Here is a 72089-nt window from a genome sequence, read left to right as displayed (position 1 = left end):
ATGTTTATAGTCCGCAGTCCTTCCCTGTACCATCCTATATTAACAACACGTGCAAGGTCCGCAGTCCTTCCCTGTGTTACAACCTATTTATTAGCACGTAAGAGGTCCGCAGTCCTCCCCTATGCTATCACAACACAATTACAGCAAGTATAAGGTCTGCAATCCTTTCCTATGCCGAATCCTATTTCATAAACATGTATAAGGTTCACAGTCCTTAACTACGTTCTCATCTATCGTATATAACTCGTATAAGGCACGCCGTCCTTAACTACGCCATCACATGCCAAGTCTTTGTCCAACGGAAGTTAGAGGGATTTTCCATCCTAACTTACTAAGTCGGATATAGAACTCATTTGCCATTCCTGTACCTGCATACACTTATTTGCATATACAATAATCACATCGTAGCATAAGAACACTCTAGGCGTTCTACACATCATTCATTTAACAATCATACTCCTTGTCGATACGTGCAATATCCGAAGATCGTTCACGCCCCGACATGCATTCATCTATCACGGTCATCATCATCTATACATTACATATAACATTCATATCTTTATTTATAACCTGACAGTACGCGCAATATCCGAAGATCGTTCATGTACCGACAAACAATCATTCATATCTATCACATATCATATATAGCATACACTTAACACATAAGGTAAGTGTATTAACTAATCACATCGAGTATGCACACAGCCCCGAAAACATAACAAGGAATGGGGCTAGAAACTCACCTGAACTCGGTTAGGTTTACCGTTAATGGTTGTCCTTCTCTTTAGTTGTGCGACTAACTATATAACAATTATACGTATCAATTAACTATCACTACCCATAACGCGTTCCTGGTCTAATTATAACCCTCAACGAACGGGGTTCGGGGGCAGCGCCCCTGACAGAGGGGTTCTAGGGGAGGCAGCCCCTAGCAGGGTCAAAGGGGCAGAGCCCCTGGCTGGGGTCGAGCTGCCGGGTCAGCTTAACACATTTTTCATTAGGATTTTAATTTATCTTCTAATTCGTTAACTCATTCTTCATAACGAATTAAGTCTGATTCGTTATCCGATTCGTTACCTTAAATGTAAGCGAACATACAGTTTAGGCGGACTTAACTCAAGCGAACTTAACTTAAGCGAGGTTAACATCAGCGAACTTAGCATCAGCGAAGTTAACATCAGGCGAACTTGTATGAGTAATGAACTTAACCAGCAGCGAACTTAATCAACAGCGAAGTTATGGAGTAGCGAACTTGTACATCAGCGAACTTATGGAGCAGCGAACTTGTACATCAAGCTTGCTGTAGCGAGCTGCTGCTGCCCGGGTTCGTTTTATCAACAAAAACACGTGTTTTATAACCCTTAATCCGCTCGTTTATGGTTTGGCTTTAATCCCAGCCATTCTTCCAGTCCGATTGCGGCCCAAACTTGACCCGTTTGTAATATAAAGTATGAACCTTTAAGGCTAACGTTTAAAACTAGATTTAGGGTTCATTTTAGACAAGCCGCACATGTTTGCAGGTCCATTAAGTTCGTTTTGTCAACAAGTTTACAACTTTATGGTTAATTTCTACCCAATCTATTCTACGTTTAAGTTTCGATACTAACCGTTCATAAAAACGTGAACTTTATGCTTAAAAACATACCTTGCCGGATTCGTTTGGTCGCGGTTAGTTCGGTTATGAACTCTAGATCTTGCGTCTATCTTGTATATGGAAGATATATTAATAATCACGCTCGCACGATCTCGTTCTTCCCTTTCCTCTCTCGGCCGCGATTAACAAACAGGTGTGTGTGGGTTTCTTTGAGTGTGCAGGGATTTTGGAAAGATAGAAATGAGAGTTAGGGTTTTAGGATGGTTTAAGGGGGTATTTATATCCCTTAAAGCCCATGGACCTAAGGCCCATGACCCTTTAGTCTATCTTAGTTAATCCAAGTCCATGATCTTTTCCTTATTACATGCTAGTTAATATTAATGCACGACAACTTAACACAACTTTCTTTATTTAATATTATAATATTTGGGATGTTACAATTATTTATTTGATCAATTAACCTATCTAACTGTAATGGATTTCAGTAAGGTTTGCTTCGTTGGATTCGTTTTTATCATTTTCATACAAATATGAGATTACCCAAACAAATCCTAACCTAAACGGTCGATTTCCAATTATAAACGTACCTTAAACGATTCGGTTTACGAGCACGAGCTGGTCTTGATGTAGGTTTGGCTCGTCACGATGTTCCAGCACCAAGAAGCTTGGGTTTTCGCCTTCGGATATTGGCTTGGGTTAAAGGATATTGTTTGTTTATGTTTTTGATGGTGTAGGCTATGGTGTAGAGATAAAAATGGAAAGGGTTAGGGTTTAAGGGTTAATTATACTCCCTTAAGCCCAGGGACCTAAGACACATCTTTCCTTTTTGGTCCATACTTATTCCATTTAATTAGCCTACTTAACCTTCCATCTTTATTATTTGATTAATTCTTTATTATTTTATTAACTCAAGTATTTCACCCGACGCAATTAATATATTAAATACTATTTTAGAAATTTCGGGATGTTACATATTTATAACGACTCCACGTACTCAAATCTTCAATTTAAATTATAAACCTTTTTCAAGATAACGATTTACGCTTATTCCTAATGCTCATTCCTTTATAAATCCATTTCATTTAAAAGTGATATTGTCATAACAACTTCACGCACTCGCAATTTAATTTTCGATTTCGTGCTCAAGATTTTTCAATAAACTATTTTCGTGTTTCGCTATATCGCATTGCCGCAATGCTTATTAAATTTTTTACCCTTTTTACTTAAGGTGATGATACCATAATGACTTATACACCCGAAGTTTCATTTCGAATGTTGTTTCAGATTTATTCGATAACCGTTTACAAATTTCATTATTTTGCGATGCCTCAATGTTCATTGTTTTTTTATGAATTATTATTTATTCTTTTTGGGTTGTTTCCACAAGAACTTTATATACTCAATATTGTATGAAAATTTTGTTTATTCTGGATTATTCGATAACAATTATTGCGTTTCATTACCTTACATTACCACACGTCTTATTCCTTTTACGGTTTATTTTTAATAAAAATGATATCATCATAACAGTTCTATGTACTCAAAATTTCGTTTAGGAATTTTAACTTTCAAGATTTACTTTATAGCAATTTAGGAGTTTCTCAAACTACGTGTGACAATGATGCTCAGTTGTATTTTTTTTTTGTGGAATTGATATAATGACTTTACTCAAAATTTTGTTTTGGATTTTATTTTCCAAGAATATACAATATGAGATTTACATACTTCATCATTATCCCAAGTCTCATTTCTATTATGATGTTCTTTTTATTTAAACAAGATATTAATATAACAACCTTTACGTACTCGAGATTTCATTTTTTTGTTTTGATTATTCATGTCTGAATTTTGATTATTCGATAAAAAATTGTGTGTTTATTATGCACTACTTCAAACCTCAGTTTCACTACAATTTCGTTTCATTTTAAACGATATTTCTATCACGCCTATATTGCTCATTATAAACGACTAGTAAAAGAGCTCGCGCGTTGTGGTGGGAACACAACGGAAATTCAGTCGGTAATTTGATGAATTACTTTTCTTTTATAGATTCTAGCAGCAACTCGATGCTTTCACATCAATCATGAGAGTAAAAAAACATGTGACTTTGAGTTTACTTTCAAAGTCAAAGAACATTTTAATTATTAAAATATAACCATTTAAAAAAAAGATCTTCGAACCTATTTTTCACTTTGACGTGCTCCATGTATGTTTATGTTAGGAGTTGCCAATCTTTGATATATAACTAAACAAAATTACATCAGATTGTTAGGCATGCATCCATTTGTTCTTCACAACCATTGTTCCTTTGCAAAACCCATTTGTTCTTCACAACCACTTTTCCTTTACATCTAGTTGAAGAAAGATTCCAGTGACGTACATGCTATAGATATCGTCTACAACTTTGCACTTCTTACAGGCTTTCAGCCTCTAATGCGGCTGAAAAAGGCAGAAAAAGAACCACCATTAGAGTAAACTTCAATGCCTAAGTAAAAAAAAAATTAAAAATCCAGAAACAATTATACATTAACGATTCACTTAGTAAAATTTAACAAATTAAGCCTTACAACCAAGTGAAGCTTCGGTTTAAACATTTTATTTTTAGTAGCCATTATTTTGATAGAAATGCTACCATCCTTCACTAATCCATTTACTACCAAAAGTCAAAACTAGACATTTTATAAAGTAATATGCCAGTAAAAAATTAATACAGAGGGATCAAAATAAAATATCATCATAGGCAAATTGAAGAAATCCTTAATATCGGGCCAACCCGAAATATACATGTCTAAACGGGTTAGATTGACCCAATAACAACTGTAGTCCGAATCTTTTTTTTAACTTTATTTTCTAAATACACAAAGATTATATAAATCAGTAACAAAACTTTGTAAATATTACCTTTGAACTTGTGAACTAAATGAAGGCCCTCAACAACACGAACACGAAAATCACGAATGTAACGAACACTTCTAATGTATTACCAGGAGCAAACTGCAAAAGGTAACATGAATTTGCAGCTAAAAACCAATGCTGATGATAAATAATTTGAAAAATTAACCAAAAGTCTAAGTTAGTAGCTTAACTTTCACCTAAAAACTGGTTATCTTTCTATGACGACTTCCTTTTGTTCTGCAATTTATTTGGATTTTTTGCTGCAACTAATTTTTCTACATAATTAAAAAAAAATTTGAGTGCAAAAATGTGCAAAAGTGGCAGGTTGTTCAGATTAAACCCATACTCTCAAAGTTGTAATATCTTTACTTTTATCAAAGCAAATTAAAAACTCTAATTCTTGTTTTAAAACCTTTATTCTTATAATGTATTTCCCAAATAAAATAAGCTTAGTTTCTAACTTAAGATCACTTACTAAATAGAGATGATGAATCTTACTGTTAAGAGCTCCAAATTGAAATGCCCACTTTGCTTCGGTTTTGCCAATGTCTGCCTATCAACCCACAAATATTCGCATCTCATAAACAAGCTGATACAGTTACATTTCATAATCAATTTAAAATAGTTATAGATTGCAACATGGATTTCTTCTTTGAAAAGTTCAGTTCAGTTCATGTTCATTTATAATTGTTCGTTTATGTGCATGAATTGATATAGAATGTTGGCGAACAAACACAAACATGTTCATTTTCTTAACAAACGGAAATGCGGAAAATTTGTCCGTTTAATTGACTGTGTTCGTGTTTCATTTAAAGTAAAATGAACAAACACTAATGCCCATGTTTGTGTTTGTTCAATTCGTTTACATGTGGGTATGGTCAAAATGATAAAAAAAAATATATCTATACACATTCACATACATATATGCAACTTTGAATTTAGAAAAAACTAAAACAAAACACAGAAAACAAAAAAACAAACAAGCACGACCAAATGAGTGGAAAACGGACTCACCTTGAGTGCACGTTTGTGATCTGAGAAACTTGAAATTTTCATCTGGAGAAGGAATCTATTTCTCACATTAATTGATTTCCCATCTAATCTACAATTCTGCATAAAACAAAAACATGAGCCATCAAAGAGATTTTAAAACAAAGCAACAACTATTAACTCATAACTGACAAACCGATTCAATTACGGTGACCCGTTAACAAATTTTCACTTTGAAACTCTCAATTTGATGTGGTATCAACTGACAATTTCATGTCTAAAAATAAGATGACCCACTTTCTCAACCAAACAAGCCCGTTACAAATGTCTTCCAAAACGAACATGTGCCCCATTATATAAATGAAACAAGTCTTCCTTTCAATTAACCAGACTTGGCTCCAAAACAATACACACTTTGACCATTAAAAAGTGAAATACATTTTACCAGTTTTTATTTTATTTTTTTGTAAAAAATAAATAAGTTAAAAGAAACCATATTGACCCGTACACCACAAATTTCTAACACATCTGCACCTAAATTACCCTGGATTAAAAGGTGACCCAATCAGCAACTAATTTAACCTGAATTAACTATATTGCTCATTAACCAAAACTGTGTTTAGCTGCAGTTATTCTTTCTGACCCGTTTCCTAATAACCCAAATTAATATGAGGCAACACTTTTTGTAAAATTTAATGCAGAAGTATTGTATCTAGTTATGCAGTTAACAATGTTTTGACAATCACTAATATTGAACCAGACAAAAACATTGATATTTGACCCGAATGTTTTGATACCATTGACAAAAGATGGTAGCGGCCATCAAAGGGAAATGCAGCCACATTATGTGAACACAAAGAGTCAAATGATAGTCAAATTACAACAGTCAATCAACTCATATTCTCAACACCTATCAACTACACACATCACAAATTACAATTCAAGCCTCTAAACTATATAAATTCATTAAATGTGTCAGAATACCAAGTTAAGTTAAAATTAAATAGATAAAAATGAGCAAAGTAGCATACCATAGCAAGTAAACCCTTCAATAAACTGCAGAAGCCAACCCAATGTAACATCCTGAATATTATAATAATAAATAAAGAAAGTTACGTTTAGTGATTTCGCGTTTTTAAGTAAGTAATACCGAGTAAGAACGGATCATGGACTTAGATTAATTAAGATGGATTAAGGGTAATCGGCCTTAGGTCCATGGGCTTTAAGGGATATAAATATCCCCTTAAACCATCCTAAAACCCTAACTATCATTTCCATCTTTCATAAATCTCTACACACTCAAAAACACACACATACACTACACCTCATACGGCCGAGAGAGAAAGAGCGGATTCAAGTCCAAAAATCAAGCCTACCATTATTAGATCTTCAATATACGAGATAACCAAGCAAACCGCGACCACACCGAACGTATAAAAGGTATGTTTTGATCCTAAAGATTTCGTTTTAATAAACGTTTAGTCTTGAAACTTAGAACGAGAGTAGATCGGGTATAAACGAAACATAAAGTTGTAAACTTGATGAAAATACGAGTGTAATGAACCCGAAAATGGAAACGGCTCGATTAATGAACCCTTAACATTAGTATTGAACGTTTTTACCATAAAGGTCCAAACTTTACGTCATTCCGGGCTAAGTTTTACCCAAACAAGGCCATGGGAATGATCGCGGGACTTGTTAACGCCATACCCATGGATTTCTCGGTAAAACGATGATGATTTTGGGGATTAAGGATGAACAGCGGAGACTGCTGCACAACTTCGCCTACAAGCAAGTTCGCTTGCAAGCAAGTTCACCTAACTGGTAACTTCTCCTAAGGCCAAGTTCGCCTAACTGATAACTTCGCCTGGTGACAAGTTCGCCTAACTGATAACTTCGCCTGGTGACAAGTTCGCCTAACTGGTAACTTCGCCTAAGACCAAGTTCGCCTAACTGATAACTTCGCCTGGTGACAAGTTCGCCTAACTGATAACTTCGCTTGGTGACAAGTTCGCCTAACTGATAACTTCGCCTGGCATATGTTCGCCTAGGGTTAACTTCGCCGAACACTAATTTCGCCTATGCTTAAGTTCGCTTAATGTTAAGTTCGCTTATTGTTAAGTTCGCTTAATGATAAGTTCGCTGGAGTTAGCAAATGAGAAAATAAATTAAAAACCTAATGAAAAATGTGTTAAGACAGTTAATGGAAATAAAATTTTTCCAAGCTGACCTGGCAGCTCGACCCCAGCCAGGGGCTCTACCCCTTGGACCCTGCTAGGGGCTGCCGCCCTTAGACCCCGCTGCTAGGGGCGCTGCCCCCGGACCCCCGTTCGTGGTGGGTTATATAAAGATAGAAATACAACATGAGTAGTAGTAGTTAATTGATACATGTAAATATTATACAGTTAGCCGTGCACAGCTCAAGAAGGGAATAAAGATTAACGAAGAGCGTAACAGGATTCATGTGAGTTTCTAGCCCCATTTATGTGTTATGTTTTCGGGGCTGTGTGCATACTCAATATGTTTGTTAATACGCTTATCCTAAGAGATAAGTATATGCCTTATGTGAATGATGTGATATGTATGAATGATTGCTTGTTAGTACGTGAACGATCTTCAGATATTGCACGTACTGTCAGGTTGTAACGCTATGTATAAGGTAAGTATGATATGTATGCTTATGTGTATGAATGTGATAAAGTTAATAAAAGAAGGAAAGGATGGTTGTATGGTTGTATGGTTACGAAGAGGGTACCGGGCCCTAATAATACTCGAGGTATGATGTATGGTTGTATGGTAACGAAGAGGGAATCGAACCCTACTAATATTCAAGAACTAGGGAACCGAACCCTACTAATATTCGAGGAAAGAGGGTACCAAGCCCTAATAATACTCGAGGAAAAGCCCTAATAATACTCGAGGAATGAGGGTACCGAGCCTTAATAATACTCGAGGAAGGAGGGTACCGAGCCCTAATAATACTCGAGGAATGTAGGGCGTAATGTTCTTTATAACGTAAGATATGAAAGCAAGTTAATACAAAAGAAAGTATGAAAGTATGAATGAAAGAATATAAGTTGGTGTGTATTGTATAATGTATGATTAACTAGAACTCACTCAGTGTAGCTGACTTTTAGTATGCACGCAGGTGAGTAGGATGAGGCAGCTCACTTGAGGAGACACGTGGCACTGAATAAGAGGCTGGCATCGGAAGACTCAAGACGTTTAAGTTTAATGTTTTGTTTATTTTGAAAGACAAGATGTTGTTTTAAGACAAGATGTGTTTTGTTATGAAATGTTTTATGAAAGCTTTTATATTCCGCGAATGTTTTAATTAACTCTGATATTAGAACTGCGTTTACGAGTAAATCCAACACGAAAGTAGGGCTACCGGTAACGGGGCCTTACACCCAACATGATTAATAAGCTCTGATTCGAGCATCTTTAACACATCCGTTATCCAATATTAAGAAACCTTGGATACGATCGATAATCCAAATTCGCAAACTTGCCTGTGAATGCCCCAAATGTTGAAGGGCTTGTTCTTAAACCCTTGAGATACCATTTTGGAAATTAAACTCTATAACTAAATGGTTGCAGGCTCAAAATAGATAAAGGTATTTCAAATTTTTGTTCAATCTCCTGGTTTGCAAACACAACAATCGAATCAAAATTCCAAAACAAAACCACAACACGTTTTTTTTAAGTAAATTAATATAACAAGAGGCTAACTTGAGCCCACACCTTCGTCGCATCACACAGGTTCAAATGCACCGAATACCTGGCATAGCACGCAAACAGTTTGTAGGGTAAATCAAGAAGCGATAAGCACAACTAAATAATGATATTTGAATGAGATCGTACCTGGATTCAATCGAATGAAACAATTGGGATTTCGTATCCCTGTATTTAAACAGAGAATCAATCTGAATCGTAACTAACATCAGGAATTGATTAGGACTGATAGTATTGAAAGCAATTGAAGGTTAGCCTTGCTAGAAATCAATTGTAACGTCGCCTGAGGATGGATTGATAATCGTCGGCGGTGATAAATAAAATTTTAGTGGCGTCTCTCCCTTCAGATAGGTTAAAATTCAAGTGCCATGGGAGAGATTTAAGAGATTGAGTTGAACCCAATTGTAACCGATGACTACCTAGTTGCTGAACGAGAATAGGGCATTAAATGCAAAATAAATACCCTAAACTCTCATTAATTGTCCGTTTGATTTGATTGATAATACTTGCCAGAAGGTCACTTATAACGTCGGCTAATACGAATTGTTTGTTGTTGGAGGACACCCCATTTAATTTAACGGCGTCTCCTCTAGAGGCGTCTTAAACTTGTCAAATATTCATATTGTCCTCCTAATATGTTTTATCTATACATACTATTAATGTAAGGAACAATTTTCACATGGCACCATTCTAGGGTGTCCACGTAGGATGCCACCTCAGCTTCATGTCATCCATTTCCTTTCTTAAGCATGCCAACTCAGTAATTAAACTATATTTAACCCATTTAAACTCATTTTCTTGCGGGTCTTGGATATCCATTTAACCAATTGACCCGTAAATACAAATACTATATTTAAGTCTAATTTCGTCTGCTGCCATTATTCAGAAACCCTAATTGCCGCTCTAAGCCTCTTATTTCTGATTAATCTTTCCGATTCAAGGTAAAGTTATATAAATTAATTTCCGGCAACCTTATTATTTTTTCCGGTTATTCTTTCTTCTAAGCTTTTTATGTTTTATTTTCATTGTTAACTGATTTTAAAAAAATCAGTTTAGATTGTAAATCATAAACGGTCATGAAGGTGATATGTGGACGTTCTACTTTCTTCCGGTAAGTTTTGTCGGTTATTTTTTCCTTTCATGTTTATAACAATGATTTTTTTATATTTGTTGCAATACTTCATTTAACTTTGTTAATCAAAATATGAGATTTCATGGTTAAAAATGATATTTATTATTTACTGGTAAGACATTCAACATTAATATTATACTTTATAATTTCAGGTTAATGGCAAGATTAATAGATGCTCCTTTCGCTTTTCCGGTATACCATGGTCATTCGGACAATATCGTTTTTCCGGTAACACCTTTTTAATATTTCCGGTAAGTTTTTTCTGTTATGTGTTATACCTATAACAATGGTTGTTATAGGCTTATTTGAAGTTTTAAAATTTTCCTATTTTTTTTTTGTTTTACATGTTGTTCTTATAGGTTCTAAATAAAAATCAGCTTCATCCATGGACAGTATCATTATTTCGTTTTTCTGGTAAGACACATTTAACTTATCCGGTTATAAATTATAATTTTAATCTTTCATAATATCAATTTTATAACAAAACTTTATTATAGAATGTTTAGAGAAACTTAAGCGAGTCCAGTATCATTATTTTGTTTCAGTCTGTTGGTTTGTGCGAGTCCAAACCGGAAATGGAGCCAGAAAGGATTGCCAGCGGACGATGGCTTATCCGGCGAAATTAGGATCCCGTTGAAGCCTCATTTATCCGTTACTAAAGCATATTGTACTAACATATCCTAGAAAATTGCTAATTTTGGGAGGCCTAATCAGAACCGTTGATTTAGATGACTTTTGTCATTAACTTGGTCAAGCACTCCAGTTGACTGCGCCTCAAAGTACACGATTTTGCCTTTCATGATCATATTATTATATCAATAATAACTTTTTTTTTGAAAAGTATATCAATAATAACCTCATAATTACTTTCTATTTATATTATTTTTATGTGATTTTCTTGTAATTATGAAATTCGTTTTAATAAGTTACCAAGTTGAGCTCATGTTTAGGGATGGCAATGAAACCCGAATTCGATGGGAAAACCTGAAACCCGACATAAATGGGACGGGTAATACCCGACCCATTAGGGTTTGGATTAGTTTTAAAATTTTTCGTGGGTCTGGGACGGGTTTGGGATTTCTAATATACCCGATTACCCGACCCATTTACCCGATTATATACCCGATGTACCCGATATAGCTTATTATATTATATATGTACTATATTCCAAATATATTATTGTCGAAACTTGTTTATGCTAATTATTTGAGATATTTTATCATTATGGTAACCATCTTTGTAATCGATTAGTTATATTTTGTCAAAACCCTGCGGGTTTTGAGCCGGGTATACCCGACGAGTAGTATTTCAAAACCCGATAGGAAACCCGAAACCCGATGGTAAAACCAGAAACCCGACGGGTAATTACCCGATTAAAACCTGACGGGTTTGGGACGGGTTTGGGATGGTCTTTAATAACCGGGTATGGGTTTGGGAATACCTAAACCCGACCCAAACCCGACCCATTGCAATCCCTACTCATGTTTGAATTTCAAATATGGTAAAAAAGTCTTTTATTATTATGGTAAATTATAACTTTATCAATATGGTAAGTTATATTATATATGGTTGAATATTTGAATGCGTAATACTTCAAAGAATTAAAATATTGTTGAATTAAATCATTTTAGAAAAGGGACCACTTAGTCAAATCTTATATAAAATGACTAAAATCTAAATTTAGTAAATAGGTAAATAGTTTGATAGCCATCAAAGTTTTTAATTAATTTATTGTTCTAGGTTGTATACCAAAATCAAAGATACATAGGAGATTTTCACTATTTCGTTTTTATGGTAACGTCATTCAATTTTTTTTATTATAAATTAAAACAACAATTTTACATTTGTTCACATAATTCAAACCTTTCATAATTTGTAATTTATTTGTTATTTGATATGAATATTAATATTCGATTATGTCATTTCAGGTTATTGTCCCCAACTTGATATAAGCTAATTTCTTGGATTGAGCATTGGTTGATAAGATGTCTTTTTTTAATTTTTAATACTGATGCATATTTGTTTTAGTATTCATGTATTTATTTATTTTTCACAATTTATGTAATTTAATTGATTATTAAATAATCAGGAAATGAAATTTAATTGATTATTCTATAAGAAATTAAATTATCTATAGTAAAATAATCAATATTCTATCGGTGTTGGTCAAAGTCCAATCAAATCACTAATGTCAACGCAATTTAAAACATTATTATATTTTCCAATATTATCTTACTTTATATTTTTAAATTTATACACATTTAATATGACATTTTAAAAATTGATTTCCCCATTCAAATTCCGATTCTCACCATTTATATTAAGTTTACAAAAATGTGTTAAATAGTTTGACTTTCCGATTCTCACCATAATAACAAAAATGTTATTATACTTTCTGATTCTCACCATTTATTTTAATGAATTTTTTATGTTTGTATAGTATTTGGAAATTATTATACAAAACCGAATTTGAATAAAAAAGATTTTACTTTTAATAAGCATTTCTAAATATTTAAAGTTGTGATTTTTAATGTCACTTTCAACTAAATTTATTAATATATTCATTCCCATGTCAAAATATATATATATATATATATATATATATATATATATATATCTAACTGAATATTAAAATCTCGTTCTCACTATTTATATGAAATTTACAAAAATATGTTATACGATTAGACTTTCACCATTTGTTAAAAAACCGAATTTGAATAAATTAACGATTTGACTCAATTTGACAATTTATATTAAATAACTTTAAATAACATTTACGTATTAATATATATATATATATATATATATATATATATATATATATATCTAACTGAATATCATAATCCGATTTTCACCATTTATATGAAATTTACAATAATATGTTATCAGTTTTACTTTCACCATTTGTTAAAAACCGAATTTGAATAAATTAACAATTTGACTCAATTTAACCATTTATATTAAATAGGTTTAAATAACATTTACATATTTAAACATAATCTTATTCCTAATTTAACTAACTTTTTCAACCCTTTTTAATATTTTTTAATACTATCCATAACTTAAACATAATTATAAAAATTTAATTGATTTGACTATATTAATGTTTTTCAAAACAGTTTTAAATTTAAATGATTGACTATTAATGTTTTCTATAACACCCAGGTTATTTAAACTATGGAATAATAAAAGTCATATTTAATCATGCATTATGAATTATGTTTACTGTTTAATATGATTTCTTTAATGTTTATTACGATCTGATATTAGTATTCACGTAATGTGAGATATAATTTATTATGTTACAACCAACTATATTGAAGAGCATGGGGTTTTCCAAATGTATCAATGTCATATGTAATTCACATGTTGTATTGGCGGTGTCAAAGTAAGCAATTTCAAAGTACATGGAAACTTTGAATGATTATATTGTAGTATTGTTTAAAAATGTTTGTTAAAACATGCTCGGGTCACATATCGAAACATGTTCGGGAAAATGCGGGTTCTAAGTAAAATGATTTTAGTTCAAATGCGCATTTAAGTTAACGAATATTTCCTTATTATAATTTTTTAATTATCGCGTTTAAATTAAGGTAACCAGTAAATTATTATTATTAATTAATAAATATATTTATGTTTTTATAAGGATTCTTATAATACATGTATTAGTTAGGTTAACCAAATATTAATTATTAATTAATGTATTTTGATTCTATTGAAATTTCTATAATTTTCATGTTTTTATTAAGGTAAACAAAAATTCATTAGTATTTAATGTATTTTCGTTTTTTTATACAGCCATATAAATTTGTATTTTAAACCTTTAACTAAGGTCACCAAATCATATTTAAAGTTATTGAACAAAGTAGGATCTATAAGTTTATGAGGTTAAGAGTGAATTTGTAGCTATAAGTGAAGCAAATAACATTTTGTCCTTTTAAATTTTGATGATTGTCTGCAGATTAAAGAATGGGCAAAGACACATGGTATCAATAATTCTAAAGTCATACACTTTAATTCTTATTCGCTAAGAGGTTATTTTAAATGTTTGTTTTTTAGTTTAACACTTTTTGACATTTGTTGCTTAAATTTTTGCTTAACATTCATAACACATTTAAACTTGATTAAATACGAAATTTGACCAATTAGCTACAAACTTTTAAAGCTTTCCATACTCTTCAATCTCAATAAACTTTTTCATTTTCCTATATTTGACAATTTTTTAATTATGCCTAAATATAAAAATTAATATTTAAAATAAACACACCATTTTATTATTTCAAAAATAATAAATTTTCATATTTTTTAGAAGTTGACTAATTAACCAATTTGATTTTAAAATTTTTATAATTATGTCAAAATTATTTATTACAATACAACTGTACTAAATATTTTTTTTTTGAAATCTATTGATATTATTTATTCATAAAAGTGAACCATAGCTTTTGATTTAATAGATCTAACTACAAAGTCATTGAATGTCTCTTCTACAAAAGTTAAAATAAAAATTCTTTTATAATAATTTGTATATTTATTGATTACAGTTTTATTTAATTATATGTTTTTGTTCATATACAAAGCATGTATGTATGCTTTAACTTCATTAAAAATTTTATTAGCGAATACTATAATTTTGATTTGTCAAATTCTAAAAATATAGTCTAACTGTAGTAGTATCCCAATATCAACAAACATTACTTGACTAATTCTCAATGACATCTACAAGATTTTGATAATTTTCAATCTCAGGAAAGTTTAAATTTTTTTTATTTGACCAATTTTAATTATGTTTAAATATTAAGATGCATGCCTAAAATAAGCCACACATATTTCGATAACCATTATATAATCATAGCTCATTGTCTCTTAAACTAACAAAATTCAAATAAGAGCCAGTCATGAGCAATATTTAACAAAGAAGTAGCTCAAAAGAAAGTGTATGGAATATGTATAATTCATAGAAACAAATATGACCTTTTAAAGTTAAAGGTTAGACATTTTGATTAAAAAGTGGATTTTTTTTTCAAGATGGTAAGTTACTAACCATATATTTTTTTCGAGTTTAACATTTGTTAGAAGTAATTCGAATTTGCAGCAGCCATGTCCAAGATATTAACAATACAAATTTTATCATTCATTTCAAAGTTTATACTGTTTGTATAAATGAGACAAATGTTATGGATTCTTAGTTTACTTGTAATTGGTATCATATTATCCGTTTATGTTATTAGATTAAATATATTTTGGTATATTGTTAGTTTATACTAGCTGGAATATTATGAATTTGGATAAATGACACGAGTTTGAAAAATTTAAGTATTTTCTTTTACAAGTTCTTATGTTGTTACTTTTATAAATTTAATCATGTGTAACACGCAGAATTGAGTTTCTTATATATGTCTATATTTATATGCTAATTATTACATTTACACATTATTTTTTTAGTTCTACATTGTTGGACTTATATTTTAGACCGACGCATCGAATTAATTTGTGGGTGAAAAATATATTATTTTGGTCTCAACCAAGGGTGGATGGCTTGAAGACCAAGTCATACTACACTAGTATAAATAGATGTTTTTATTCATTTATTTAGTATGAGTGATTGTATTGTGTATGTGGGAGATTTAGGGTTTTATCCCTTTGAGAGAGTCTCCGCCTCCAGGATGAGCTCTCAAGGTAACAGCTGATATTTCTTAATCGATTGTATGTATGAATGCATGTATGAGTGTTTCATCTTAATAAGAATCATTCGGCTAATATTTCATACTACCATTTCTATCTTTTGTGTTTTGATTACAATTGTTCATCCTACTTTATTATTGATTGTTAATCAAATCAGGCTCTCTCCCAATACACCTCATCCGTCCAAACATCTTTCAAGAGTGAATATGAGTGAGATTCGATCCTAACCCGGGTCCGAGCTCCACCGTTAATACCGAATATTCACGCTTCCGCACCGGGGCTCGGACCTGTCAATTGGTATCAGAGCGGGGTTACCGAATCGTTCAGACTAACCGCTGAACAGATTCATTTCGCTCTTGAATCCACCATGGACGTTAAACGATAAAGTTCGTTGAAATTATTTTTGGGGGTTTTGAAATTATTTGATGATTCGAAGAAAAGTATATGGATTGATGTTTGGGTTGCTGACTCGTTTGGAGATCCAACATCAATTTCATGTTTATTTGATCAGAACGGTCCAGATCTGATGTAACAGTGTTATTTGACTCGTTTTGGGGAAACACTGTTCATTTGATGTCACACCCGGTCCATAGGCGGAAACAACCGGTGTGCGACTCATGAAAGGTATTTCGAGAGCGCGGTTAAGCAACAACTATATGATAAAATACATGAGGATTTCATTCATAATATAAGTTTTACAAAAATATCCATAAAAAAAGTTTACATATAACATATTGAGATTTCACAGTTATGCCCTGCCGAAGGGAGATATAACCGTGAAAACTCCAAAATATAAAATCCTCATACATGAAATTTCCATAGTTAAACATAAAACCGTAGTGAGACACCGTGACCTCTCCACGTAGCTAAATACCTGAAAGACACGTAAAATAATTTAATCAGTATAAACTGAGTGAGTTCACAAGTTTTGTGACTCGATAAAATGCTTTATAATATAATTCTCATAACGTCATGAATGCAGTATCCATGACTTGCAGTGTAACGTGAATACATGAGTTCGTAACCATTCCTTGACTATATATATATACCATAAAGCCCCACATAACATCCCACGAGTCCACGAGGGAATAAATAAATCGGAAAACTAAGCACCCGTCTTATAAAGTGGCGCGACCACTTACGAGTGGGTTGGTCAGACCAGTAGTACTACCCGTAGAGTTCCTCGGCTATAGTTGCCTATAGTTTATGGTTACAATATATACCGGGGACTTTATGTACCATGAGCGCGCCAAATATCTCATGTACACGCACATTGTAAATCAAGATATACACCATGATAAAACATATTTAAACACGTGTCCCTCGCCCCGAAAACAGTTTAAAACATAGTGAAAATAGTGAAAATAGGGGCTGTGAGACTCACCTTAAATGAGGAATAATGTTCCGTTATACTTGGCGAGTTTCCTGTATTATATCGTATACGTATGCACTTCAGTACATAATATATAACTATTAATACTTAGCCCGATACATACTTATGAGGTGACGGTATATATGTATACTTTTTATACATTAGCGATACGGACGTTAGACAACGTCTTATACTTGTTATGTATATCCGTTATATCCTCTTTATATATATATCCTCCGAGCATTAGGGAATGCTCGATACAAATTATTCGTCGGTAATCATGACGTTCGTGACATGCTTTAGCCTAATAGGTTTTGGTGCTCTCATCGTTAGTCCCCAGGTAGGTAACGGGCCCATCTATGATATATTCGTTTACCAGCCTAGACAGGACGTCCCGACTACCGGCACCTCCACCCTTCCAGTTACTCGCAATGTCCATCACAAAAACCCGTATTTTATATTTGTTGCACATATATAGGAATATATGTGTATGACTTGTATACTTATTTTGTTATGTATATATTATAAGTATTATTAATATTCTTTTTAAATCTTATAATTATATTACATGCTTTTACCATTATCCTTGACCCATACAATATTGTATATTTACATTTACTTATATATATCTTACACGTATTCCCCGTGTATTCATAGGATTATACGAGTGTATTTATATATATATCTCTTTGTTTTAAAGCCATTATATCCATGTATCCTCCGTGCAAAGGATTGCACTTTTATATATATTTTAGTATCCGATTTCCCGTAGTCGTTTCTCTTATTATTTTTGTTACTTTTATTATTATTATTATTACTATTATTATTACTACTATTATTTTTACTTTTATGATAGTAAAAATATTTATTCTCATACTACACCCGATACGGTTTTTAATACGTTAGTTATATACCCTTTTTAAAGTTTAACATAACCAAGATTCCGTCTTTACATTTATATTATCTTGTTTATTTATAAGTGGATTTTATTACTCAAGATCTTAACTAGGTGTTCTATTAACCTTAACCTTCCTTAAACACCCTTTTAACACTTGTAATTTTTACCCAACATGATTTACTCCTCATTATATGTCATTTTAACACACTTCAAGTTTATGTTCATGATTCATCACCTCATTATGTATATGTAACTTAGGCTTAGTCCATGTTTTTCTACTAAACATTACATGGCATTAGTACCTTGGGAATGTCGGTTTTTTTGAGGCGTTCTTGAGCGGGTTTAAGGCGAGATCCAAGTTCCTTGACGTTAATCACGATGTTGAGTGTCTACATTATGTTTAAATAACATGAAATAGGTGAACTAGGGTCAAGTAAAATGATGAAACCGTGGCTGGACAGAATCTGTGTTTTTCCAGCCACCATAAACTGTTACAACTCGAGTTTTCGGCTTACCTAATGCTGAAATGAAGCCGGAAATGGATGTTCAAAAGGTGTTTCGTGATCCTTGCGAGTTTCCTTGGATTCCTAAACAAGAATCACCCAAAAATACCAAGTGGTTTGTGAGATATGAACAAAAGAAGAGAGGGGGGTACTGCTGGAAAATGCAGCTTCCAGTAGTGACCTTCGAAGGTTCAAAGCTTCTTACCGAGTTTTCCGGGCAGAGATCCGTTCAAGGCTTTCTACCACGGTTTAAGGATTTCTTCTAGCTTTCCAACGATATATAGGGTTCAAGATGTTAATAGTAGAATTATAGAGAAAACAGGTTGCAAAGAGGCGGCTGTGGTGGTGCACTGCTGCTGCCTTCGGCCGAGAGAGGAAGGGGTTGTTTTTGGAGTTAAGTTTCTTGAGTTTGGGTGGTGATTTTTGATCAAGAAAGCTAGAGTATATATAGAGTGGAGGATGGAAACATAATCCCTTAAATTGGGGAATCACAATCCCATGAATTAAGGGTGGCAAATCACTCATTCAAGTGCAATAGTAGTCAAGGGATGGTGTAAATTGTTGTTTATTTGGGAGGGGAATGGGAGGCCGGCTCTTGGAAGGCTTTTTGGAGACTTTTTGGTGGCTTGCAAATTTCCAAGGTCATGATAATGTTGGTGATGATGATAGTTAGATGGATGATGCTATGGATGATGATGAATATGTTAATACATGGATGTATGTAATGGTGTTTTGTCTTGTGTTATAACCGAATGGGAAAAGTTGGGGTTCGGCTTTGGGCTGCAAAGGGAGGGTATTATGGTCATTTAATAAATATATTGGTTGTCCAAATGTAGTGCTAAGTTCAATCTTGGTTCGGGTCTTAAATGGATAGTCGTTAGGACGAGTAGTTTATCGAATGAACGAGTTATGGGAATTATATTGGACTTGGGTATTATGAGCTTCTCTTAATTTATTTGGTCACCTATAAAGTATTATAGATAGTATGGAACCCGGTATTTATTTCGGTTCCCGGTATGATGTATATTTAAATTTAGCCCGGAGTTATATTCGGTTAAATAGTGCTCCATATTGTAATCTTTCATGGATTTTTTAAATTATTATCTTCATATTATTCCGACTAGTATACCTTTAAACACTTCATAGTTTCATATCTTGATCGTCTCACTGTATAATGTGTCATTAATTTGGCCGGTTCGGCGACTATATTCCATTATTTAAACGTTTTTGACGTTTCGGTCCTAATTAGGGAATTAGGACATTATTGGGCAAAGTCTTACCATTACCCATTATATTGGATCATAGGTATATATTTAGCTTGATATGTTTGTCACCTCTGACTATTACTGGGCTGTCTTTATCATATAGCCGTTCTCATCGGCTCTTTATACGATCCTATAGGCATAACGACTGTTCTCGTTCACATTTCAAGTATACTATGGTTTATACCTCATATAAATTATATAAATAATACGTAATTTAAATCAAATATATACATTAGAGTGTGAAAAATTACCGGGTGTCACATTCTCCCCCTGTTGAAAGAATTTCGTCCCGATATTTGTTGTTAGTTATCCGTTATAGTTGGGTCCGGGAAAAGGTGTGGGTACTTCTTTCGAATTTGATCTTCTCTTTCCCAGGTAAACTCGGGTCCTCTTTTAGATTTCCACTGTACCTTCACTAACTTAATCCGACTTCTTCGTAGTTTTTGTTCTTTCCAGTCGGTAACGGCTATCTGTTCTTCAACAAAATGTAATTTTCGTCAATATGTACTTCGTCTAGGGGTACGATTAAAGATTCATCGGATAGACACTTTTTAAGGTTCGACACATGGAATGTGTCATGTACCCCGTTAAGTTCTTCAGGTAGCTTCAACTTATAGGCCACGGGACCTATCCTTTCCAGGATCTCAAATGGTCCGGTATATCTTGGGCTGAGCTTGCCCCGCTTTCCAAACCTTGGAACTCCTTTCCATGGCGAGACCTTTAAAAGAACTTTATCTCCCACTTGGAATTCCAAAGGCTTTCGTCTCACATCCGCATAACTTTTCTGTCGATCGCGGGCCGTTTTCAGTCGTTCTTTTAGTTGAAATATCTTGTCAGTAGTTTCTTGAATTAGTTCGGGACCCGTCATTTGTCTATCGCCTATTTCCGCCCAGCACAAAGGCGACCTACACTTACGACCATACAAAGCTTCGAACGGTGCAGCCTTTATGCTCGTGTGGTAGCTATTATTATATGAAAATTCCACCAAAGGAAGGTGAACATCCCAGCTACCACCAAAATCAATTGCACACGCTCTTAGCATATCTTCCAATGTTTGTATAGTTCGCTCGCTTTGGCCGTCAGTCTGGGGATGGTAGGCGGTACTCATATCTAATCGCGTGCCCAAAGCTTTTTGTAACGACTTCCAAAAATGAGACGTAAATCGACTTTCGCGGTCGGAAATAATCGAGACTGGGACTCCATGTCTTGACACGATCTCTTTTATATATAGTCTAGCTAACCGCTCCATCTTATCCGTTTCTTTGATAGCTAAGAAATGCGCGGATTTGGTTAGCCGGTCGACTATCACCCATATAGTGTCATAACCACCTGGAGTCCTAGGTAACTTCGTAATGAAATCCATTGAGATTTGTTCCCATTTCCACATGGGAATCTCGGGCTGTTGTAATAATCCGGATGGTTTCTGATATTCCGCCTTGACTTTTGCGCAAGTTAAACATTTTCCCACATAATTTGCTATATCACCCTTAAGATTAGGCCACCAATAGTATCCCTTTACATCTTTATACATTTTATCTGCACCGGGGTGCACGGAATACTTCGTCTTGTGGGCTTCATCAAGTATTCTTTCACGTAATCCTCCCTTGAGAGGAACCCATATTCGGTTGACAAAGTACAGGGTACCGTCTTCTTTGGATTCTAAGTTGTCAACCATACTACGGAGACCCTCGTCTTTGATATTATCAGGTTTCAAAGCTTCTCGTTGGGCTTCGTGGATAAGGGTGGTGAGGTTCGTACTTATAGTTAGCCCTAAGACTTTAACACGTGATGTCTTCACCCGTTCTTTCCTGCTTAAAGCGTCTGCTACAACGTTCGCCTTTCCAGGGTGGTACTTGATTACACAATCATAATCATTCAATAATTCAACCCACCGTCGTTGCCTCATGTTTAATTCTTTTTGATCAAATATATGTTGTAGGCTTTTATGATCGGTGTAGATTGTGCAATGGGTGCCGTATAAGTAATGACGCCATATCTTAAGTGCAAGCACCACTGCGCCCAATTCCAAATCGTGAGTGGTGTAATTTTTCTCGTGCACTTTGAGTTGTCGTGACGCATACGCGATGACTTGATTTCTTTGCATAAGGACACAACCAAGTCCTTGATGCGAAGCATCGCAATAAACTACGAAGTCATCCATCCCTTCTGGTAAGGCTAGAATTGGTGCACTGCAAAGTTTCTGTTTTAGCAACTGGAACGCCTTTTCTTGTTTATCTCCCCAATTAAACGACTTATCTTTCTGTGTGAGCGCAGTAAGGGGTTGTGCTATCTTCGAGAAATTTTCAATAAACCGTCGATAGTAGCCTGCCAGACCTAAAAATTGTCGTATTTCCGTCGGCGTCTTCGGCACTTCCCAGTTTTTAATGGCCTCTACTTTTGAAGGGTCAACATGAATTCCCTTCTCGTTGACGACATGGCCTAAAAAGTGTACTTCTCTTAGCCAAAAATCACACTTTGAAAACTTTGCATACAACTTCTCCTTTCTCAACAATTCTAAAATCAATCGAAGGTGTTGCTCGTGCTCTTCTTCGGTTCGGGAATAAATTAATATGTCATCTATAAACACTATCACGAACTTGTCAAGGTAAGGTTTGCACACTCGATTCATTAAGTCCATGAACACGGCAGGTGCGTTCGTTAGCCCAAAAGGCATGACTAGAAATTCATAATGACCATACCTCGTTCGGAACGCAGTCTTTGGTACATCGTCCTCGTGTATCTTCAGCTGATGGTACCCGGATCGTAGATCTATCTAGGAATAGAAACTAGATCCCTGTAATTGGTCAAACAAATCATCAATCCTCGGTAAAGGGTACCGATTTTTGATGGTCAGTTTGTTAAGTTCCCTGTAATCAATACACATACGGAACGAACCGTCTTTCTTCTTGACAAATAGTACCGGGGCTCCCCAAGGTGAGTAGCTCGGGCGTATGAAACCCTTGTCTAGTAGCTCCTGTAATTGATTCGATAGTTCTCGCATTTCCGAGGGAGCTAATCGATAAGGTGCTCGCGCTACTGGTGCAGCTCCTGGTACTAGATCGATTCGAAACTCCACTTGTCTTTGAGGTGGTAACCCTGGTAGATCTTCTGGAAAGACATCGGGGAAATCTCTTACTATAGGTATACTTTCTATCTTCCTTTCTTCATCCTTCTTCTCCACCACGTGGGCTAAGAAAGCTTGACACTTCTTTCGCAAGCACTTTCGTGCTTTCATACACGAAATTAACTTCATCACAGTGCCACGTCTTTCTCCTTGAATAGTCAGCGTTTCACCACTTGCCAAGGGTATGCGGATTTGCTTGGGATAACAATTAACTTCAGCATGGTTCTTTGCTAACCAATCCATGCCTAAAACGACATCAAAACTTCCTAAATCTATCGGCAACAGATCTACGTTAAATTCATGTTCTCCCATCACTAGTACGCAACTTTCCACTATATCGTCTGATCGTAACTGTTTGCCATTAGCTAATTCTATAGTATAGGGCGTTGCTAATTTACTAGGTGCTAAACCAAGTAGGTCTTTAAATTCAGTGGATATAAAACTTAAATCCGCACCAGTATCAAATAACACAGACGCATAGTGGTTGTTAAGTAGGAACGTACCAGTGACGACATTTGGGTCTTCCTTAGCTTCACCCGCCCCGATAACAAAAGCCCTAGCTTGAGCTGTATTCTTCATCTGCGGACAGTTCTTGATAAAATGACCCGTATTTCCGCACCCATAACAAGCTCGTGGTGTCGTTTTCCCCGGTTCTTGCTTCACAACTACTGCACCATTCTTAATTTTACACTTAGCTTCCACATGCCCTCTCTTGTGACAATGCTTACACACAATACTTGAGCAGTCACCAACATGATAATACTTGCATTTGTCACACCACGGGTTTGACCCGCTATACGTCTTCCGTGGTTGATCCGTGGTCTGGGCGGCATACACTTTCACAGTTTCTTGTTTCTTGACAGGGGGTTCTTTGGAACTTGAACCTTGATTACGAGAGGCCCAGCTCCTCTTGTGATTGTTATGGCGGCTGTTGCCGCGTTGGGAGAATGGTTGGCTTGCTTCCTTCTGAGTTGGCTTTCCTAGGGTGCCAGCTCGTACTGCATCTTCTGTCAGACTCAGACCTAGTTCAACAGCCTCGGCCATGGTCGCAGGCCTAGTGGCCGTGATTGGTCCCCTGATAACTGTTGCTAATCCCCAGATGTACCTTTCAACTCTCTTTTCTTCAGTAGTAGCCATATGAGGAACTATTCGGCATAGCTCGTGAAATCGCGTGTTATATGCTGTGATGTCGGCTCCCTTCATGGTGAGCGTCCAGAACTCATTTTCCAACTTCTGCATCTCAGTCCTTGGGCAATATTTCTTTTCCATCATCTCCTTTAACTCTTTCCAGGTCTTACCATAGGCCACGTCTCGGCCTAGGGTTTGTACTTGTAAATTCCACCACGATAGGGCTTCATCTTGAAACATACATGTCACGTACAACACTTTCTGTTTTTCTGTGCATCCACTGATTGCTATCACAGATTCTGTCTTCTCGATCCAACGGATAACTCCTATGGCTCCTTCCGTTCCCTTAAAGGACCACGGTTTGCATGTCATGAAAGTTTTGTAGGAACATCCTCGTTCCTCACCGCCAGTCTCTGGAGCTACATTTTCAGTGTTTGCGGAATTCCTTCGTTCTTGACTTGAGTCGCCCCTACTGGCTTCGTAGGCGGCTATCGCTTGCGCTATGACTTCTTGTAATTGCGCAGGTGTATTAGGTAAACTGTCGTTCCTTCTCCTTGGCATTTTCCTTCAAGTTGAGAATAAGAAGGATTGGTTAGTATTGGCATCACGCTTGTATGTAAGTAGTTGTAGGGTTCGATACTTATTACATTCACACCCATATATTTGCTTATAGTCATACTTATTAATCATATACTCGCATACATAGATTTTATTATTACATCTCATTATACCACATCGTATACTCATACTCATATATCATAAACATAACTTCATTACATCAAAAGATTTGATTACATAAGTTTATGTTTAAGTCTACTACAAACTCCTACAACATACAAGCGTTTTGCCAAAAGATCGGGTCGTAGTCCGTAATATATTACTTCCCATACATATGATTACTACCCGCTAATACTAGTCTATAGTCGCTTCATGGCATCGGTGGTGGCGGTGGTGGAAACACGTCTCCCAAAAAGGCTTGAATTGTCTTAACCTCATTCTCCAATTTCATCACCCTTCGTTCGGCGGCAGCGGCCCGACTCGTTCCCCCATCAGCTAAGTGCAATGCATCTCTTACCATATGCTCCAACTTTAGCACTCTCATCCTTGCGTCCGAGATCAAGTCATAGTGATTTTCAAGGCGGAGACTGGTCTCACAGGCCTTGCCTTTCACGCTCTCCATAAACACCTCGACCCTCTTCTCCCAATCCATGAGCCATTCCTCAAGGGCCTTTCTCTCAGCCTCGGCGGCTGCTGTGGTCGGTGGTACGGGGACCTCTGTATCATCGGAGGTAGCGCGCCCTTGGGGGCGTGAGGACTCGCCTACCTCATGTATAGTCCGGGGCACCTCATCGTCGGAGTCCGTGGCATACCTTTTCAGCCCGGCGGCTCGTATCTCCTCGGAGGGCACTGCAGCCAGCTCCTCCATCTCCTCAAGGTCGTCGTCGTCATAAGTTACCTTGTCGTCCTCATCGAGCCTGATTACCTCGGTAGGCTCGTCATCGGAGATCTCTATAGGATCATCAGGAATTGGAACAACGTCGCTCATATGGACACTGCTGCTATCAGTGTTAGAGTCAGAGCCGGAGTCGGAGTCAGTGATGGCTAGGCCATGATATGGATCATTGTTCGGGAAGGCCATCGCTGAAAGGATTAAGGTTTAATTAGTGATAAATTCGCTTTTTTTTTTTTTTTTTTTGTTTTTTTTTTCTATCCCTTATTTTGGTCATTCCTATACTAGACCATTAGTTGCGATAAAGGTGTCGTGAAGACACGTACACTCTCGTGTAATGCAAGTTTTGAAGACATGTCATGCATGAAAAACGTTTTCATGAGGGAATCTAAGGGGTTATAGCCTAGACTCAGGGTTGAATCCTAGTTCGCTATAACCTTGGCTCTGATACCAGTCTGTCACACCCGGTCCATAGGCGGAAACAACCGGTGTGCGACTCATGAAAGGTTTTTCGAGAGCGCGGTTAAGCAACAACTATATGATAAAATACATGAGGATTTCATTCACAATATAAGTTTTACAAAAATATCCATAAAAAAAGTTTACATATAACATATTGAGATTTCACAGTTATGTCCTGCCGAAGGGAGATATAACCGTGAAAACTCCCAAAATATAAAATCCTCATACATGAAATTTCCATAGTTAAACATAAAACCGTAGTGAGACACCGTGACCTCTCCACGTAGCTAAATACCTGAAAGACACGTAAAATAATTTAATCAGTATAAACTGAGTGAGTTCACAAGTTTTGTGACTCGATAAAATGCTTTATAATATAATTCTCATAACGTCATGAATGCAGTATCCATGACTTGCAGTGTAACGTGAATACATGAGTTCGTAACCATTCCTTGACTATATATATATACCATAAAGCCCCACATAACATCCCACGAGTCCACGAGGGAATAAATAAATCGGAAAACTAAGCACCCGTCTTATAAAGTGGCGCGACCACTTACGAGTGGGTTGGTCAGACCAGTAGTACTACCCGTAGAGTTCCTCGGCTATAGTTGCCTATAGTTTATGGTTACAATATATACCGGGGACTTTATGTACCATGAGCGCGCCAAATATCTCATGTACACGCACATTGTAAATCAAGATATACACCATGATAAAACATATTTAAACACGTGTCCCTCGCCCCGAAAACAGTTTAAAACATAGTGAAAATAGTGAAAATAGGGGCTGTGAGACTCACCTTAAATGAGGAATAATGTTCCGTTATACTTGGCGAGTTTCTTGTATTATATCGTATACGTATGCACTTCAGTACATAATATATAACTATTAATACTTAGCCCGATACATACTTATGAGGTGACGGTATATATGTATACTTTTTATACATTAGCGATACGGACGTTAGACAACGTCTTATACTTGTTATGTATATCCGTTATATCCTCTTTATATATATATCCTCCGAGCATTAGGGAATGCTCGATACAAATTATTCGTCGGTAATCATGACGTTCGTGACATGCTTTAGCCTAATAGGTTTTGGTGCTCTCATCGTTAGTCCCCAGGTAGGTAACGGGCCCATCTATGATATATTCGTTTACCAGCCTAGACAGGACGTCCCGACTACCGGCACCTCCACCCTTCCAGTTACTCGCAATGTCCATCACAAAAACCCGTATTTTATATTTGTTGCACATATATAGGAATATATGTGTATGACTTGTATACTTATTTTGTTATGTATATATTATAAGTATTATTAATATTCTTTTTAAATCTTATAATTATATTACATGCTTTTACCATTATCCTTGACCCATACAATATTGTATATTTACATTTACTTATATATATCTTACACGTATTCCCCGTGTATTCATAGGATTATACGAGTGTATTTATATATATATCTCTTTGTTTTAAAGCCATTATATCCATGTATCCTCCGTGCAAAGGATTGCACTTTTATATATATTTTAGTATCCGATTTCCCGTAGTCGTTTCTCTTATTATTTTTGTTACTTTTATTATTATTATTATTACTATTATTATTACTACTATTATTTTTACTTTTATGATAGTAAAAATATTTATTCTCATACTACACCCGATACGGTTTTTAATACGTTAGTTATATACCCTTTTTAAAGTTTAACATAACCAAGATTCCGTCTTTACATTTATATTATCTTGTTTATTTATAAGTGGATTTTATTACTCAAGATCTTAACTAGGTGTTCTATTAACCTTAACCTTCCTTAAACACCCTTTTAACACTTGTAATTTTTACCCAACATGATTTACTCCTCATTATATGTCATTTTAACACACTTCAAGTTTATGTTCATGATTCATCACCTCATTATGTATATGTAACTTAGGCTTAGTCCATGTTTTTCTACTAAACATTACATGGCATTAGTACCTTGGGAATGTCGGTTTTTTTGAGGCGTTCTTGAGCGGGTTTAAGGCGAGATCCAAGTTCCTTGACGTTAATCACGATGTTGAGTGTCTACATTATGTTTAAATAACATGAAATAGGTGAACTAGGGTCAAGTAAAATGATGAAACCGTGGCTGGACAGAATCTGTGTTTTTCCAGCCACCATAAACTGTTACAACTCGAGTTTTCGGCTTACCTAATGCTGAAATGAAGCCGGAAATGGATGTTCAAAAGGTGTTTCGTGATCCTTGCGAGTTTCCTTGGATTCCTAAACAAGAATCACCCAAAAATACCAAGTGGTTTGTGAGATATGAACAAAAGAAGAGAGGGGGGTACTGCTGGAAAATGCAGCTTCCAGTAGTGACCTTCGAAGGTTCAAAGCTTCTTACCGAGTTTTCCGGGCAGAGATCCGTTCAAGGCTTTCTACCACGGTTTAAGGATTTCTTCTAGCTTTCCAACGATATATAGGGTTCAAGATGTTAATAGTAGAATTATAGAGAAAACAGGTTGCAAAGAGGCGGCTGTGGTGGTGCACTGCTGCTGCCTTCGGCCGAGAGAGGAAGGGGTTGTTTTTGGAGTTAAGTTTCTTGAGTTTGGGTGGTGATTTTTGATCAAGAAAGCTAGAGTATATATAGAGTGGAGGATGGAAACATAATCCCTTAAATTGGGGAATCACAATCCCATGAATTAAGGGTGGCAAATCACTCATTCAAGTGCAATAGTAGTCAAGGGATGGTGTAAATTGTTGTTTATTTGGGAGGGGAATGGGAGGCCGGCTCTTGGAAGGCTTTTTGGAGACTTTTTGGTGGCTTGCAAATTTCCAAGGTCATGATAATGTTGGTGATGATGATAGTTAGATGGATGATGCTATGGATGATGATGAATATGTTAATACATGGATGTATGTAATGGTGTTTTGTCTTGTGTTATAACCGAATGGGAAAAGTTGGGGTTCGGCTTTGGGCTGCAAAGGGAGGGTATTATGGTCATTTAATAAATATATTGGTTGTCCAAATGTAGTGCTAAGTTCAATCTTGGTTCGGGTCTTAAATGGATAGTCGTTAGGACGAGTAGTTTATCGAATGAACGAGTTATGGGAATTATATTGGACTTGGGTATTATGAGCTTCTCTTAATTTATTTGGTCACCTATAAAGTATTATAGATGGTATGGAACCCGGTATTTATTTCGGTTCCCGGTGTGATGTATATTTAAATTTAGCCCGGAGTTATATTCGGTTAAATAGTGCTCCATATTGTAATCTTTCATGGATTGTTTAAATTATTATCTTCATATTATTCCGACTAGTATACCTTTAAACACTTCATAGTTTCATATCTTGATCGTCTCACTGTATAATGTGTCATTAATTTGGCCGGTTCGGCGACTATATTCCATTATTTAAACGTTTTTGACGTTTCGGTCCTAATTAGGGAATTAGGACATTATTGGGCAAAGTCTTACCATTACCCATTATATTGGATCATAGGTATATATTTAGCTTGATATGTTTGTCACCTCTGACTATTACTGGGCTGTCTTTATCATATAGCCGTTCTCATCGGCTCTTTATACGATCCTATAGGCATAACGACTGTTCTCGTTCACATTTCAAGTATACTATGGTTTATACCTCATATAAATTATATAAATAATACGTAATTTAAATCAAATATATACATTAGAGTGTGAAAAATTACCGGGTGTCACATTTGATGATTTCCAGATCTGAAAAGTTTGATTATGATATGAAGATAGGTTTCTTTGATTTTGAGATAGCGTGGATATTGCTACAATGATTAATTTTAGATTATGAAACCTGTTTCCAGATCTGAAAATTAGGGTTTATGTGTGCTCGTTGTTGTTTATGTTATTTGTGCTACTCGAACTGTACATGATTTGGTAGACAAACATTGCCACTGGTACAAACTGGTATGGAGAATGTACAAGTCAGAAATGAACATGTACTAGAGGCAATATCATTATGGTTTGTTGCAGCAAATGCAAAGTGAATATTCATTCAGGTTTTGCAAGGGCAAATCAGTAACTGATTATGCAGAAATGAAGTTTTGATGTCTCGAGCATACTATGATAATATAAGACTGAACTCGAGTATGGAAAATGACTAAGTGTTACTTCGAGCACAGGAGGTGTTTTGCCCAAGCACATCTTTGTTTGGCTCAAGCACAGGTTACTTCGTTCACATCTTATATTGAGCACATTAAATTCGAGCACACTTTGTGAAACCCAGAGCATATCCTTTGTCTTCTCAAGAAAACTATCTTCTTTAAGTCTCGAGCACACTTTGTTATTTATTCTAGCAGACTCTTTTTCGAGCATACTTTGTTTTGTCTTGAACAATTATGCTTGTGAAGAGAAAACTCAAGTTTGTGTCAAGCACACCCTTTCTCCCGAGCATACTTTTGCTTCCGAGCATGTTTGGTGGAAAATTTAAAAGCACTACGTAATTCGAGCACACTTTTGTTTCCGAGCACTAAGTAATCCGAGCACACTTTTGCTTCAGGGCACACTTTGTGCTAGTGGAAAAATTGAAAAATCACAAGTGTTTTGCTTTTCGGGTACACTTTGTGCTAGGAAAGAGCTTCCGGGTACACTTTGTGCTAGTTGAAAAATTGAAAAATCACAAGTGTTTTGCTTTCCGGGTACACTTTGTGCTATGAAAGTGCTTCCGAGCACACTTTGTGTTAGGAAAGTGCTCACAAGCACAATCTGTGCTAGGAAAGTGCTCCCAAGCACACTTTGTGCTAGGAAAGTGATCCCAAGCACACTGTGTGCTAGGAAACAAAGTTTGTGAAATATTTCAAGGTTTTGAAGAAACTTTTGAGATTTTTGGTACCGCTGACTGTTTGACCAAGCTGTTCTCTACGGAAGATATATACTCAAGGGTATTTTGGTAATTTTTCTCCAATCATCAACAAGCTTATGGAATTCAAACCTCATCCAATTTCACGACTTCATCAAAAGCTTTACAAGAACAAGTGTTGACCAAGCTTAAAGATTTAATCACTTTTAGTGTCAACCAACATATGAATATGTTTATTTTTATATTTTTACAATCTTGATAAGGATGATCAAGATTGCTTCACCCACACTTGATTTGAAGACATTTTTATTAAAGACAATTGCAACAAAATTGGGGGAGTAAAAATCTTTGAATTTCATTGCAAATGGTTAACTTCAAATCAAGTGAAAGACTCAAGTTAAGAATTGAAGATTATTTGATGATCACAATGAGTTTATTTCTTTTTGTGATAACCTTGTTACTTGAAGTAGATCTTTGAAGTTCAAAGCCTCGTTCATATGCCCATACAACTATATCCAAAAGTGATATAAGAGTGATGATTCGAAATGAAAAACGGGGGAAGCTTAACATGAGGGGGAGAATTTCAACGAAAGACAACGAGTTATGAGGTGATCATAGAAGAAATTCGATGGCATCGGTCTAAGGGGGAGATTTTTGGGACTTATATTTTAGACCGACGCATCGAATTAATTTGTGGGTGAAAAATATATTATTTTGGTCTCAACCAAGGGTGGATGGCTTGAAGACCAAGTCATGCTAGACAAGTATAAATAGATGTTTTTATTCATTTGTCTAGTATGAGTGACTGTATTGTGTATGTGTGAGATTTAGGGTTTTATCCCTTTGAGAGAGTCTCCGCCTCCTGGATGAGCTCTCCTAGTGGCGGCTGATATTTCTTAATCGATTTTATGTATGAATATATGTATGAGTGTTTCATCTTAATGAGAATCATTAAGAAAGTCAACCAAAGAACCAATCATTTGATCTGATTGCATATACAGACAGTGATTATGACGGCTGCAACATGAGCAGAAAGTCAACATCAGGAGGATGTCAATTTTTGGGTGAAAGGCTAGTGTCATGGCAATGCAAAAAGAAGACTATTGTCTCAATCTCTACTGCAGAAGCTGAATATGTTGCTGCATCTTCCTACTGTGCACAAGTTCTATGGATTCAAAATCAGATGCTGGAGTATGGTTTGAATTTACTGAACACCCCTATTCTTATTGATAATACTGCTGCATACTTTACTGTCAAGAATCCAGTTCAACATTCTAAGACTAGGCATATTGAAATCAGACATCACTTCATCAGAGATTGCAGTGAAAAAGGTTTGATTGAAATGCAAAGAGTTGATACAAGTGACAATTTGGCTTATCTATTCATCAAACCACTTGATAGAACCAGGTTCAACTTTCTTCTGAAAGCCCTGGGGATGATCAACTCTGATGAGATCTGATTAAGGATGTATGCTTGGTTGTGTACCTCTATGTGCTAACTGATCACTTTATTTAGAGGTTTAACAAAGTGAATGTTATGTGAATATGATTAAGTATAATACTGATTATGCTACTGAATTGTTAACCATTATGTGCTTTAACTGATTTTATGTGCAAAATTTAACATGATTGATTTGATTGAAATGTGTGCATGTTTATCAGTTGATGTGCATTTATGATGTTAGATTAAGTGTTCTTGATATGATCTACTTGTTAGGACAAGCTTTTCTGACATCATTGCTTAATTGCTTGAATATGTATTTTATCTGATCTTATGATGATATTAAGATAGGTTAGACTTTGAATGTTAGTGCTGTCTACTTCTCTTGATGATATCATGTGTGATTAAGATTTGATTATGTTACAACTGTTTATGTCAAAATGAATCTTATGTCAAAATTAAGTGATAAAATGATGTTTTCCAATGAATTTTGCATAAATACTTTATTTTGATCAAAACATGAGCATGTTGTTAATGGTGTAAAGATATGATAAGATTATTCAGTTCAAGCTTTGAAGAAGCTTAAAAGAAGGATTTTTTAAAGAAAAGACTCAAGTAGTTATTTTTGCTAAAAATTATGTCATTTGCCCAGTTGGAAGGACATGCACTTGTGTATTTTGGTCCTTAAATCTCTATAGATTCAAAGGATAGCCATTGACCTGAAAACTGAATGCATTTGGGGCAATTATGACTTGTTTCTTATTCCCTCACTTAAAACTATGTCAATAGCTCTGACTTTGAAAGGACATATATTCACATGTATGTTTTGTCCTGTTGACCACTTGTGGTCAAACAGGATAGCCATTTACCTGCCAATGAAGAGATATTGGGGTGATTGAATACTAAACTGAACTTAAATTGGGAAATGAAAGTACATTGACTACTTAGCCAATCATATGGAATTAATAAGCTAAAAAGACCTTAGTGTAGTCATTAACATGTATGGTTGCTTTCTCATGATGATGTAAAATCTAAGGTGATATAAACATAATGAATATGCTAATCTTTATGTGGAGATACATAGTTGTCTTTGCATGTCTCAAGATAAATCTCTCCAAATGATAGGCAGAAAAGTGATTATCCAGTCATACACAAGCCTGTTGTTATTTGGTCAACCAAAATGAAACATCTTTAAATATGACAAAGAACATGCTTAAGAAAATTTGAGAAAATATCAAAAACAAGGGGGAAGAATGAATAATCAACCAAAAGTTGATAAGTGTTTTAAATATTTTATCAAACAAGAGGGTTACAACAAGAACTACAAAGATGTTGACAAAATCTGTCTCATCTTGAATGAAAGGCCTGTTATTTAACTGTAAGTCCAATGTTCAACCTCTATATATGTTTGAAAATCAAAAAATACAAAAAGATTCAATAAGTTATGTCATAAAAAACAAGCTTTTTGACCAAATACAGGAGGTTGGAGTCAAATTGGGGTGATCTGGGGAAAGCCAAATAAGCTTTGAGAAGAGATATGAGGCATCATAGCACAGTGTTGACCATTAATGCATTATGCTGAAATTGAACCTTAATCATTCACCAAAGAGATGAAATTCATGCTAAGTTTATACATGCTGTTAACCTATCTATGTTGTCATAATAATGCTGAGAATGAAGTATTGAGAAAGCTACTTAGTCAATATGATCCCATTCTTGAGATCCTTTCAGAAAATAGAAGAAACTGTTTTAAAGTGAAATACAACTGAAATTTGATCTCTAAATGCACCATTTGCTCTTAAACTATGATATGTAATGAAAAATATATCTTGACAAATGGTTTAAGTCAAAAAGTGTTGCATTTTGCCTTTAATAGGTTGAATATGTAAGTTCGGGTAAGGTTTGATGTTTTATAACCTTTCCGGGCACAAAACAGTTGAATATGTTTGAATATATTATTTCGGGTAAGGTTTGATGATTTATGACCATTCCGGGCAAGTTTAGTCATTTTTGACTAGGTCTATGATTTTCGGGCATGCTTTGAAGTATTTATACTTTCTGGGTAGAGTACACTGTTTTACTCATTTCCCGAGCAAGCTTGAAGTCTTGAGATGATTATGTGTTATAGCTAGCTTTTAACAAGAGATTCCTGTTTGGGGCAAGCTTTGCATTTTATATGCTAATTGTTAGTTCAAGCAAACTTTGTGAACTTAGGATTAGTACACCGAGTAAGCTTTGTGATTTGTGTGAATATGTTGTTTGGAAAGGTTTTGTTAACCTTTCTGAGCACACTTAGATATTATTATTTAAGTTTGTCATGATCGGGTATGGTTTGATATGTTGAAATCCTTCGGGTAAGGGCATACCTGATGATTGAATATGTGTATCCTAGTAAGCTTATTGCTAACATAGGTGTTTTGGGCAAGCTATTTGAAATTCTATACTGTAGCACACTTATATGTTTATATGTTTTAATTTCATTTCTAGCATGCTCTGTGATATTTGTGTTTATGTTTTCTTTGAAATTACAAGTGTTTTCGGGCAAACTTTGTTTTCCGGGCACACTTTATATTTCGAGTACACTTCTGTTCCCTCAATATACTTGGTAATTTCAAAACTTGACTTTCCGAGTACACTGTATGTTAGAAGTCCTTCTCCGGGCACACTTTGTACTATAGGAAGGTTATTCGGGTATACTTTGCATAAGAATGTTGTTCGGGCACACTATAATCAGAAAGGTTGCTCAGGCACACTATGCTTCCAAGTATACTTGGGTGAATATGTTTCTTAGTAAGATTGATTGATTATGATCATTATTACTTTAGGGTGTATGCTAGATTAAGTCAACTAATTTGAATTCAAGAAATATATAAGGGGATCTTAATTGATTCTTAGTAAGAATGATTATTTGATATTTCATACTTGATTATTTGCCTTGTGATTAATTTCTCAAGAAATCTGGTATTTCGGGTAAGCTTTCTTCAAAAGTGTCTTGACTTTAAATTACTTGGTTTGACCAAGCAAGGTTTGATGTTTTTATTATTCGGGTAAGCTTTGTGTAAGTGGAAGTATACCGAGTAGACTTTAGTTATATGTTAAAATTTTCCGAGTAAGGTTTACTAAAAGGGTAAAGAAATGTTTTAATATATCAAGTGGATAATGTTACTGTGTGACAGCTAATAACTCACTAAACGACAAAAAGCATTTAAAACCCACTTTCAAAAGGTATATAAGAGGGAGTTAGGCAAAATTTTCAACATTACTTTTCACTCTCTCTCCTTCCACTGCAACTGCTTACTCGCAAAGAAACCTAAACCGACTTATCACATTCATCTTTAATCCAAACCCTAACTTGAATTAGCCCTCTAATTCTGACTCGATAAGCAATAATAATGTGTTTTCCGATCACGATTAGACTGTAATGGGCTTTGATTATGTATTTGATTACTAATACTCTGTTTATGTGTTTAGGTTATAAACTTTTCGAAGAACAGGTTCTAGATAATTTTTTCTCTCTTTTTCTTCATTTTTATACCTTGAAATTACTTAAAGTACAAAACTTTATGACTAATTTCACTTTGAGTATGTTTGATTGTGATGTTCAGATATGGCAGAAGAAGAATAACCCAAATACTTCTTCGAGAAGAAGCACAATATGTGTGCACTTTTACAAGTCACACCTGACAATGAGCCGGTGGCAAGAATGATAACATGGATGGCTCGATCGAATGTCAGTTTTGCCTTCACTGAAAATCCTATCATCTACAGAAATCATTCACTGGATTTCTCGAGATCTGCAGAACTTATTGAAGATATCAATGGAAAGAGAATCGAAGCATCTGTTGCTGGTCATGAGATACATGTGACAGAAAGAATGATCAGAAGATGTTACAGTTGAATGATGATGATCATAACCCAATAAACTTCAATACAGCACACCTGATGAGAATATTTGAAGAGACGATGGGTTATCAGGGAACTGTACATGATGGGCAGTTTCAAAAGGGGATGTTTCCAATGTTGTATAGATTCCTCATTCACCATGTGATACATGGGTTTGCTCCAAGGAAAGGATCATGGACCTTGATGAGTCGTGATCTAGCAAATGCCACTGTTGAAATCATTTATGATTTGCCATTTAATTTCTCAAAGATGATTAGTTTCAAACTTGAAGAAGGATAGAAGAAGGTAGAGAAGGATAGGTTCTTACAATATCCAAGGTTCTTGTAGATAATCTTTAACAGAGAATTACAAGATTTACCAACTATGGGAATTACACACCTATTGCAGAACCCTGACACATACAAGAGAATTAAGAATCCGGGTGTGGCCAATAGATTCAATTCTGAAGTTTCATTTGAGATTTTGCCATGGTTGTTGGACCATGACTTGAATGTGATGTCAGTGTCTGAGTTAAGCTCAGAGGAGGAAGGAGGAGAAGATGTTGAGAATGATGATGATGGTTCTGATGATGAAGATGATAATGTTGATGGAGATGAAGGAGGAGCTGGAGTAGCTATGGATATAGTTGCACCTGATCAGGGAGAGCAACTTGAGCAAACAGAACACCTATTCCAACACCCCCACAGTCACCACCACATATTGACCAACCCATTATACCATCACCACCACAAACACCACCAACATTTAGCCCAAGTCATTCTAATCCTTTTATTCCAAGCCCACCCCATACACAATCACCACCACTATCCATGGTTCAAACCCACACCACAAACCAAGAACAGCCTGAATATGAACAATTCACTAAATCACCACCTACAACACCACCCACTGACACTGACCTGTTGACCTTGTTAAAAGAAATGCTAAACTGAAGAGAAGGAATGAGGAGATGACATAGGAAAATGTGATGTTATTAGAGAAGTTGGTACAAGCTAAAATGAGAATCAAATCCCTGGAGAAGGAGGTTGAGAAGACCTCAGCTACCCCAAAACAGGGGGAGAATGATGAAATACCAACTGTCTTTGGTGCAAATGTTGAAACTGAAACTGTAACAGTTGTAGAGACTGCAGACAGTTTGAAATTGATTTTGAATATGTATGATAGTGAGGATGAGGATAGTGAAGAGAGGATAATTGAAGAGATTGATTATGAAGCAGATATGTCTGATGTTGCAGAACAGGAGTATGATGTGAATGATGAGATTGTGAGAGTAGAATGGAGTGAAGAGAATGTTGAGACAGAAGATAATATTGAAAAGATAAATGTTAAAGAAAATGTAGCTGCTACTGATACAGCTACTGATGTCTTAACTGACTTTCAAACTGGTGTAGAGACTGAAGTGACTAATGAAGGGAATACTGCTACTGAGGAGCCTATTACTCAAGAATAACCAGAAAGCTCCAAGAGGAGAGAGTATGACCCTGAATTAGAAGCACTTGAAAAAGAAATAGATGAGTATGAACAGTCTGAGGATGAAGAGGATGTGAGAAGGAGGATTGAGAAAGGAAAAGCAAAAATCAGTGTAGAAGAGCCTATTAAGGCATATCCAGAAAAAGATGTGTCATTTAAAGATGATGCTATTGCCAATGAAGATTCCCTAAGAGAACAAGAGAACATTCTGAGAGAAACAAGGGATAGGGAGATACTGGCTCAATCCATGACTCCTGAAGAAATGGCAGAACAAGAAATCTTGATCAAACAAGCCAAACTTGCAAAAGAAATGTTTGATGATATAGCTGATCAAGAAGCAATTGAAACACTGATTATGATAAACAGAACTGAGGAAGTTGACAATTCCTTGGCTATGGTGATTAGTATGTTTCAACCACAGAGCCAACCTGAAAAGGAATCTAAAAAGACGTGTGAATCTGAAGAAATGCCTGAAAGGGAACCTGAAAGGCCAACTGGTGATTCTGTTGAAGAAATGATGGCTAATATCACCAGAATCAGGATGGAAAGAGCCAAAAGATTTGAACTAGTGTATACAAGAAAGAGGAAGTCTGATGAACTGAAAAGGAATGATGAGAGGAAAACAAAGAGAGGGAGATGGGATGAAAAGAACAAATGCTATGTTGAGACTCCTGATGATGAAGGTGATAGTGATAATAGCCCAATCAGGGCAATTCCACTGCAGACACTGCAACCAGGACTACAGATTCCAAATGTTCCTGATGTTCCTGTTAGTTCTGAACATAATCCAGATCATCCACCCTCAGATTAACCAAAGATATATGCAGTCAATGTATCAACTGAAGAGGATGATGAAACTGATGATTCTGATGAAAACAATGATAATCAAGGAAAAGGTGGAGAAGCTGTGAATGTTGAATTTCCACAAGTTGAAATGACAGATGTGCAGAGAGCCAACATTGAGTTGATTATGAGAGAAGCTAAAAAGAGTAATCCATTGGTTGTAAAGCTGAGAAGATATTGGATAAGTTTTGAATCTTTGGCTGATCTTGATGATGATCAGTTGCAAAAGAGACTTGATAAAGAAAGAGATGCCTTGATAGAGAATACCTCAGAAGGCATAACTATTCAGAGAAAGATCTATCTCACTTTAACTTTGACCAACTCCAAGATCTATATAACAGTGAAAGAGAGAAGGTGATTGAGAAGTGTGTGAGAGAGAATGAGAAACTTGAGAAGATTGAATCTTTGAAGAAAAAGTATGGAGGCATGTGTGGATATTTGCTGGAAAGAGGTTTGAAGCCTGAAATTGTTGAAAACTTGTCAAGAGAATCAGTGGTAGACCAGTACAATAAGTTGAAAAGAAAAAGAAAAGCTGAAAAGGGCTCAAACTGAAAAGTCTACCAGACAGTTCGAATCAACTGATGAACCTCAGGCAAAGAAGAGAAGAATTCAAACCATGAGGGAGAAATTAAAGGAACAAGTCAGATCTGTTGAAACTCCTACCCCACAAGAAGTAAAGCCTGAACCAGAAGATGAACCCATAGTCCCTTGGGAAAATGAAGAAATGATAAATATTCTAAAAAGGGTTATGATTGATCAAAGGGGAATGAGTGAAGCAGATTTCAATGCCTTGGAGAAACAAGATTTAAAAGAACTTTTATATATACAAAAGGCTGAATGGGAGAGAGCTTTGAGGGAAAGTGATAACCCTAGAAACTTTGTGGATGGAAGCTTTTTGCCAGCTGGATTGGCAAACACTCCTGGTATGGCAAGAATGCTGCTGGATCTTAAAAGACTAGCAGGACAGAATGTTGTTGAATTAGCTAACCTTCCAACCAAAATGGTAGAGGCCATCTATATCAAAACTTTTAATTTGGGGCCTACTAAACCAAAGAAGTCTATCCCTTTTAGGCCTCCAATTTCAAGAAGACAACCACGAGGAGGAAGAGGTAAATCAAGTATCTCTGCACAACAAAGAACAAGACCACAATCTGATGTGGATCTACCAAGAGAACTCTACTTTGATTCTGTTACTGAGTCCTTTAAGGTGATTATGAAGAGTAGACAATTGGGAGAGATTGTTGTTAGGAGTGACTTCCTTGAATTTACTAAAGAACAACTGGAAAAGATAGTCACTCTTAACTTGTATGATTATAGAAATAGAAACAGAATGGCAGGAAGGCAGATGAATGATTTATCAAAATTTTTGAGAGATGAAGCTGACAAGGGGTTTAAGTTCTTAAGGGAAAAGAGAAGTTGGAGAATGATTCAACTTCACAGGTCAAAGAGGACAGAAAAGTTGAAAAGAATGGATATTGCTGAAAGAGACTTTGTGATGAATATCACAGGAATGAATCACTGTCAAACATGAATACATGCATAAGTCTTGGAAGAAGAATGATCCGCCCCAATTACACAGTACAAAAGAATGGCATCATAGCTGAAATTGAGTATAAAGAAAAGGATGATCATTACTTACTGAGAAACTCAGATGGAAAAATATTGGGGATCATTAAGAAAGATGAAGACTTGACCTGCCTGCATGATGAAGATTTAATGGATATAAGGGATTTGGTTATACCAGAAAGTCATACTCATTATCGAATCCTTAATATCTTCAAAATGAAAGCTGCATCTGAGATAATCAATAAAAGACAAGCCGCTCATAATGTAAGAAATAGACAAGATTAGTAGAGTAGGGTTTGTTATGTAATGTCTTCGGACAGCTTTTGATTATGTAATCTGTTTATGTTATTTGATTATGTAATTTGACTTTTAATTTGATGTGTATTTTGACTAAGTGTAAGTAACCTTAGAAATGTTTTGGGTCAGATGAGGTGTTCCAATCTAGGGGGAGATTGTTGAGTCAAAGATTTGACCAAAATGAAGTATATGGAAGATTGGAATCTTCTCAACCTCCTCAGAATTTGCTAAGTATGGATCCGGGCACACCTTAGACCTCCGAGCAAGCTTTTACTTAGCCGGGTACGATATTTTGTATATCGGGCAAGGTTATCTTCAAGTAGTCTTCTTTAGTGGATATCCGAGCTGGGTTTGCAAATTAGTGCATTGCCGAGCAAGGTTCACTAGTTTATGTAAATCCGGGCAAGGTTCACTTTGTCAAGCAAGTCTGTTCTTCAAAGCCAAGTAAAGTTCACTCCCGAGTAAGCTTTTGGCTAACCAAGCTCATGAAGCCAAGTGATTGGAAGACCGGGCAAGGTATTCATTAATAATAGTGGTCCGAACAAGCTTGATGATTGAAATGGAATATCACTAAGTAACATCGGGCAAGGTTCAACTCAAGCAAGGAACAGTACTCCCGAGTACATTTTGCCAATAAGTTATTTTATAGCAAGGATTTGAAATGGACCATTGAAGAACAAGGTCGCTCGTAAGGGTTTGTCGGGCAAAGTCTGGCAAAGTCAAGAAGATTGAAGTCTACCCGGTGACAAGTAAAGTCTACCCGGAAACTGATCCCGGGCACACTTCTATGTTACCAAGTTGTGAAGGATGGCACCGTACACAGCGTACTCGGAAAATGAAGACTGATGCAAAGCCTACCTGGAAGACTTGTTTTACACTTAGAATATTTTCTGATTATGTAATTTGAATATGTATTTACGTTTGGGGTTTCTAGAAGGAATGACAGCTGTCCTAGGGTGGCAGACCTATAAATAGAATGTTTTAGGGCACGCCGCCTAAGGACAAGATAGAGAGCGACACACTAATTAAAATAGAATATTTTGTGTGACGGCTGTCCGAGAATACGTATCAAAAAACCATTCTTCAAAAACCCTAAACCGATTATCCAGTTTGTATGATTGATATTATATAAATGGAAATCTTTTGAGTGAATCTTGTTTTTGTTGGTTACATTTGAATACTGATTAAGCAACCGTATGTTTGTTATTGATTCCGCCTTTAACAAACGGTCATATTTCTAAATATAGCAACCTGTCATTAACTCTCTTGTCGACACATTTATTTGTGTGAGTTATGACATGATTAAGTAAGATCCAGCTGAAATCAAGGGACCTGACAAGAAAAATTATATGGAACTTCATTGCATATTTTGGTTGAATTAAGTGAAAGACTCACTTTAAAGAAAATTTTTGAGTTTATTTCCTTTTGCGGTTTTGGATTAACTCGTAGTTGATCATTGAAGTTTGAATCCTCGATCTTATGCCTATACAACTATATCCGAAAGATATAAAGAGAAGATGATTTGAAATGAAAAATAGGAGACGCTTATTGTGTGGGGGAGAATTTCTATGAAAGGCATCGGGTTATGAGGTGATTGTGAAAGCGATTCGATGGCATCGGTCTAAGGGGGAGATTGTTGGGAATTATATTTTAGACCGACGCATCGAATCGTTACTCGCTTATAATAAGAAATTAAAGAAAGACAACAAGATATTATAACGAGTAATTGAAGAATTTGTGGGTGAAAAATATATTATTTTGGTCTCAACCAAGGGTGGATGGCTTGAAGACCAAGTCATGCTAGACTAGTATAAATAGATGTTTTTATTCATTTGTCAAGTATGAGTACCTGTATTGTGTATGTGTGAGATTTAGGGTTTCATCCCTTTGAGAGAGTCTCCGCCTCCAGGATGAGCTCTCCTGGTGGCGGCTGATATTTCTTAATCGATTGTATGTATGAATGTATGTATGAGTGTTTCATCTTAATGAGAATCATTTGGCTAATATTTCATACTACCATTTCTATCTTTTGTGTTTTGATTACAATTGTCCATCCTACTTTATTGCTGATTATTAATCAAATCAGGCTCTCTCCCAATGCACCTCATCCGTCCAAACATCTTTCAAGAGTGAATATGAGTGAGATTCGATCCTAACCCGGGTCCGAGCTCCACCGTTAATACCGAATATTCACGCTTCCGTATCGGAGCTCGGTTCTCACAATTGGTATCAGAGCGAGGTTACCGAATCGTTCAAACTAACCGCTGAACTAGATTCAATTCGCTCTTGAATCTGCCATGGACGTTAAACTTGAAATTTGTTGAAGTTTTTGAGGGTTTTGGACGAAATTTGATAATTGAAGGATTATTGATGTGGATTGATGTTTGGGTCGATGATTAGTTCAGAGATTCAGCATCAATTTCATGTTTATATATTCGGTTTCGTCCAGATCTATTGATTTCGGTTAGTTTTTGGTCAAATTCGTTTATATATGATGGCCTAGATATCAGTATTTGATTGAATTGATGAATGACAGGTAATAGAATATTTATTTCGTGATGATTTGATGAGATTTCAATGCTCAATTTTAGTTTATAAGTTTTTAATTTCAGATTTGAAAAGTTAGGGTTCATATGTTCGAAATTGGGGAAAAATCAAATACGAGTTTGCTGGGCTAAATTGATGACTGATTCAGGAATGTTTGATGATTTTGATTGATTTGAAAGTGAATACATGATTTCAAGATCATCTTGTGTTGATGGGGATATGCATCAGACTGAGCAAAACAATTCGCTGATATTATGACTCGAGCAGATGCTGACTTGATATTGATTATGTGTTCGGAAAATTTTGCTGATATGATTTGATCTCAAATAGTTGCTGGTTTAAGTGTTCGAGCAGGTTCTTCACAAACAAATTGCAAAATTGGTTCGCGTATTTATTTGATGAGTTGCAGATTTGTTTGTTGCTGTTGATATGAATTTACGTGCATGAATCGTTGCTGCTACGGTAGAAGATTTTATGCAGATGGTACACGCTGCTATACGGACAGATTGGTAATTTCTTGCAGACCGTACAGGTCATAAAAGCCGATGATGTTGTTGCATGAGTACTTATCGATTTTTACGAACATATTGCTGCACAAAAAGTTTAGAATACAGTAGCTGGTGATATGAATTTGCTGCACAAACAAGCAGGGACATTTTTGTAATTATGCAGGTGGTACAAGGCATAATGGTAATTGCTGTAGTAGTACGAATTTTTATGCATTAAGTACACGAAGTTAGCTGCAGCAGGGGCAGTTTTGTCAACCCTGTTTCTGATATGAAATACATGAGCAGTTAGTTGGGACTGAGTTTGAATAGTTGCTGATACGGTCTAAATAGTCACGAGTACGTAATGTCCAAATAGTTTGCTGCTGAAGGGTATTTCGGCAGTTGTTGATTACATGGTCGGGCAATTTGGGGCTGACTTGAGGCTGTTAAAATGTGCCATTAATGTGCTGAAATCGCTGTTAAAAATCGATGTCAACGAGCTGATTATGCTTGCTGATTTTATTGCTGATATACGTGCTGTTACCATGTTGATTGCTGCTGATTTATACTGGTAAAACATGCTGAAAAATTACTGAAACGAACACAAAACGTGCTGAAACGCAATGTTTAAGAGCTGAAAATTGATGAAACGAACAAAAACGTGCTGAAACGCACTGTTTAAGTGCTGAAAATTGCTGAAACGAACAAAAACGTGCTGAAACGCACAGTTTAAGTGCTGAAACGAGCTGTTTTCGCGCTGAAATTGCTGTTAAAAGTTGATGTTAACGAGATGAGTATGCTGCTAAATTTGTTGCTATTGCTGCTGCACTATTTTGCCAAGTGTTGTTGCTGATTCGCGTGGACGTCAAGGTTATTTTGTTGTTGGTACAAGAGAAAAGTTATGTATTGATTATCCGAGCACACTTTAACCCCAAGCACGTCATCAATAATAACTCTCGAGCACACAATCTTTGTCTCAAGTACTTTTGAAGATCCCCTAGCACAATTTTCCCGAACATATTTTTAACCCGAGCACAACTCTTTTTATCTCGAGCGTACCTTTTGTCTCGAGCATGTCTTGTGAAGGTTTGTAAGGAAAAATGTTAAGGCATATTCACGAGCATGTCCTTTGCTCGAGAGAATGTCCTTTGCTCGAGAGCATGTCTAGTTGACTTTCAAAAGTCAAATGGGCCAAGATGAACAAAATGATGTATACTTGCTTATCCGTTGACTTTTTGACTATGTGTTCTAAATGAAAATTGTTTACCCAAGTATGAGTGACCTTTGGAAGTGACTTTTCTGGTCATTTTTTTTGAAGATTTTTGAGCAAAAATTTGGGCAAAAATCACAAAAATTCACAACTTCAACAAGGTGCTTACAAGAACAAGATGGTTGATTTATCATGATAATTTCAAGAGTTGACCACATCAAATGTCAACTTTCAACCACAAAAGGTATCTTTTAATGCGTTTATTTTGAATATTTATCAACAATTCTTGATAGGGATGGTCAAGATTGTTTGAATTGAAGATGTTCACCCGCACTTGATTTAAAGACACATTCGTTTATGACATTGCAACGAAATTGAGGGAGAAAAATTATATGGAATTTCATTGCATATTTTGGTCAAATCAAGTGAAAGACTCACTTTATGGAAAATTTTTGAGTTTATTTCCTTTTGCGGTTTTGGATTAACTCGTAGTTGATCATTGAAGTTTGAATCCTCGATCTTATGCCTATACAACTATATCCTAAAGAGATAAAGAGAAGATGATTTGAAATGAAAAATGGGAGACGCTTATTGTGTGGGGGAGAATTTCTATGAAAGGCATCGGGTTATGAGGTGATCGTGAAAGTGATTCGATGGCATCGGTCTATGGGGGAGATTGTTGGGAATTATATTTTAGACCGACGCATCGAATCGTTACTCGCTTATAATAAGAAATTAAAGAAAGACAACAAGATATTATAACGAGTAATTGAAGAATTTGTGGGTGAAAAATATAATATTTTGGTCTCAACCAAGGGTGGATGGCTTGAAGACCAAGTCATGCTAGACTAGTATAAATAGATGTTTTTATTCATTTGTCTTGTATGAGTGACTGTATTGTGTATGTGTGAGATTTAGGGTTTTATCCCTTTGAGAGAGTCTCCGCCTCCAGGATGAGCTCTCCTGGTGGCGGCTGATATTTCTTAATCGATTGTATGTATGAATGTATGTATGAGTGTTCTTCATGACAATCATTCGGTTAATGAAATCATAATACTACATCTATCTATTGTGTTTCGATTACATACAATTGTTCATCCTACTTTATTGACTATTGTTAATCGAAACGAACTCTCCACATCCGTCCATTATTATCGGTCAAGAGTGAATACGTGTTACGATCCTAACCCGGATCCGAGCTCCACCGTTAATACCGACTATTCACGCTTCCGCACCGAGGCTCGGTTCTCACATACATAAGTCTCTAGATATTTATTTTAACATAAACTCGTTATGACATACTTTAACATTTTAGTTTAATGCTTAATCATATTCCGTGGTTTGTTTTGTTTGTCATGTTGTAAGGCAAAATACTTTTGTTTTTGGACGGATATTTTGAAGTTCATGTTGGGATAATACCGTTAATCTCTAATCTTTTCATGACTTTGCTAATATACTCAAGTTTGTGTAACTATTAACTTTATATGTACACAATGTGAGTATCTAATATTTTGGTTAGGCCATCCGAACGTTAATATATTTTTGGTTAGGCCATCCGAACGTTAATATATTATTGTCTATTTATAAAAACATTTATTTATCTATTTCAACCCGTGTGTAACACGGGTACTATCCTAGTATGTAATATAGATATAGATATAGATATAGATATAGATATAGATATAAATATTTTATGCATTTTGCCGCAAGACCTCATTTATTCAATTAACGGCTTATGCATGGCTGTCCACAAACATTGGCGCTATTGGAAACCGTTACTATAATCATGATTATATAAAGATGTTTCACAATAGAAGCCATATGCGCATTTTATTACATTTCTTAGATGTTTTGTTAGGTTAAATAATTATTATTTCGTGTTCGATATATGGTTACGCCACCCCATAGAACTCACCTCATCCTTATGTTATTTACTCTTATTTCACGCAATCATAACCACAAATGCTTATGACCTCAAGTTTGTTTTACATATGAAACTCATCGTACGATTTTATTGTTATATGTTGTTGTTTATCTCACTCTCAAGTTTTCACTTACTAGATTTTTCATGTTTAGGGTTATCATGCCACATTTAGTGCCTCAATTTATAGACATTGATATTTATCTTGATGACTTTCGACATCAAGTCCCATTTCATATTGCCTACTCTATAACTTTATCTATTCGACCATCTATACTCAGCCGAATTGTTATTTTAATCCCGAGTCGTATCATGTGACTCGTTATTTTTGTTATATATTATTTCAATTATCACCTCATTTTTCCTACTTATTTAAATGCCGACCTCAAAATTTTCAACTGCTTATAATTTGTTTGTCAATTTTTATAGAATTCAATAGTTTATATTTACGTTTCTAATATTTAAGATTTCAAATAAATATGCCTTTTAAACCACACAATGGAACAGACCATGGGGACCATACAACGGTAATTATGGGTGAACACTTAATTATCAAACATCCTCGTATGGAAGCCATAGTAAGTGCGGTTGTGTGCCATAACTCGGACCCGAGGAGGATTTTAGAAAAACGATATAAATGGAAGATGATAAGGGCATGGTGAATACGCCGCTAATACATCCTATATATAAGTGTCCTTGTTATGCTGCTCATTTATGGCGTTTTTCGAGTCATTCGAAGATTTGATGTTATAATTTTTACTTAAAATTTTTCTTACTATTGCCTTACGAAAACGACATCTGGTGGTAGTTTTCTCTTTTTCTTAAGCTTATTTTAATTTTCGGACGAAATTTCCTAAAGTATGGGAGACTATGACATTTGTCATTTTCGGTTTATTTCATATTTGTACTTGTATTGTAAACCCGGCCCGCTTTGTCTTTTGGATCCTTCGTTATTAATAAAATAGTAGATTTATATTACCATTGTGTTTCACACTTGTCAGATCGTGATAACATCCTTAACGGTATTTTAAAACACTCTTTTGATGCTTAAAACAAACTTTAGGGACCAAACTCAGCAAAAATCAAAGATTTGGACCAACCCAATCCCTAGGAATGGCGCGTTGCGCGACGAGAGTAGGGCTGACTGGTCGCGCAACGTGGCCAACCACCTGCAGCAGATCAGATTCGTTGTTTTGATATTTTTACTTGTTTAATCAAGCTAATTGCATGTAAAACCATTGGTGGAGACTTAAGACAAATCCCAGCAAGACTCCTCTATAAATATAAGCTTATTTCATCCATTCTTGGCTGCTCACACTCGAAACTAAACCTTGATTTTAAACCGCTTTTGGTAATTAAAACTTATGATTTCAGTTTGTTTATGTTATATTACTTTGCTTATTTTTTTTCCCTTCTTCAGCAATGGTTGAATTAGGTGTTTATGCCATCCTAAGGCAAGTTCGCATAAAAGGGCTATTTTAGTCCATTTTAGCATTTTAATTCATTTAAGCTTACTATTTTGTTTAAGTTCTAAGTTTCTAAATTCTTATATTAGTTCTATGGTATTGGGTATGTGGCAACCAACCTCGGTCACATACCGAGTCACGGACCGAACCGAAACTGTAATCTCGTTAAAACTCTTTATTTAAATGATTTAAAACAAGTTGCGTGTAAGATTTAAGTGTCTAAGTTCTTTTATATAATTTTTGTATTTGTTGTTGTTATATGGATTTGTAGGAACCGAAGTTGGTCATATACTAAGTCTTGAACCAACTGAACCACACAAACCGAACTAAACCAAGCTCACTCGCTTAAAACACACTAGTTATATTTCGGGTCACCGAATCTCATATTTTTCTTTAATATTTTGTTATAAGCTGATTTATAAATGTTTCTCAAAATACTTGGAATGTTGAATCCAACTTGATCTAATAACAAGATTGGACCGATAAAACCGAACACCCGCTTAACGTTGACTTTTGGAGTTCTTCCTAATAGAACTTATAACTTGGTTAAGTTTCTGATTTAAATAAGTTACCTCATAATATTTATCACTTTGTATTGTCGGGTTCGGACTTGACAACATATCAAGACCCGAACCGACTAAACCGCACACTCGTTAAAATCCCGTTTTGGCATTTATCTAACAAGGGGTCGTGCACTATTGCAATAAACCAATCCCCTCATATTTACTTAACAAAGTTTAAGTAAAACCAACGGATAGAGCACCAAGACTCGATGTCGGTAGTAGCCAGCCAGTCCTAGGAATTGCCGCACCTTAGTCGGAGTCTTAGGTGCTTCCAGTTTTTGATGGCCTCCACCTTGCCTGGATCAACCTGGCTCTGATACCAATCTGTCACACCATCAAAATCCACTAACGGAGTTTTACCGTCAGAGGGTGTAAAATAACAGGATCGGAATCATTAGTTATATCAAACACCACAATTAAAGTTTTAAAAATAACCAAGACATCAAGTCTTAAGTAAAGATGCGGAAGCGTAAACTATAAAGTAAATAGTTGGGCCACACGGGACGACTTAAAGCAACAGTTATCATGACAAAATTTAAAAGAGTTTTAAAAACATAAGAGTTCAGTGAATGCATGTCCTGAATGCATGTCCTATACCGCTCGCCCGCCCCGGCTACCTAAGATAAACATACTAACAAATGTCAACACAGGGTTGGTGAGTTCATAGGTTTAAGTAAATTTAAGCGTTGCGTTTTAGCGTTACCAGATAGAGTTATGTCAATATATAACAATAGGTAGCTAACCTATCAAACATGTATTACTAAGTGATCAATAGCGAAGCTGACTGTTTATACGATTGCCTTGCCACCATGTCAACCACGACCATGGTAATGTGTTAGAGAAAATTACACCCACTCGACCTACAGTCGAGTTTAGAGTTGGGTGGGGTTTGTCAAACCCAGTAGTACTACTCAACACTGACTCGCTATTAGGGATGAGATCGGGACCGTACCTGTACCTATACCGTACCTATACCCGAAAGTACCCGTACCCAAAATCAGTAAATATTGGTACCCATACCTGTACCCGAATTATAAGGTACGAGTACGGGTACCGGTACGGGTACAGGTACTTTGGGTACGGTACTCGCTTTGGTACCCCTTTATTCTTTAAAATAAATCTCCACTAAACTAGGTATCAATAACGGTACGATATTGATAATCAAGTATCTATAATACCAAAACAGTTACCACAACCAGAACCGTAATACCGCAACCAAAACATAATACCAAAACTAAAAATGAAACAAATTAACCATAATATAAAATACATTCTCTTTTCCTTTTATTTGTTTATTACTTCCTCAATTTCTATAGAAAAACAAGAGAGAAAGTTAATACATGTTATTAAATTATACACATAGTTACACATGAGTGAAATAAAAATATACGAATACACAATATATGAATATACACAGATTGAGAATGAACTTATTCAACTAATATATATTATGTTTTGAAAATTCCGCTTGAAAATTAAGTTATGAAAGTTGAAAATCTAATACAAGTCCCTACATATTCTAAAAAGGTACCAGTACCCGTAATACCCGTACTTGTACCCGAAAGTATCCGTACCTCTAATCAGTAAATTTGAGTACCCATACCCATACCCAATAGACACATACGGGTACCGGTACGGGTACGGGTATTTGGGAAAAAAATCTCATCCCTACTCGCTATCATCCAATATTAACCGGTTTGATTGTTTCTGAAGGACTTAGTTGGTTTGTTGCCACTTAGTCTTACAAGTGATATATATATATATATACATATATATATATATATATAATAAGCAAAATCTAAAGCGTGTGGAGTATGTTATCTCCCCCTAATAAAACGTTAAAGCGTAAAAGGGGCCGTGAAACTCACTGTTTGCAAAGTTATCGAAATACGAGAAAAGCGTGCGTTAAAAAAATCCTCACTAGTGCTCTAAAACAAAAAAGAGATTTCTAAGTGTTTTGAACCACGAGTGATTCTTTAGACTCGACACATAAAATTATGCTTGAGATGTGTTCATTTTACGTTTGTGAAACAAGTGCGACTCGACAACACGTTGGTGATAAATTACGGGTGTGATTAAGTATGGTATTTAAATGTTACTAACATACATTATCTGTAAAACATCTACCACAAGGGCAATTAGGTCAAACACAATTCAAACATCGATCAAACAATCACTTTTCACAATTAAATCAAGAATTCAGCAGCTAAGTTTCCGGGGCATAATTTAACACGTCAAGATTAATAATTTTCACTATTCATAACATGTATATAAAATCACCAAAATTTACCACAGAAGCATACGTGAGTTAGGTTTCTAAAAATATTTTTATTATATTTTTAGCATACACGGTTTTATCACAAGAATCAAAACAATACCATAGGTACACAGCCGTCATTATCATGCGCAACAAAAAGTTCTTGACCAGTCCCGTAACATGGTTAATCCAATTAATGCAAGGACAATTGGGTTAGATTACACACTCAATTTATTAACTTCCAGAAGTGTAATCAACTCAATTGGTGTTGTCATTTGTGAGATATACTATTAGCAAAACAGTCTATAAGAAGGCTTCCCGAATCAGACTTGCGCAACAGATTTGTAAATAAATAAAAAACTGACTTCCACATATCCAAAAATTACAAACTTGGATTATTTAAAAACTAGACTCAACCTACTACATCATAGAATCAATACTCACTTCAAAACATATCATTCATCAAGTTACAGCCGTTTTAACATGCAATTATGATTCTGTCCGGCATCAATTTTCACCAAAAATTCAACAAACTACTAATCTATGAACAAATAACCATGCAAATAACCCTAACTCATCAATAATCAATATATTTAACATTTAGGGTTTATGATCATCATGTGTAATCATGCAAACTAATCAATGGAATAGGTTAAGAGAGTGTTTAGTTACCTAGTTAATACCTTAAACCTTCAAACAAGCTTGTAGGAGTATTGTATGTGTGTGTGTGTGTGTGTGTGTGTGAGTTTGGCCGATCCAGGGGGGCTGCCGTTCGCAAGAGGCAGGGTGAGGAGAGGGAGGGTTAGGGTTTATTGATTAAGTTGTTTATATATTAATCAATTATATTACAAGTTACACATCACACCCTAAACTTCTAGTTTAGTTTAATTCTACCATAAACTAGTCAATTACATCCATAATATAATGTTATTCATACAAGCACAAATTTACACATATAAACATAACACGTAATTATACCAAGTACTTGTTTATAATATTATTGTTTGTTCACCAATGATTTGAGTCAACTCGTGCGTGATTCGGTGAAACTCTGAAAGACTACTTGTGTAATGATTATCACGTGTCATTTAAACTCTAATTAAATGCAATGAGAAATGCGTTAACTGGAATGACATAGTTCGTGTGATCTTGAGTTTGAATTAACGGAGTTCGGATTAATGGATTTAACCTGAAGACGAGTGTCACATCATTCCCATGTTGAAATGAATTTCCGTCTGGAAAATTTGTGTCACGTCGCGATGGCTGCCTGAAAAAGGCAAAAATTTTCAGTTTGTCACATCATCCCCCTGTAGAAAGAAATTTCTTCCCGAAATTTAATTCATACCTCCGGTGTTTTCTGACGGTTTTTCGGTTTTCGCGGTTTTCAGTTCTTGGTCAACCCTTTGAAAAGGTGAGGATACTTTTTCATCATTTGATCCTCGCGTTCCCACGTGAACTCTGGTCCACGTCTCGAGTTCCAACAAACTTTAACGATAGGAATCTTGCTGTGTTTGAGTGTTTTGGTCTCCCAATCCAAAACTTCGACGGGTTCTTCGATGAAGCGTAACAGTTCATCAACTTGTAATTCGCCCAAAGGAACTGCTAGTGTTTCGTCAGAAAGGTATTTCTTCAAGTTGGATACATGAAAAAATATTATGTACGCCACTGAGTTTTGCTGGTGAATCGAGTCGGTACGCTACCAGGCCGATACGTTCAGTTATTTGGAATGGGCCAGTGTATCGTGGATTAAGTTTGTTTCACTTTCTAAAGTGAACTACACCTTTCCAAGGTGAGACTTTCAGTAAAACCTTGTCATCCACTTGGAGGTTTTCTGCGCTTGTCGGCGTAGCTCTTTTGGCGATCCCGTGCTGCTGCCATGCGATTCTGGATTTGGACAATCTTTTCTGAGGTTTCAAGTACTAATTCGGGACCATATTATCAATGATGCCATTGTATCCGTATAAGCGGCTCTTGATGCCATTTTTGGGTTTTAGCAAGATTATCAAAGTCCAAAATAACAATTTATTAAGGAAAACGCAGCGGAAATAAAGTTTTAAATCTTGTTATTACCTTACACGTAAACCCATTTATGTTAAACCCAATGCCCGGATCCATATACGAAATACATGCTATCAAAACACAACCATAGGGTGTTAACATACATACCTTCAAGTCTCGGATTTGAAAGGGATGAATGATCGAATGGGGAGCTTCCAATGGAGGAAACCTCAAGTTTGTATACCCGACAAGCTCCAACAAACGCCTTGGTTGCTAGGGTCCTAACACTTGATGCAAGAACAAACCCTTTTGTTCTTTTTCTTCTTCTTGTTCTCGGTTCCAATGGAGAGAATAAGAGAAGAGATGTTTGTGTGTGTGAGAGAGAGTGAAGGGATTATTCACCCAAGAATTATGATCCTTCAATAAACTCTCTTGCATGTATTGGAAGAAACAAAAGGAGGAGAGAGAAGAGGGAAAAGGTTTTTCCCACCCAAAATTCAAATTCCCTTTTATTACTTACAATTTATTTACTTATAATGTTTATGTTATAAGCATAACATAAGTAACATGCAATATGTTATTTAACCAATTTAAATAACATCTCTCAAAATATAAATTATCCATATAATTTATTTAACACACATATGCAAATATTTAGAAAACCAATTTCCAAATATTATAAGTGTTGATAATCATTACTTAGATCATATCAAATAATAATTATCGTGGCGTTTGTCTAGCTTGTTATTGGGTATGACCCGAATTGGATCAATACGTACTAGCCACATCAACTCTAATATTTGTCTTGGGCAGATCGATTCCAACAATCTCCCACTTGCACAAGATACATATAAGATTGATGCAAATAGCAAATACCTCCTAACAACGGTTTACTATCCCTAATACGCATGACGAAGTGCCATTCAATAGCATCATCCTCTTCAAGTCCCATACATGAAAATGATTTAGGTGAATCTATCATTTATCCTTTTGCCACAAATGTCATGTTAAATCCAGAGACACAGAGTGATCATTCTCTGTTGATTTAACTAGTCAGGCCTTAGACATTTAACTCTCAACGAATAAGAGGGACAAATCCCCTATTGACTACATACGCCTCTCACTATCACCTTGTATTATACTTGAGCTCGACCTTATGTACTGACATATTTCAGAGCAGCGAAGAACTAAGTCAAAGTATAATAGTCGGCGAATATCAAGACCCAATATGTATCTCAGGTCGGAGGATACTATGATGTTCGCCTTTACTCAAATTTACTTATAATCACAAATCACAAGGATTCCATGCAGTAAAATTGAGGGCGGGTCAATCCAATATATATCCCATAAATATCTATGAACCTTGGCAGCAAACCCTTTGTTATATTCATACCTTATGAATATTTACCCATCCAAGTTCATAATAGTCTTACCTTCATACTTGTTCCCACAAATATGAACGACTACGGACATTTAGAATAATTAACTTATTCATGGATTTAAACATGCTAAAACGGAACACAACTCAAAAATCATAATCATAAACCATAATCATATGAATGAGCCAAAATAACAATTGTTCCGATATCCAAATACAAAATAGATCAAATCCAATCACTAGAATATCGAAGTCCTAAGGCGCAAGTATGACCCTCATGCTTCGGCCTTTCAAGGAGCTTCGTGAGTGGATCCGCAATGTTTTGATCAGTGTGAACTTTGCGAATACATATCTTTCCCTTTTCAACTTCATCCCTTATGTAGTTGAATCTCCGCTCAATGTGCCTAGTCTTTTGATGTGCACGGGGTTCCTTGATTTGAGCAGCCGCACCCTCGTTGTCACAAAAGATTTCTAGAGGGTCCTGAATGGTACGGACTACCCCTAGATCGGCAATGAATTTTCTAATCCATGCAGCTTCTTGAGCTGCCAATGAGGCGGCGATGTATTCCGATTCAGTGGTGGACAAGGCTACCACGTCTTGTTTTGCGCTCTTCCAAGAGACAACACCACCATTTAGAACAAAGACATATCCCGATTGTGATCGAGAATCATCTCGATCAGTTTGGAAACTCGCATCAGTGTAACCCTTTACAACGAGTTCTTCCTCACCAAAGCCATATATCAGAAACATATCCTTAGTCCTCCTAAGGTATTTCAATATGCTCTTAACCGCCATCCAATGGCTAGTTCACGGATTTTGTTGGTATCGACTTGTCATTCTCAAAGCGCATGACACATCCGGTCTAGTGCAAATCATGGCATAAATGATGGATCCTATAGCAGATTCATATGGGATTCCATTCATTTTGTCTTGCTCATCCTTTGAGCTTGGACATTGAGAAGCACTCAATATTGTTCCTCTTTGAATGGGTACCAAACCTTTCTTAGAGTTTTCCATCTTGAACCTTTTCAAAATTTTGTCATTGTATGCACTTTGATTCAAACCTATCAACCGCCTTGATCTATCCCTATAGATCCTTATTCCCAGAATATAGGCGGCCTCACCAAGATCCTTGATGGAAAAACAGCTTCCAAGCCAGGCTTTTACACCTTCCAAGGTTGGAATGTCATTTCCAAAAAGTAATATGTCATCGACATATAATACCAGAAAGGTAATGATGCTCCCACTATCTTTCTTATACACACAAGCTTCATCAGTGTTTTTGATGAATCCAAATTTCTTAACTTCATCATCAAAACGGTGATTCCAACTCCTAGATGCTTGTTTCATCCATAGATTGATTTCTTCAACTTGCATACCTTATTAGGATGTTGTGGATCGACAAAACCTTCAGGCTGAACCATATAGACATCTTCTTCAAGGTGTCCATTTAGAAAAGCAGTTTTGACATCCATTTGCCATATCTCATAGTCATAATATGCGGCTATGGAAAACAATATCCTTATAGACTTTAGCATCGCCACGGGCGAGAAAGTATCATCATAATCAACCCTTTGAGTTTGAGTGAAACCCTTTGCTACAAGTCTAGCTTTATAAGTATCCAAGTTTCCATGCATATCAGTTTTCTTCTTGAAAACCCACTTACTTCCAACCAGTTTGGAATTAAGAGGTGGAGCAACCAAGTCCCATACTTGGTTATCATGCATGGATTGCATCTCAACGTTCATGGCTTCCAGCCATTTATCACAATCAGATTGTGACATTGCATCTCGGTGTGTGGTTGGTTCATCGGAATCCACCACATAGCATCCATCCATAAAAAATCCATATCTTTCATGTGGGGTGCTAATTCTACCAGATTTGCGAATGTTTTGTGTGGGTTGATCAACCAATTGATCATTATCAACAACCTCTTGTTGATCGCTAGTGACAACCAAACGTGTATCGGCTTGTGGTTCTCGATCCTCCTCGAGTTCTATAGTTTTTTAGTTCCTTCCATAAGGAACCTTCTTTCCAAGAACTTAGCCTTGCGAGCTATAAACACTTTATGCTCGTTTGGATTTTAGAAGTAATATCCCATCGAATCCTCAGGATATCCTACAAAGATACACTTAGTGGATCGGCTTTCAAGTTTGTCTAGGGTATAGATCTTAACATAAGCCTCACGGCCCCATACCCTTAAATATGATAATGATGGAACCTTTCCATGCCATATTTCAAAAGGTGTCCATTCCACTTTCTTGGTTGGTGCCATATTTAAAATACGGGCAGCAGAGATCAAAGCGAAACCCCAAATGATAGAGGTAATGTGCTTCTAGCCATCATGGATCGAACCATATCCAATAAAGTTCGATTCCTCCTTTCAGACACACCATTATGTTGTGGTGTTCCAGGTGGAGTAAGTTGTGAGACAATCCCACAACTCCTAAGATGTTCTAGGAACGCATCATTGAGGTATTCACCTCCTCTATCGGAACGTAGTACTTTGATTGTTTTGTTGAGTTGATTTTGTACTTCATTTTGGAATACCTTGAACATTTCAAAGGCTTCATTTTTGTGTCTTAACAAGAACACATACCCATAGCGACTATAATCGTCGGTAAAGGTAATGAAGTGTCTTTCACCATTCCTTGTCATTGTCCTAAAAGGACCACATACATCCGAATGTATGATACCTAATAAGTCTTTCGTCCTTTCATTAGTTCCACTAAATGGTTCTGTGGTCATTTTTCCCAATAAACAAGATTCACATTCATAAAATGAATCATCACTTGATTTCAAAAGACCATTCTTTTGAAGTGTATGAATCTGATCCTTGTTTATGTGACCAAGGCGACAATGCCAAAGAAAAGTTTTACTCAAATCCAATTTGAGTCTTTTGGTGCTTGCTTGGTACAACGAGTTATCAATGAATGTATTATCATGAACTAATTCATAAATGCCATTCAACGGCATTGGTTTAAAATAAAAGACATCATTCATGAAAACATAAAACCCATTGTCTACAAACTTGAAATCATAACCACATTGTCTTAAAAGAGAAACGGAGATAATGTTCCTAGTCAAACTAGGAGTATACAAAATGTTTTTCAAAATAACTTCCAAACCATTTGGAAGCTTCAAAACATAATCTCATCGGGCTTAGACGTCAACCTTTGCTCCATTGCCCATGAAGAGACTTATATCTCCTTTCTTGAAATCATTTCTTCTTTTGAACCCCTGCAATGAATTGCAGATATGAGTTCCACATCCGGTATCCAATACCCATGTGTTAGAAGAAACAATATTAAGATCAATATGGATCATGAAAGTTGTACCTGAGGTTTACCCCGCATCCCTCTTAGCTTTCAACTCCTTGAGATAGGTCGGACAGTTTCTCATCCAGTGACCTATCTCCCCACAACCAAAGCACGGATCCTCAGCGCTAACCTTTAGCTTCTTAAGTTTGGGTTCCGCCTTTGCCTTTCCCTTGAACCCCTTCTTGAATGGCCCCTTACCCACGGCAACCTTAGCCTTTGGTTCCGGGTGATGCCTTTTCTTCAAGCCACCCTCATTGATCGCAAGAACGGGTAAAACCTTTTTACCCATGCCGGCTTCGGCTATCTTAAGCATTGCGTGAAGCTCACCAATGCTTTTGTCCCATCCGTTCATGTTGTAGTTCATGACGAATGTATCAAACCTTTTAGTTAAGCCATTCAGGATCAAATCTGTGGCTAACTCTTTTGAGACGGGCAGTTAAGCCGTTCAAGCCGATCAATGTGGCTTTTCATCTTAAGCACATAAGATGACACGGATTGGGTTTCTTCCATATGACATGCATGAAGTGCTCGAACCGTTTCGAAGCGCTCCACCCTTGCTTGAGTAAGGAGCATTTCCTTAAGCTGGGTTATCATGTCATATGCCCCATGATTCTCGAAATCCTTTTGGATCTCGGGAATCATTGTTCCCAACATGAGGCAAGAAACTTGCACCGAATCTTCGGTGTATTTCAACCAATCCGCATAGGCATCCAAGTTGTTGATATCGGGTTCATCGGGAATAGGATCATCTAAAATATAGGACTTCTTCTCTTGCTTGAGAACAATTCTCAAGTTTCGATACCAGTCCATAAAGTTGTTAAAGTTTAGACGATCCTTATCCAGAATGGATCTAAGTGATAGATTATGCACATGAGGGATAATAGCGTTCTGTTGATTGTTTGCGGTCATCTATAAAGAATTTAACAAAGTTCATTTTAATATTTTCGATATCAATAAATTTTAATCTTTAATACCCTTTAATGTCTCCAAGACAATTATTGATTAACATCTAGAATCCAACGTTTCATTCAAATAGTAGTTAGGTGACCTTTATCCTACTATTCAAATTAACAAGGTAGTCAACGTTTGACAATTGGAACCCTTTGCAACTTCTAGTTTTATGGGATCGGTTAAACATCATATGTTTAGTTGGCATGTTTAATCCCATCAACACCTTTGAACGCCATGTGTCAGTGACCCTATTCACATGGTTTCAAATCAAGTCGTCCTACTTACACGCACGTGTGAGTTTACACATACAAGTGGTTAGGTGACTCTCATCCCAAAAGTATTGTAAAACCACCTTAAGATCACAAGTTTTCTTAAATGTGGTTAGGTGACCCTATTCAACGTTTCAAGTCTACAAGTGACTTAAGTGTCGTATAAAAGGATGGTGTTCAACTTGTTTTAAAAGGGATTTTAGTTTTCAAAATTCTAGATTGGAAAACTATATAATGTACGTTCCAATTGTATGCATTCAAATGTATGGTACCTTTGAAAACCAATTTTCAAATTCCTTTTAATAAAACCCATTTTATTATGAAATCATTAATAGTTAATAAAGCCAATTTTATCACTTAATAATTTCAAAGGAATCAATTTTATGCAAGTTGTTGATTTTAATTGTTAACATCCAAACATGATAAAACAATAAACATAAATCAACCACACAAGTATAAAATACAAACACAAGTCCATAACCATAACCACCTAGAATGACAACACTTGTTGACCGAAACAAGTGTGCCAAAAGGTCTCTCCTAAGGGACGAGAATGACACAAGGCATGTGTCGGTGAACTCCCACTTGATCCCGCATTCATATGCTTCAAGTTTCCACCTTATGTTGTGACTCTTCCACTTTATTTGGGCTTCCATATGGGCTCCAACTTCAGCTCCTAGCTATCTTGGCCTCCAAGTTTGGGCTTTGGTCATTGGGCTAAAATCCTATATTGGACTATGAGGTCCATTAAGGCCCAAAACCAAAACCGTAACTTTGTTGCTTCTTCTTTTACAAAAAATATATCATAATACATTTTTCTCTAGTAAAAGAAGCACAACTAATATACTTATTATTACAAACCAATATGAATGAATAAATAGATTACAAACCCAAATAAAAGAATATTACAACCAAATTGAATATTGAATAAATCACAACACAAACACACATCCAAAGGTCATGGCTAGGTTATGAACATCCAAATGCACATCCAAATATGCAAGGTCTTAGAAGACCAAAATGGTTCCCCTTTTACCCATAAAACTTTCGGCCAAGAGAAACAAAACCGAAAGTTTCGGGTATTGTCCAAACAAAATAGCTAATCATCCATATGACTTAATTCTTCAAGATTATCACATGCATGTAAAGTATAATCTTGAGGAACCAAGGGGTAACCAAAAACCCCAAAATTTCGGCCATACGGTGAACCACAACATAAAACCAGAAAAAATTTTAGATCTAATGATGCATGTATCCGTATAAGCGGCTCTTGATGCCATTGTTGGGTTTTAGCAAGATTATCAAAGTCCAAAATAACCATTTATTAAGGAAAACGCAGCGGAAATAAAGTTTTAAATCTTGTTATTACCTTACACATAAACCCATTTATGTTAAACCCAATGCCCGGATCCATATACGAAATACATGCTATCAAAACACAACCATAGGGTGTTAACATACATACCTTCAAGTCTCGGATTTGAAAGGGATGAATGATCGAATGGGGAGCTTCCAATGGAGGACACCTCAAGCTTGTATACCCAACAAGCTCCAACAAACGCCTTGGTTGCTAGGGTCCTAACACTTGATGCAATAACAAACCCTTTTGTTCTTTTTCTTCTTCTTGTTCTCGGTTCCAATGGAGAGAATAAGAGAAGAGATGTGTGTGAGAGAGAGAGAGTGAAGGGACTATTCACCCAAGAATTATGATCCTCCAATAAACTCTCTTGCATGTATTGGAAGAAACAAAAGGAGGAGAGAGAAGAGGGAAAAGGTTTTTTCCACCCAATATTCAAATCCCCTTTTATTACTTACAATTTATTTACTTATAATGTTTATGTTATAAACATAACATAAGTAACATGCAATATGTTATTTAACCAATTTAATAACATCTCTCAAAATATAAATTATCCATATAATTTATTTAACATACATATGAAAATATTTAGAAAACCCAATTTCCAAATATTATAAGTGTTGATAATCATTACTTAGATCATATCTAATAATAATTATCGTGGCGTTTGTCTAGCTTGTTATTGGTTATGACCCGACTTGGATCAATACGTACTAGCCACATCAACTCTAATACGTGTCTTGGGCAGATCGATTCCAACAATTTGGCTATCACCCACTTCTGCCCAGCAAAGAGGCGATCGGCACCTTCATCAGTACAACGCTTCAAAAGGCGCTGCTTTAATACTGGCGTGGTAGCTGTTATTATACGAAAACTCTACCAGGGGCAAGTGGGGTTCCGAAATCCAACACGCATGCACGCAACATGTCTTCCAAAGTTGAATGGTGCGTTCACTTTGCCCATCCGTTTGAGGATGGTGTGTTTTGCTAATATCGAGGGGAGTGCCTAGCGCGCTCTATAGTGACTTCCAAAAGTGCGAAGTGAAATGGGGATCTCGATCGGATATGATTGAGACAGGAACTCCGTGTCTAGGCACTACTTCTTTCATGTAGATGCGAGTCAGTATTTCCGTTTTGTCCGATTCCTTGATCGCTAGAAAATGCGCAGACTTAGTCAACCGGTGAACGATCACCCAGATGGTATCGCATCCCGTTAGTGTTTTGGGTAATCCTGTGATGAAGTCCATGGAAATGTGTTCCCATTTCCACGTTGGGATCTCTAGTTGCTGTAACAGGCCAGATAGTTTCTGATATTCCACCTTGACTCTTGCACAGGTTAAACATTTGCTCACGTAAGTGGCAATGTCGGCTTTCATGTTTGGCCACCAATAAAGTACCTTCAGGTCATGGTACATTTTGTCTAAGCTAGGGTGAATGGAATATCGGGATTTATGTGCCTCATACATCACCAGATTTCTCAAGTCTCCGTAACGAGGGACCCAAAATCCGGTTTTCGAAATATCGGACCCCGTCCGAATTGGTTTCAAGTTGCTTATCCATGCCCCGCATGAGTTCTGATGGAAGGTTTTCGTCTTTCAAAGCTTCGAGTTGAGCATCACGAATCTGATCAGGTAAGTTGGCATGAATCGTGAGTTGTAATGCTCGCACCCGTCTAGGCTTAAGAGTCTCCTTTATGCTAATAGCATCGGCCACCACATTGGCCTTGCCCGGGTGGTATTTGATGGCACAATCATAATACTTAAGTAGTTCGACCCAACGACGCTGTCGCATGTTCAACTCCTTCTGATCGTAGATATGTTGGAGACTCTTGTGGTCGGCGTAAACGGTAAACTTGGTACCGTACAAGTAATGCCTCCATATCTTAAGGGCAAACACCACAGCTCCGAGTTCCAAGTCATGGGTCGTATAGTTTTTCTCGTGTCCCCGTAGTTGTCGAGAGGCATAGGTTATAACCTTCTCAAGTTGCATTAGCACGCAACAGAGACCCTGTATCGATGCATCACAATGCACTGCAAAATTTCTGGTTCCCTCGGGGTAGGGCAAGGATAGGCGCTACAGAGTTTTGTTTTCAACAGTTGGAAGGCAGACTCATGCACGTCACCCCAATTATATTTAGTGCCCTTGTGTGTCAGTGCGGTGAGGGGCTGAGCAATTTTTGAAAATCCCTCGATGAAACGTCGGTAGTAGCCAGCCAGTCCTAGGAATTGCCGCACCTCAGTCGGAGTCTTAGGTGCTTACTAGTTTTTAATGGCCTCCACCTTTCCTGGATCAACCTGGCTCTGATACCAATCTGTCACACCCTCAAAATCCATTAACGGAGTTTTACCGTCAGAGGGTGTTAACTAACAAGATCGGAATCATTAGTTATATCAAACACCACAATTAAAGTTTTAAAAATAACCAAGACATCAAGTCTTAAGTAAAGATGCGGAAGCGTAAACTATAAAGTAAATAGTTGCGCCACACATGACGACTTAAAGCAACAGTTATCATGACAAAATTTAAAAGAGTTTTAAAAACATAAGAGTTCAGTGAATGCATTTCCTATACCGCTCGCCCGCCTCGGCCACCTGAGATAAACATACTAAAAAATGTCAACACAGGATTGGTGAGTTCACATGTTTAAGTAAATTTAATCGTTGCGTTTTAGAGTTACCAGATAGAGTTATGTCAATATACATTAATAGGTAGCTAACCTATCAAGCATGTATTACTAAGAGTTCGATACTGAAGCTGACTGTTTATACGATTGCTGTCACACCCCAACCTACGGAGGAAATGTCGGTCGCGAACTGATTGTCACAGCTCTCAAGGTTACTATCATGCAACATTATAGGTTTTAATATCTATTTAATAATTTCAAACAAATATTCATGTACATCAAAGTTATAAGTAAACAATTACATTAAACATCCAAAATTAAGTTCTTGTATCTTTTCTCTAACATGCATCCTAAGTTGCTTGAAAAAATCTTGATAATCACGTCACACGATAACCTGCATACGCGTTGAAAATAATATAGTTTGTCAACACAAGGTTGAGTGAGCAACACACCAGTTTAAATGTACATATAGTATATAACAAAATATGTAGTTGCGACAAGTCATATGAGAATAACAAATTAACCAAATGAGCAAGTATAACTGAGATGTCGAGAAGCACAAAGGCTAACGACTGGCGTATGACCATATTAGACTGAGATTATGTTGGACCTCTCCAAATGTGGAAGCTTACAAAGCAAATAAGCACATAAACAAGTAAGGTATAAGTTGTTAACACATAAGACAAAGTTGCAGTTTTGTGTATAAATATATAAGTGAAATACAATTTACGCATATGTCCCCAAAACGTGGAAAACAAAGTAAAATGGGGGAATGTGATACTCACCTTAGTAATAAGCGAGAGATAAACAAATGCGGTAAGAACGGTAGTTAACAAGAGTTACGCTCTTCGGAAGTTACGATGAGAAATCCTAAGTAACAATAGTTGCGGAATAAATATAGATTAAATAATGAACTTAACTAGAAGGAGATTCGTAAATTTGATAACCAAATATACTCTTACGAAAGTTAAATATTAAAAAATTTATTATTAATTTTATCATCAAAGTTTTATAATATGATTTAATTATATAAAATACTTAAACAATTATTTGTAAAACTTTAAATAAAAAGATTTGTTTTAAATGTTTAAAAATACAAATACGTTTAATGTGTTTATATATTACTAAACTAATAGTAAATAATAGTTAATAATTAATAATATTTATATAAAATATATTATTGTATAAAATATTTATACTATACTTTTTAATACGTTACATGACAAGATTATATTAGAGGTATATCTTAGATTAAAACTCTTTTGAAACCATAAAACCTTTATCAATTTTTAATAACTAATATATATATATATATACATATATATGGTGTTTAACCAAGGTTCGGAAAACAATTAGTTAAAGTGTCGGTTTTGATAAAATATTGATTTATGATATTTATAATATAATTTAATTTATTAAAAAGAATTGACATATTAAATAAAAGGGTTTTCTAAAAAAAGCATATATATATTAAAAGATACAAGAAAACGAGTCTGGAACATGAGCCCTCCAGCCCAGAAACACAACAAAACAAACACAGCCAACTGCGCTACAAGCCAGTTGATTATAACACAAGAATATCAAGTTATAAACAGACAAACACGCACCCAAAACCCCTTATGAACCCTAGATCGGTAATTGGTTAAACTAGGTTATGTTTAATCAATTAACCACAGGGTAACTGAAGATGATTCATAGACGACCATCACCATAAAACGAATAACCTCATTAGATGATCAAAAGATGATTAAAAGTTTGCTACAGGGACGGCTAGAGAGATGATCAGAACACCATACAGACGGCAATGCTAACATAATTAAATATGGGGGTATTGCAGGCGCTGGTATGAGGGTTTCACATGCGCGATTAATTGTATTATAATGTTCGTTCTCGTGTATATTCATAAAGGACCTAGGACGATTAGGTTAATATGTTAATACGAATCCAAATGATTGTTGTTTCCAAATCTCTTTCGTCGTTGGGCCGCTAATATTATGATGTATCAAATCATTGACCTAATTCCAAGTTAAACGCGAAGATTAAGGGCCAAGTTAACAAAACGGGTATATGGTATGAATGTGGATACGGGTAAACGGGTTTGGTAATTGAGTAGATGGGTTAAGGGATCATAAAATATAGAAGTTGCTAATTAGTCCTAATTAGGTTAAAGTTTAGATTTAGGGTTACAAATGTATATTTGTCAAAAATATATATAATAAACAAATAATAATTATATCATATTTACTCGATAAACGCGACAAATTTTAATTGATAAAATTACTCAAACATAAAACGAGTCGTGTAATATAGATTGGGAAAAACCGAGTTGATACAGTCTCCCCTACTTTTGGGAATTTCGTCTCGAAATTAAAGAATATTATAACATCATTAATTTAGAGGAATAGAAAATTTTTAAATAAAATTTAAAAATTTATCATGGTACAGAACTTTGAATAGCTAAAATAACACTCCAAATGAAAATCCGATAAGGGCACTTATATATAGGATGTACAAGCGGCGTATCCACCATGTCCTTATCATCTTTAAATTTGTACCGTTATCTCAACTACTTTCGGTTATTTATTATGACACACAAATATTCGCATCATGATTTCCATGCGAGGACTTCGATAAGTATGTTCCGGACCACAATTATTGTTATCATCGGATGGTCCACATGATTCGCTTCATCGTGTGGGTTTACAAAATATTTGAGTAAAACATGATGTTGAGAAAACAAAAGTTTTAAGGAGTTTTAATTATAAAACTAGTAAAACATTAATGTATAAAAATAATTTTTAAAAGTTTTACTACAACGAGGAAATATCTAAGACATTGAAAAAATATAAGTATTTTAAAGTTGGAAAAGGGGTAACTTAGTAATACTTAAGGTTAATGAAGGTAAGAAAATAAGGTATAGGTATACTTTAATAAACAATTTATTTAAAACAAAAGGGACTTTATTCAAGAGATAAAAGATTAATAGTTCAAATGGGGAAATAATTCAAAGTCATAAAGAGGCGTTACAATACGTAGTTAAGAAAAGACAAAATAAATTAAGATAGGTAAAGGGAACAGCAAGGGTCTTCAATATCATTGAGTAGCTTGATTGGCGTGACTCGGGGCACCATATGGAGTTGCATTCATAAAAAGTTGGAGCGGTCGAGATAGATTGACTTGGGATAGCTTAAATAACATGAGCTTGGTAAGTTTGCAAGAAGGTTGTTTGGTAGAAATAGGTCTGGTAAACTTGAGCTTGCGGTTATGGGGCCTGGTAGTGTTGAGTTAAGTAAGGTTGACCTTAATTGATGGGAGGAGCTTGAGGGATATGAGGTTGATGGGTTTGAGCATTGGTAAGCATGGGTCAAGTAGTATGGTGTAGTTGTGAGTGGGCTTGATGAGCTTGGGTAAGTTGTGGGCACGCATTAAGAAGATGACTTGGGTCCTTACAGTGGTAGCAAGCACGGGTATTAGGAACATCAGATTGAGCATGAGGGGTAGTTTGTTGCGGGACAGCTTGTGTAGTAGGCTGGACATGACAGGTGTTAGCAAAATGGTCGTAACGGTTACATTGGATGCAGCGACGGCATGCAGATTTAACCAAGTGATGACGGTTACAAATGGAGCATAACGGAAAAGGACCGATGTAAGGTTTCTTGTTTGAGGAGACTTGCGGGTGGTTAGGATTTGTTGCAGCAAGGTTCTTACGTTTCTTGTTGTGAGGATGAGTGGAGGTGGATGGTCTGTAGTCACTAGTAGATAAATTAGTGGGAAAAGTTGAATCGGTTGCATTGATGTTTTGAATTTGCGTCACTATCCTAGGTATCGCAGCAGCTATCTCCTTGGCTATACAAGCAGATATACGGTGGTCATGACAATCAAACAATTGATGTCGAGGATAACGTTGGTTTGTTGAATGAGACATTCTATAGAGACCAAAAATGAGGATTTATAAAATGAAGGATAAATTGAGGAACCATAAGAATAGTATAATGTTTAACTATGTGAAAATAATAATGTTGTCTTAATGAGTGAGAAATTTTCGTCATGAGGATTAAAAGTAAAAGTTTATAAGATGAGGGGGTACATTGCGTAAATAGTTATTAAATGATGTAGTCAATAAGTGTCACACCCTCAAAATCCACTAACGGAGTTTTACCGTCAGAGAGTGTGAACTAACAGGATCGGATTCATTAGTTATAATCAAACCATAAAACAAAGTTTTCAAACCACAAAACGTTTACGAGTAATTAATGCGGAAGCGTAAAAACCATAAAATAAATGTTGCGTCACGCAGGACGACTTAAAACCCAATGATAACAGTTTAAAATAGTTTGCATGAACAAAAGCGTTTTCAAGCAATGCATGATCCTATACCGCGCGCCCGCCTCGGCTACCTGAGAATAACATACTAAAAGTGTCAACACGAGGTTGGTGAGTTCACAAGTTTATATATACTTTAGCGTTTAGCGTTCAGCGTTTTGCGTTCAGCGTTTTGCGTTTTGCGTTTTGCGTTTAGCGTTTTGCGTTACCAGATAGTGTTAAATCAATTATATATCGATAGGTAGCTAGCCTATACAACAAGTATTACCAAGTGTTCGACACCGAAGCTGAGTGTTTATCAAGTGCCTTGCCACCAGGTCATCCAGACCATAGTAATGTGTTAGCCAAAATTACACCCACTCGACCTCCAGTCGAGTTTAGCGTTGGGTGGGGTTTGTCAAACCCAGTAGTACTACTCAACAGTGACTCGCTATTTTCCAATACTAAACGGTTCGATGTGTAGGACTTCAATTGTTTCGTTTGCCACTTAGCCTTTACAAGTGATATATAATTTACTAACAAAATCTTAAAAGCGTTTTCAGAGTGTGTTATCTCCCCCAAATGAAAAGCGTTTAAAGAGTTTAAAAAAAGGGTAAGTGAAACTCACTGTTTGCGAAGATTACTAAAAACCAAAGTCCGAGAGATGTGCGTCACAGAAAAATCCTCACTCGCGTTCTATGACACAAAAATGAGATTTTTCTAAGTATCGGAACTATTATCGAGTCTCTAGACCCGGCACATAATTCCTATGCACAAAAATACGTTTCGTGTTCATTTGTGAATCGTGTGTGAATTAACAAACATATTTGTGATACGTTACACGTGTGAGTAACTACTTACGTGTCAAGTGTTAATAGCGTACGTATCTAGCAATTATTCCCCGCAAGGGCAATTTGGTCAAAACATAACAATTAACTAGCAACTAGCACTTTTCATGTATTTTCACAAAGTTTAGCAGCTAACTTTACCGAGACAGATTACTACTAGTAAAGATTACTCTAATTCACAGATCATAACTAATCAATTAATTCATCAAAAATCATCACAAGAGCACACATGTGTTAGGTTTCCAGAACATATTTTATTGTATTTTTATTCCACATAAACTTCTCACAATGATCAAAACATTACAGCAAACTCACAACAGTCAAATTCATGCGCAACATAATGTTATTTGTAATTCCCGTTAAATGAAAAATCCAACAAATGCAAGACCAATTGGGTTAGGTTCTTAACTCAACAAGTTAACTTCCAGAAGTGGAACCAACCCATTTGGTCTTGTAGTTCATGAGATATAATATTTACAAAACAACCTAACAGCAGGTCTCACAATTCAGATTTGCACAACGTTTTTGTAAAATCATAAAAGTTAACTTTTACACGTCCAAAAATTGCAAATTTATATTCCTTAGAAACTAGACTCAACATAGCACCTTGTAGTGTTAATAACCTCGACCAATTTCCACATTAACAATTAGTTACAGTCAATTGAACATCAACAACACAATCTGTCCAGAAACTGTTTGCATCCAACTCAACATGTTAACCATCTATAGACCACAATCCGTTCATATGACATTCTAGACACCATAATCACTATCCATGCACATCAATTACAGACCACATACATGGTTAGGGTTTTACTTGAACTCAAAAACAAAGACACAAGCGATTAACATGCAATAACATCGATTCTAGTTATCAAATCAACAATCAATACATAATTAAACATCATCTAATCAAAACAAAGCATATGAACACCATATATATGATTTTCGGATTCTAGGGTTTATAATTAACCCATTCAAACTCAAAATTAAGCATGTAAAATACATAGGATAGTTGTTTATACCTTCCTAGCACCTTAATCTTCAATTAAACTTGAAAGATCTTGTGTGTATGTGTGTGTGTGATTGACGGCAGCCAAGAACAAGGGGGAGGGGGGGCCGATCGGTGTAGAGGGAGAGAGAGAGAAAGAGTGTTAGGGTGTAGGTTAATATTATTATTTATAATAACATGTTACATCTAGGTCCCTCAACTTCTATTTTGTACTTTTCTAGCTTATTTTAACTAGTTCTTGTTTCTTGTCTAACATCACACATAATATAATCAAGTATCATATATGTCTAACACATAATTATCACATAATTATTGTTTTGACGTTTTTCGTTTATTCACCAATGGTTTGCGTCAACTCGTTTGCGTTTCGGTGCAATTCCCGAAAGACTACACATGTAGTAATTGTCAAGCGTCATTTAAAACCTTAGTTTAAATATAATGAGATGTGCGTTAAAGATCCAGTGATCTTAAGTTTGAATTGACGGAGTTTGAGTTAACGGAGTTAACCTAAAATTGACGAGTGTCACATCATTCCCATGTTAAAGAATTTTCGTCCCGAAAATTTGAGTCAAGTCATGATGAGTGTCTGAAAAAGTAAGAAAAATTTTCAGTTTGTCATATCATCCCCTAGTAGAAAAAAATTTCGTCCCGAAATTTAATTCATACCTCTGGTGATTTCTGACGGTTTGTCGGGTTTCGCGGTTTTCTATGTTTGGTCAGCCCTTCAAAAAGGTGAGGATACTTTTTCATCATTTGATCCTCGCGTTCCCACGTGAACTCCGGTCCACGTCTCGAGTTCCAACGAACCTTAACGATTGGAATTTTGCTGTGCTTGAGTGTTTTGGTTTCCCAATCCAAAACTTCGACTGGTTCTTCAATGAAGCGTAGCTGTTCATCAACTTGCAGTTCGTCCAAAGGGACTACTTGGGTTTCATCATATAGGCATTTCTTCAAATTGGATACGTGGAATACATTGTGTACGCCACTGAGTTCTGTTGGCAAGTCCAGTCGGTACGCCACCGGACCAATGCGCTCAGTAATTCGGTAAGGACCAACGTATCGTGGATTGAGTTTGTTTCGCTTCCCAAAGCGAACCACACCTTTCCAAGGTGAGACTTTGAGTAATACTTGGTTGTTCACTTGAAATTCGAGAGGCTTTCGGCGCTTGTCGGCGTAACTCTTTTGGCGATCTCGTGCTGCTGCCATGCGGTTTCGGATTTGAACAATCTTTTCTGAGGTTTCGAGTACCAATTCTGGACCAGTGATTTGGCTGTCACCCACCTCTGCCCAGCAGAGAGGTGATCGACACTTCCGTCCGTACAACGCTTCAAACGGCGCTGCTTTAATACTTGCGTGGTAGCTGTTATTATACGAAAATTCTACCAAAGGTAAGTGAGGTTCCCAACTTTTTCCGAAATCCAACACGCATGCACGCAACATGTCCTCCAAGGTCCGAATGGTGCGCTCACTCTGCCCATCCGTCTGAGGATGGTATGCTGTACTCATATCAAGACGGGTGCTTAGTGCGCTCTGTAGTGATTTCCAAAAGTGCGAAGTGAAACGAGAATCTCGATCAGAAATGATTGAGACAGGCACTCCGTGTCTAGACACTACTTCCTTCATGTAGACGCGAGTCAATCTTTCCATTTTGTCCGATTCCTTAATCGCTAAGAAGTGTGCAGACTTAGTCAATCGGTCAACGATCACCCAGATGGTATCGCATCACGTCGGTGTTTTAGGTAATCCCGTGATAAAATCCATTGAAATGTGTTCCCATTTCCACATTGGGAGTTCTGGTTGCTGTAGCAGGCCAGAAGGTTTCTGATATTCTATTTTGACTCTTGCACAAGTCAAGCATTTGCTCACGTAGGTGGCAATGTCGGCTTTCATGCTTGGCCACCAGTAAAGTACCTTTAAGTCATGGTACATTTTATTTGAGCCGGGGTGGATAGAATATCTGGACTTGTGAGCTTCGTCCATCACTAGAGTTCTCAACTCTCCGTATCGTGGAACCCAAATCCGGTTCTCAAAATAGCGGACCCCGTCCGATTTGGTTTCAAGTTGCTTGTTCATGCCCCGCATGAGTTCTGATGGAAGATTATCATCTTTCAAAGCTTCGAGTTGCGCATCGCGAATCTGATCGGGTAAGTTGGCATGAATCGTGATTTGCAATGCTCGCACTCGCCTGGGTTTATTGTTTTCCTTTCTGCTGAGAGCGTCGGCCTCTACATTGGCCTTTCCAGGGTGGTACTTGATGGCACAATCATAATCCTTAAGCAGCTCGACCCAACGACGCTGTCGCATGTTCAGCTCCTTCTGATCGTAGATATGTTGGAGACTCTTGTGGTCGGTGTAAATGGTAAACTTGGTACCGTACAAGTAATGCCTCAATATCATAAGAGCAAACACCACAGCTCCAAGTTCCAAGTCATGGGTCGTGTAGTTCTTCTCGTGAATCCGTAGTTGTCGAGAGGCATAGGCTATAACCTTCTCGAGTTGCATCAACACGCAACCGAGACCTTGTATCGATGCGTCACAATGTACCTCAAAATTCTCTGTTCCCTCGGGGAGGGCTAAAATAGGGGCGCTACAGAGTTTGGTTTTCAACAGTTGAAAAGCGGATTCTTGCGCGTCACCCCAATTGTACTTAGTACCCTTGTGAGTCAAAGCGGTGAGGGGTTGAGCAATCTTTGAAAATCCCTCGATAAAACGCAGGTAGTAGCCGGCCAGTCCTAGGAATTGTCGCACCTCAGTCGGAGTCTTAGGTGCTTCCCAGTTTTTGATGGCCTCTACCTTACCGGGATCGACATGGATACCATTCTCGTTGATCACATGTCCTAAAAGTGAACCTCGCGAAGCCAAAATTCGCATTTTGAGAGTTTAGCATACAGTTGTTCCTTCTTCAATAATTCCAGAATTAGCCTCAAGTGTTCTTCGTGGTTAGCCTCGTCCTTGGAGTAGACGAGAATATCATCAATGTAAACAATCAC

Source organism: Bidens hawaiensis, unplaced genomic scaffold (genome assembly GCF_021521415.1).
Source record: "Bidens hawaiensis isolate Kalapana, Puna unplaced genomic scaffold, B.hawaiensis_p1.1 tig00037392_1, whole genome shotgun sequence".
Taxonomy (NCBI): domain Eukaryota; kingdom Viridiplantae; phylum Streptophyta; class Magnoliopsida; order Asterales; family Asteraceae; genus Bidens; species Bidens hawaiensis.
Note: the sequence above shows the minus strand (reverse complement) of the source record.